General features: G+C 43.8%; 2 protein-coding genes across 2 annotated transcripts; one reads left to right on the forward strand and one right to left on the reverse strand.

The window, feature by feature from the left end:
* Positions 1-32: 32 nt before the first annotated feature.
* On the reverse strand, positions 33-2,810 carry LOC114905668 (cyclin-dependent kinase 2-associated protein 1-like). The gene is made up of 2 exons (XM_029240028.1): positions 2,475-2,810; positions 33-100 (listed from the first exon to the last, which is right to left on the reverse strand). The coding sequence occupies exons 1-2, from the start codon at positions 2,752-2,754 to the stop codon at positions 33-35; spliced, it is 348 nt and encodes a 115-aa protein (XP_029095861.1). The 5' UTR covers positions 2,755-2,810.
* An 8,221-nt stretch (positions 2,811-11,031) lies between these two features.
* GRPR (gastrin releasing peptide receptor) lies at positions 11,032-42,931 on the forward strand. The gene is made up of 3 exons (XM_029240988.1): positions 11,032-11,849; positions 40,596-40,947; positions 42,362-42,931. Exons 1-3 carry the CDS (start codon positions 11,437-11,439, stop codon positions 42,749-42,751), a joined length of 1,155 nt encoding a protein of 384 aa, XP_029096821.1. The 5' UTR covers positions 11,032-11,436; the 3' UTR covers positions 42,752-42,931.
* The last annotated feature ends 15,183 nt before the right edge of the window (positions 42,932-58,114 follow it).

Genomic DNA, 58,114 nt, shown 5'->3' on the forward strand with positions numbered 1-58,114 from the left:
AAGATGGAAAACCGTCCAGGCTCACAAGGCAGCTAGGACCTGGCATTCCGTTCCGTTTCAGCCAAGCACTCCCGCACCAACCCTCGAGCGTGGATGATGCCTGGAAGAGAAGCAGAGGTGGACGTCAGCCAGCAGCACCCATTCCAGAAGAGGAGGAGGGTCCTTCCAAACCAACTGCGAAACCCTCAGACTGGAGGAACTCGGGACCTGCATCCAACACCCCAAACCCCATCCCACCCCTCAAAGCCAAAACCCCTCTTCACGTCTCCCTAAAAGTTTCTTCCCATGCTCACGGTGACAGCCAGCAAGCTCTCTTTTTATGACATGACTCTATTTGAACCATGTTACCATCCAGATGACAGGAGGAAGTGTGTCCCCACCCAAGTTCTTTAAGCAGGGACCTGCTTTGGAGATTCCTTCCACACCTTCAAACCGTTATTTTTCCTAAATTCTAGAAAGGGCTTGACAATGTCAGGCAGCCTGGCTGGTTTGGGTGCAAGACGAGTGCTCACTCAGGCCACCTTGGTCCACTGCTTTGTCCTTCCCCCCAGGGGACGGGTGCCATCTCCTGCACTATTATTCTCCCCTCATCTTTTATCTCTATAGTTTGGGAGTTATCTATTGCTTGTTTGGGTTTTGTGGGTTTTTTTTCTTTTTTTGGTTTTACTGAACTTCATGAAATATTGATTTCATTTTAATAGACACTAAGAATCTGCTCCTTCCAAGAGCTGACCCCCCAGAGGGCACTGGGAATGACACCCCAAGTCACTCAGGTGTCCCCACCTCACAAATCTTACCCCCCAGAGCTTCCGAAGACTTTCTGGAAAGGGCTGTGTAGCCACTGTCGCAGCTACTCCACTCCGCCATTGTACTGTGAGAGCAGCCGCAGACATTAATAAGCAATGGGTGTGGCCATGTTCCCACAAGTCTTTACTTACAACACTGAGGTCTGAATTTAACAAAATTTTCACATGTCACAAAATCTTATTTTTTTCACCATTAAAAAACGCAAAACATTCTTGGCGCTTGACTCCCTTGTGCCCTTCTTACTTGCTATGATGTAAACTTGGCCACCTTACTGGTCAGGGTGACTGTGGGGCCAGCTGCTCACCCAGGATGTGCCCTGAAGCAGTCACCAGGTGTATCCATGTGTTGACCTGAACTGCCAGTTTTGTTGGGAGGCTGCAGGTCGCCTGTCAGAGAGACTGCGGGGTCCAGCATCTTCCCAGACATTTGCAATCAGGTAACCGGCACTCCCGTTACCAGCACTGTGGGCAGAGCGATGCCCACCTGACCCCCAGGGCTGGATTGGGGGTTAAGCTCCTTCTCTCCCCCGACCCCTCTTCCGTTCCAGCCTCTAACTGCCAGCCCCCCTCCCCACACCTGTGCCTGTTATTCCCCGATCCAGCTCTGCAGTCGGTCAGTCTCTTCACAAAGGTGTCAAGAACCGGCCCACTGCTCTGGGTGGGAGCCTGTCCTCAGCCGGCCTTGCCATCACTGGAGCCGTGGCCTCAACTGCAGCCCCCCTGTCACGCCCCAGATTTATAGCCACAGAACATTTCCCTCTCGATTTTCTCCAAATTTGCTTCTCTAACCTTAAAAAAAAAAAAAAAAACTCCTAAAATTAAATTCACACATAAGCCACCGTGCTCTGAACTGCCACCTTCTAAAATAGAAATCCTTTTCTCCTCTCCACGCCGCTTTCACTTCATGAAGCAGCAAAAAACAACCTATTTCTCTGCCTTCTGAAGTCAGCTGGCCAGTCACCTCTTCACGTGAGTCACTTTCTTCCTGTGGCACCATCCTCCCGCCCTTCCTCCCTCTTCAATCAGGAAAGAACTTCAAAGCATTCTCACTCTCCCGCCCCAGACTGGGACTGACCACACGCCCCCCTGGGCCCCCGCTCCAAGGAGGACAGCAGAGGGCAACGCAGGCCCCCTTGGCCTCATGTCACTGGCCTCACCCAAGTTGGGAGCCTACCTTATTGGGCCGCCCAGGGCTCCTAGGACCAGTGTCGGCCAACAGGAGCAGAGCGGGCGTGAGGCAGAGCTGCAGGATCTGGGTACAAAGACTTTTTTTTTTTTTTTTTTTGGCCACACCATGAAGCTTGCAGGATCTTAGTTCCCTGACCAGGGATCGAACCCAAGGCCACTGCAGTGGAAGCGTGGAGTCCTAACCACTGGACCACCAGGGGAGTCCTGGGGATTCCCTTCTTAGACGCTGCATCTGACAACTGGCCGCCAAGCCCCTTCCATCAGATGTACATCCCACAGACCCACTCACCCAGCCTGACACCTCCACAGCCAACGGTAATTCTGTAACAAAGCGGGAGCCCCTGTGCCGCGGGGGACTCTTCTGTCTGCCACCCTCCGTTTTCCCCAGAAAATCTTTCAAGACAGTTACTAGGCCAGTGCCGTGGGGTCCACCAGCAGCGAGGCGTCACCTGTCATGGGAGTCCCGGGCCCACGATTTACCTCGTTTTAGTCTCTCCATCGCGCTCTTGCTGCCCGCGTAGGTGGGTCTGATCTCTTTCCCCAGCTCTTCGATGATGGCCAACAGCTCAGCGTATTTGCTCTGGGGCACCTGGCTGTTCCCAGTTCCCTGGGTGTAGCCTAGAGATGGCGGCCCGTAGTCACTCAGCAGCTGGCGGTACTGTGAAGACGTCGCCATACTGGTGGAGGGCGGGTGGACACTCCCAGCGGCGTTGAGGGAGGCGGCGGGCATGTGCGCGGTCATGTTCGGTTTGTAAGGCATTCCCCCGAGCGGCGGGGCGCACCGGGGCGCAGCGGGGCCAAGCCCGCGAGGGTGGCGGCGAAGGCGGCGAGGCCGGGCGACAGCGAGGCGGCCCTAGCGTCCGTGCGCGCGTCCGTGCGCCCGCCAAGCTCCTGCGCACTTTTTGTTGTTGGCGGCTCGGGCCGCACCGGCAAATATGGCCGTCCCTCACCCTGACACCCGCTGCAGTGTATCACCCATACATCGGGCAGGCGCAAGGGCGCAAGGGCGGCCGCAAACTTTGAGCCTAAACTTGCTTTCTTTAAACAAATTGCAAATGTTGTCCTAGTTAGGCAATTATCTCCTTGAGGGTATGGACCATTGCTTGTTAATTTTTGTATTTCCAGGGTCTAGAACTGGTCTGGTAGGGAATGACACTTAATATAAGTAATTTTGAATGGTTACGTAATGTCAACATCATTACTTTGGGTGTGAATACAGTCATATTTCTGGTAATTAAAAGGAATCTGTGCCCCCTAAACAATAACTTTACAGTGGAGAATCCTGACCTACACAGCCTTAACAAAGTGTTGAAGATTAACATGGCCACTGATAAATCATATGGATATCATGTACTCTGTGTTGGCTGAGTAATAGCCCGCAGTGATATCCAGGTCCTGATCCCTGGAACCTGTGACTATTTTATATGGCAAACCTTATGTGGTGGGACTTCCCTGGTGGCGCAGTGGTTAAGAATCTGCTTGCCAATGCAGGGGATAGGGGTTCAATCCCTGGTCTGGGAAGACCCCACGTGCTGCAGAGCAACTAAGCCCATGCGCCACAACTACTGAGCCTGCGCTCTAGAGCCCGCGAGCCACAACTACTGAGCCCGTGTGCCAACTACTGAAGCCCACACACCTAAAGCCCATGCTCCACAACAAGAGAAGCCACCGCAGTTAGAAGCCGGCGCACCACAAAAAAGAGTAGCCCCCGCTCGCTGCAACTAGCGAAAGCCTTCATGCGGCAACAAAAACCCGAGGCAGCCAAAAATAAATAAATAAATAAATTTATTTTAAAATAATAAAATTACTTTTAAAAACAAACAAACAAACAAAAAACTTTATGTGGCAAAGTGCACTTTGCAGATGCAGTCGAGATGGGGAGATTATTCTAGGCTATCTGGGTGGGCTCAGTGTAATCACAAGAGTCCTTATAAGAGGGAGGCAAAGGAAGATTTGCCTATGGAAGAAGAGAAGGCAATGTGATGACATAAGCAGAGACTGGAGTGATGTGGCCACCAGCCAAGGAATGATGGGGGCCTCTAGAGCCTTCAGAAGGAACCAGGCCTGCCAGCAGCTTGATTTTAGCCTGTAAAACTTATTTCAGACTTTCATCCTTCAGACTGTAAAAGAATAAATTTCTGTTTTAAGCCACTAAATTCATAGTAATTTATTATAGTAGCAACTAATACATACTCCCTGATATGATGTGATGAGAAGAGCACCTCACCTCTATGGTTTTTCTACCCCAAATTCACATCTCCAGTCTCACAATGAAAAGATATCAGACAAACCCAAATGGAGGGATATTCTACAAAATTCCCGACCAGTACTGTTCAAAAGTGTCAAGGTCACGAAAAACAGGAATGTCTTAGAAACTGTCACAGATAAGAGGAGACTAAGGAATCATGATGCGTAAATGCAGTGTGGTATCTTGGATTGGATAGTGGAACAGAAAATGACTGGTAGAAAACCTGGTGAAATCTGAATAAAGTCCATAGTTTAGATGATAGTCTTGTGCCCATGCTAATTTCTTAGTTTTATAGATGCTAACAATAGAGGAAGCTGGGAGAAGGGTATATGGGAACTCTTTGTACTATCGTGGCAACTCTTCTATAAACCTAAAGTTATTTCAAAATAAAATGTTTAAAAAGGAATTCATCCCAGCAACATGTTGTCTTGTCAGACATCTATTAGTAGAGGTATAGACATAATACAAGGGATGCGTTTCAGGGGGGCCTGGGGTCTCACTGATCGGATTCTTCCAGGAGAGAAGAAGAGCTGGAAAAAGAGATGGCTGAGAGCAGAGGGGAAGGTGCCACTTTATGTTGCCTTAGGTGCCACTGGGTGATACTAATGCCTCAAGTTGTCCTGAAGCATAGGCCAAGGGAAAATGCTCTGTATTTTATGGATGGGGAATCCATGGCACAGAGCAGTTCAGTGGCAAATAATGTTCACTGAACTGACTTGCCCAAGCTCACTGAGCAGATGGGGAAATGGGATATAAATAGTCTAATTTTCAGGTACATGGTGGCCAGGCAAGAAAGTTCACCTCATTTATAGTTTTTTAAAAATACACATATTTTATCCAGATAAACACTCTGGTGGTACTGAATAACAAATGGATTTCGGTCTCCATAACTCTTCTAGATTTGACCATACTTTCCTTCACACTCTAACCACTCAAGGTTCAACCTGGTTTATAGCACTTGCCTTTTCTGGTATTTCTTTTCTGTTTTATTTTGTCTTTTTGGTGGTTCCCCCTGCCCTTCATCCATTCTACTTACCAGGTGTTCCACATCTATCACTGCATAACAAATTACCATAAAGCAGTGGATTAAAACCAAAAACATTTATTAACTCACAGTCTCTGTGGGTGAGAAATTCGAGAGTGTTTTGACTGGATGGTTCTGGCTTTAGAGTATCTCTTGAGGTCGTGGTCAAGATGTTGGCTGGGGCTGCAGTCATCTGAAGGCTTGACTGGGGCTGGAGGATCCATTTCCAAGATGACTTACTCACAGAGCTGTGGACGGGAGGCCTCAGTTCCTCAGCCTGGGGATCTGTCCATAGGGTCACTTGAGTGTCCTCACAATATGGGGGCTGACTTCCTTCAGAGCAAGTAATCTAAGAGACAGTGCACGGAGGGAGCTGCAATGTCCTTTGTCATCTAATCTTGGAAGTTACACACTATCACTGATGCTTCATTCTGTTTGTTGGAAGCCAGTCACTGAGTGCAGCTCATATCCAAGGGGAGGAAAATTTATCTCCACCTCTTGAAGGAAAGAGTACCAAGAACTGGTGGAATATGTTCAAACCGCCATGCGAGGTGTTCTGTCAGCCTTGGGTCTGACTGAGAGTCCGGTGTTCCACTCCAGGCCTTCTCTGGGCATCGACCTGCCCTTCTGCAGCTTTGTGTGGCACAAAATGAAACCTGACTCTTTCTTTCAGAAGACTCCCCCCATCTCTCCTGAGTTTCCAAGCACCATGAAAAGCCACAGAATGTTAAGAGAAAAGAAGGGACTTGAAGTGATCCCAGCATTACGGGATCTGGATACAGTCATCCATCTCTTTTGTTCCTGCTGCAGCACTAAAATTTGACATCTCTGATTCTTCTCAAGCAAGAGTTGCTGCAATCTTTTCAGCAGCTTCTCCATGGTGCTGCCACAAATGTAATATTGCAATCATGTTTGGTACCCACTGATTTTCAGCACATGACCTTTTCCTCAAAGCCTAACTTCACTTGATTCTTGGTGATTTCTCTGTACAGTTAAACTACTGTCATTCATCATCCTGGTTCCCAGCCAGTCCTCTTAATTATTTACCTCTCTGCCTCCAGACTTCAGCTGTCATTTCCGTTGACTTCCTTCCTTTCCCTTGTTCATATAGTGAACTCGATATGCCTAAAACCAGATTCAGCATTTCCCTCCAGAGTGGCTTCCCTCTTGTTCTTGCTGTTTATACTGAGTCACAAGCCTAAAAAATTTCACCATCTTGGGCTTCTCCATTGCCTAGATTCCCTACGTTTGTAATGGGATTCTGGCCCCTGTCTTGTGGCAAAAACAGCTTGCCTGCCATGCAGTCCGGGACAACTCCCAGCCATTATCAGGGGGATATCAAAAACCCCAAAGGAGGGATTCTTCAGTCAGCTTCCAGTTGGTCCAGTTGCTGGTTTCATTCTGAGTTTGAGATTCCAGTTTCCTATCTGTTCCCAGTTCCTGCCCTGGTTTCTTAACCTTTTCTGCCAGAGCTCCCTAACGCCTAGAGCAGTACTTTTCAAACTTTAACATGCACCTGGATCCCTGGGGAGCTTGTTAAAATGCAAATTATGATTAAGGAGATCAGGGGTGGTGCCTGAGTTTCTGCATTTCTCACAAGCTCTACGGTGATACCCAAGCTGCTGGCTCAAGGACCACACTTTGGGTATCAAGGGCCCATAGCAACAATCTCCTAAATGTGCTTCCTTGCTCACCCTCTCCCTCCACAGAGGGCAGGCACAAGGACTGTAATGTTGCCGTGATCTCGGGGTCACACACTGCCTGCATCATTGGTCCCCAGCATAGCAGAGGGCTGGAATCCCTTCAGGACCTCATGAAAAATAGTGATTCTTGGGTTCCATCCCTGGAGATCTCATTCAATAGGTCTGGGGTATGGCCTCAGAATCTGTATTTTTAAGAAGCACTCCAGGCAATCTTGAGTTTTTTTGAAGAACCAGTGTTCTATAGACTGAAGTCCAACCAGAAACCTTAAATGTAAAGTCTTCCCCAGCAGATCCAATCTCCTTTTTCTCATTTATTACTCCCCTCTACAGCTTTGTTCAAGACTATCTCACAGACAGACCCAAAGCATCCCCTTCTCTTTACTCTGGTTCCACCTACAAATTCTACCCACTCTATAATTAATCTTTTCTGTGTATGTTCATTGTCAGTCTACCAAGAATGCCAGCTGCTGGAAGACACAGTGCCATGCACATAGCTGGTGGGCAGAGACTTTGTCTTTACTCTCTTTGGTCCTGTTGAGTCCACCCATCCTCCCAAATTCTACCAAATGACTGTGTCCCACCCCCATATTTAAAAAAAAATCCAATTGTCTGGAAGAGTGGAAAATGTGACTCTCTTGACTGAAATAGAAGTGACGCTCCTGCCCCAACACGTAAGAAAGGATGCTGAGTCACACTCCAATTCTATTCAGAAACTGGAGTCCCTGAGGACGGGGACTTTGTATTATGTTTGTTCTATGTCATTTTCATAAGTCAAAGGCATCTCATGCTCACCATTAAATAAAAAGCTAAGCAAATGTCTAAGTATGTTTGGTGATCTGCTGGAAGGCGACACATAGTGGTAGGGATAGAAAGAGTCATTATAGCTAATTAGTTGAAATGACATCAAAATTCTCTAATTAGCTTTCTAAAACATCCTTGCTCCCAGAAAATATTAGGTGTTGAACCTCAATATATCCTCACTCCTAAAATACCATCAGAACAGCCTATAGTGTTGTGGGACACCTAACACCAACAACAGCCATGAGGAACCACTGCTAACTCTCCGCATCAGTGTAACTTACACGGGAAGAAACACTAACAGCCCAGTTGGATTTAAGAGGTGTGGTTGACTCAGCACACGGGTGTGTCTAAAGAAATAAAGGGAAACAACATCTGGGAGTCCTTTTTGTGAACCAAAAACATGCCCTTCAGACCAAACTTCTTAACAAGAATACAAGATCCATCACAATTTCACCCAAACCTGCCTCAGGCTTCATTTCACACTGCTCTTTCCCTGCCCCCTCTCTTCCAATCTGGATGCCCTTTCCGGGCTTGAAGCTGTCCCCTGCTCAATGCCATGCTCTTTCCTTTAAGCCTCCATCCTAGGTGCATACTATTTTCTCTGTTCAAAGGGTTCTGCCAAATAGCCTTTAAGGTCAAATGTCGGGACTTCCCTGGTGGTCCAGTGGTGAAGAGTCCACCTTGCAATTCAGGGAATGCGAGTTCGGTCCCTGGTCAGGGAACTGGGATCCCACATGCCGCGGGGCAACTGGGCCCGTGTGCTGCGGCTGCTGAGTTCGCACGCCTCAACTAGAGCCCGTGTGCCACAGACTACAGAGCCCACGTGCTCTGGAGCCTGCACGCCACAACTAGAGAAGAGAAAACCCACTCACCACAACTAGAGAGAAGCTCGCGCGCCTCAACGAAGATCCCGCATGCAGCAACTAAGACCTGATGCAGCCAAAAATAAATTAAATAAATAAATAAATCTTGAAAAAAAAAGATCAAATGTCACCTTCTCTGGAGAAAAGGGAGGGGATGGGGTGTAAATGCTGCGACTTTTTTTTTTTTTTTTAAAGAAGCCAGAGTTTATTTCTATTTAAACAATACTCAAGGAACTTTCAGAAGGTTAAAAGGCCCAAAGATGCCCGGGTTTCATATAATAATATAGCCAGGTTCTGGCTTTTGCTACCTCTGTTTCGAAATGCTCAGGACTACCCCGGGCAGTTCAATGCCTCACTAATTATTCTAGTCCAAGAGTGGTGAATTTCTCTGAGTTTTGGCATAATTCCTACAAGGCTGTCCCTCTGGTAATGACAACAAAAACAACGCCAGAAGCAATGATTGTCATTGAGAGGAAGAAAGGTAAATGATCAGAGAAGAAAGCCACCACAGCAGTTTCAAGAAGCAGAATTTTGAATACGGTATAGAACGAACAGAAGCATTTGCAGAATCTTCTTGAAAACCCTTCTTGGCATTATTCTTTGAAACCAGGTCCTCTGACTCTACGCTTGAGTAGTTGGGATCATGACGGGTCTTATCATAACATGTATCTTCATGTTATTTTTCTCAGCCTCTTACACAGTGCCTGGAAACTGGCAGGTATTTGATAAATGACTTTCAAGTAAATGGAGGACTGGCTGCTATGATAGAACTTTTAGCCTATTGATCTGAGGTCAGTCTCTCTTCTGACTTTACTGGGCTTTTCCAAAATCAAATCACAAGAATGGTCTCTTTCAATCACAACAACAATAATAGGTTTAGTAGCAGCAGCTGATTATTATTTGAGCACTTACTATGTGCCGAATACTATGAAGTCTTAACACGGGTAATTTCATTTAACTTCACGAATTATCCCCGCTTTACAGATGAGGAGCTTGAGGCTTAAGACACCAAGTAACTTGCCAAGGTAATGAATGAGGGAGCCGGGACTTAAGCAGGGAGTCCATGTACAGCATTATTAAGCTCTACTGCCAGTAACTCATCAACACCGCTAGGCTTGTGGTTACTGACTCATTAATGGTGCTACTGATCACCACTGAGAAGCTCTTCCCCCTCTGGGCATGTAACATTAGACTCTACTGCTGGCTGAGAGGAGCACAAGCCCTTGGGTTTACGGAAGAAGCATGGCAGCCGCCGCAGTGCTGTAAGCTGCCGTTGGAAATTTCCATGACAACACACTTGGTGGGCCCTGGCATGGTGATGAGCGCAAGCTTCTTTATTCCTTATGAATCCTGAAAAACCAAACTTTCAGTGGCAGCGCCTGCTAGTAACTGGCTTCCTGTGATGTATCTGGAAGAGCTTGAAGAGCTTCACGTGTCTTGAAGATTCACGCTTGTAATGTAATTATACATTTTTGCTAAAGGTCTAAGCTTAAATCTAATAGTACCTCCTCAGTAAAGCCTTTCCTGGCACCTGTCAACTCTAAGTTATTCTTTCCACTCCCCAATTCCTCAGTATTCTGTCTGTAACTCCTTTACGGTTCATTTCTCACTCAGAGCTTACGAGGAAATTTGCTATAAAACGCAGCAAACATTAATTTAAAATTGCAAATAGCTGCACCAGAATGCCAATTCATGTACCTTTTAGATCCAATGAGAAAATTCTCCTGGAAAAGACTACTTATCTGTGAGAGTTAGAACACAGCTGGCTTCTGATTTTATTTCTCTCTGGTAAAGGGAAAAAGAATGGCCTGGCAGATCTACAGGACAGAGCGTGTGTGCGTTCTGCTTTCTGCTCTTCCCAGGTGTCAGGTGCTGAAGGTTTAAGGCAGGAGTCGTGTGCCTATTTGCCCTCAGTAGCAGTCCCTGTTCAAATAGGCAGTGGGAAGGCCGAGTGGGGCCACTCACATGTGGACGCCTTGCTCATCTGTGTGCAGTTTAATTCAGGGACAGACCTCATTTTATAGCAACCTTAACATGTCATCCTAATGTATTGGAAAAGACGAAAAAATGGGATGTGAGTCTGGATTTGGAGCCTAGTATCAGAAAGATTTCCAGTGCTTTGCAGAGTGCTGCATCTGAAAAAGAGAAGCCCAAATTATCTGCTAGGACCCGCAGATTGTTGGGCGAGTCTCATCTGGGCAGAGCAGGCGGCCGGGCAGTGACTGAAGTGTCCAGCAGGGGGCTGGCACTCTCTGCCTATAAGTAGCCCTGTTCCTCTTCAGAGCCTCAGCTCAGCAGAGCTGCAGTTTGCTGGTGAAGCCGGTGACGTGCAAAGCGTTCCTGCCTATAACATTTCAGGCTTTCTCGGTACAGTGTTTTTCTACCCTCTTTAAACCTTCAGGTTCTAAATATCAGGGAAGACGGGAAATGCCGTGTGAAAATAGCAGGCCAAAAGTTCTTAGTAAACTGCAGCCAGGGAGACTCAGACTAGAATGGAGATAGAAGGAGTTGGTACAGAGTGGGTTTGAGTCTAAGCCCTTTGGGAGCTGAGTTTTTGTGGGTGTTTTGTTGTTAACTTACTGAATTTAGAGATGTATTACATTGGTCACGTAAAGACCAGAGCAGCGCCAGCGTCAGAATAGTGACAGTTTTGAATGCCATAGTCTCTATGTACTCAGAGTATTTTTATTAAAGAAGATAAAGAGCCCAGCATAGATTTTATCATCATCTTCACCAAACTGCAAAGTCAAAAGTTAAGCAACAGCATCTAAGGGCACTTTTTAGGTGGGAAAGAACCTAGAGGATGGCTCTGAGTGACTGTTGGCTTCTAAACTTGGACGTGGACCATTTCGTACACTGCAACATCTCTAATCACAGTGTGGATCTCCCCACGAACGACGACTGGTTCCACCCGGGGGTCCTGTATGTCATCCCTGCAATTTACGGGGTCATCATTCTGATAGGCCTCGTTGGCAACATCACCCTGATCAAGATCTTCTGTACCGTGAAGTCCATGCGAAATGTACCGAACCTATTCATCTCCAGCCTGGCTGTGGGAGACCTGCTGCTCCTGGTAACCTGTGCGCCTGTAGATGCCAGCAGGTACCTGGCCGACAGGTGGCTGTTTGGCAGGATTGGCTGCAAACTGATCCCTTTTATCCAGCTTACCTCGGTAGGGGTGTCTGTCTTCACACTCACAGCTCTCTCAGCAGACAGGTAAGTCCTGGAGGACAGTGACCTTCTCTCTGAGGGTGGTAGATGCTTCGGTAAATGAGCTACCACATCGGGACAAACAGGGCTGTTTGTGTGCAGGGAAGTTTCACTCAAACTCCCATTCCCTTCCAGGCATGTTTCTGTTCTAGGGACTACTTCTTGAGTTTGACATATTGGTTTCAGAAAGAAAAGTCAGTGGATAGCGGGGGGTGGGGGGTGGGGGGGGGATGAGAAAAAAGATCTCTGAGTATAAGATTGAGGTGCATTTTCTGGAGACAGCTGATTTAGCCTTGCTTCTTCCTAACTTCTCACTCCCTGCAAAATTAATTGACTGGTGAGGAAAAAAAAAAAAAAATCACACCTAATAGAGTTTAAACCCCAGATAAATGTTTCTTGGAAGCAATTCAAAGTCTTCAGAGAACAGAAAAGTCCCACTGCATTTCTTCTTCAAATGTTCTTTCAGAAATAACCAAGAGGAGAAAATAAGCATCATTTCCTTGAAACCCATTCTCTTCAGACAGTTTAACTTTTCTCACAGCTGATGTTGTATTTGGTTCTCTGGAACCGAACAGTTTGTGTGCTGGTTTTTCTAAGTATCTCTTAGGTGAAACCAAGCATTATTTGGATTTTTTCTTTCCTTGAGAAAGCTCCATTCAAGGTTGATTTCAAATTTTAGTATCTTTATTGATGTACTTCCATATACAATACTTTTAGGGTTTTTGTTTTTTGGGCGGGGGGAGGGAGTCCAGTACAGTGTTTTATTCTGGGAAATATACATATTTGTGAACTGCATTTCTTGTGTGAACATATTGCTTAAAAATTCACATTTATTCATTCTTAAACATTCATATTCATTCTTTGAGCATTTATCAGGTGTCTATCACGTAAAAAACACTTGCTTGAAATAACCAGTCAGGAAATATCTGCAGATTGTTCACATAAATTGCTGAGCATGTCTTATGTACTTCTGGGCTCTAGAACTGGACACAGTAATGAATAGGCTTCAGACACATTGTCAACCATATGGTCAAATTAAGAAAAACTGGTGCAAGGAAACAGAGACTATCAATTTTTATTTTAAAATCAACTGTATGTTATGGTGTTAAAGATACAAAGGGATTTGAGAGTGTACTGAGGAAGGCATAGAAGCAGCTCTTGAAAATTTATACTCTGAAGAAAATGTCCCACATTTTAATACATAAGGTGCTGGATTCTCACTTTGTAGAGGAACAAACAGTCCCCAGGTGATCTGGGTTTGTGGAGTAATGGACAAATAAAGAGAGTGTTATCAGTATTTGTAGACATGTGTTTATACTTAGCTGCCTGAAGTACACTGCTCAGCACACACAACTTTTTCAGACTGAAAAACAATAGCCCAGGAACGAGGCTTGCACATGGCGCCCACTAGGCAGGGTTTCTCGGTTCCTGCCACTCACTCTCAGCTCACTCTAACCCTGAACATATGCCCACCAAGGCCTGATGACCACAGGCAGTCTCACTGTTGAGCCAGGGCAGGCAAACTGTGGAGCTGGCAGCAAGTTTGTGGCTGGTTACCAGTGGCCAAGGGCACCTCAGGATGACAGTCATTTTCTTGATGGGATGATGAGATTTTGGTTTCCGGGTTGGTGAGTGCAGTGGTACAGATGGCCTTTCCTGTCTTCCTGGGATGGGGTGGGGAGTGGGGGAGGGGGGAGTGAGGGAGAGGAAAATGAGGGAGTGCAATGGAAAAATACAGCTGCAGGGAACTCTTCTCCGGGGTTTCAAAGCAGACCAAATTCCCCATCAGCAGAAAGGCTCTCTCAAAAGCCAGGCTGCACCGTTTGGCAGCTCTGGTGTGTCCTCAGTAAGTTTACAGTTACCGCACATCTTTCCCAAGTTCAGAAATTACTGTAAGCTTCCATATAACTAACTTTCTGTGTTTTGCTAAGGCTTAAAAGAGCTGACCAATTACCTGAATCACAAGTAGTGCCTCTAACCAATTTCAACAAGAATAGGTATTGAGCTAGTTAAAATATATAAGACTGTACTTATCTATGTGTCTCATCTTTAAAAGCTATTGGAGTTTTATAACAACCTCATGAGGTTGGCAGGGCAAATACACACGCGCACGCACACACACACACACACACACACACACAATATCTGTATTTTTTTCTTCTCAACAAGGTATAATTATATACAGTAAACTGAACAAGTGTACAGCTCAATATATTTTCACATATTCTGTATAACAACATAACCACCACCCAGATAGAGATAAAGAACAGTTCCAGCACTCCAAGATTTTCCTTTATGTCCCTTTCCAGTTAATACCCAACCTCATAGAGAGGCAATCACTATTCTGAGTTCAATTACCATGTATTATTTTTGCCAGCTCTTTAATCTCATATACATGGAATCATACTTCTTATGCTTATCCTTATGTCTGGGATAGTCATCCACGTTGGTGCACATAGCAATGGCTTATTCTTTTTAATTGTTGTGTGGTGTTCCATTGTATGAATATACCTCAGTTTATCCATTTTAATACTGACGGACATTGGATTTTTTCCAGTTTGGGGTTGATCATAACCTGCTCTGGGTATTCTTATTCATGCCTGTTGGGGGAACAAAAGTGTTTCTCTTGGGTATATGCCTGGGAGAGGAATTGCTGGATCATAGGGGCAGGTATTTAGTAAATATTGTCAAAGAGTTTTCCAAAGTGGTAGTCTTTATCTGATGGATTGGTCAAAGGGTGAACCAGAAGACCCTCAAAACTGGATGATCATCGCAATCATTGGGGAGCTTAAAAGTATGCAAATTCTTAGCCCCCATCCATCCCTGACCCCTATAGATTGACCAGCAATGCGAGTACTCATCCCAGCCTCCCTTCTGCAGCTTTCTCTCCCCCAGGTGAACTTGAGTCTTTGTTAATATGAAAAGAATAACATTTTTCTAGAAAAGTTTATACTGGGGCACTAAAGGGAGACTTCAAGGCAGTCCCAGAAACCAGAATTCTGTGTTTCACGAAACTGACCAATTGCAGATTTGCATTCAAACCCCTTCACTATTGGTCCCAGCCTCCCCCTCACCCCATGCTATCTTCCCCTCCTTACACACATTGAGATCCTCATACACGGTTGTTACACCAACAAGTTCCTGGCTCTGCTTCCTTGCTTATGCTGAGTCACATCCACTCTCCAGAATCCTTTCTCCTTTCCTAAATAGAAGACTCTTCTCCCCAACCCATGTGATGTATGGAAGTGGAATGGATATCAACAGCCCTGCATTTTAGGCTTCTTTTATTCTGCCATTACTACCCATATAAGGGAGTCAGACCAAGTCTCTTACCTCTCTGACCTTAGTTAAATCATCTGTAAAATAATAGACTTGAGCTAGATTATTTCTAAGGTCCTTCCAAATTTTAAACTCATGATTTTTTTAAACTCATGATTTTTATCTGTCATCTTGCCCATCACTCAGATTCTGCCTCAAGCCTCCTCCTTAAAGCCTTAAGTTGGACCATTCTAGTCCAGATTTTCTGGCCCTCTTCTAAACATGAGGCTTATACATGAATTATCTCGTGACATCTTTCATCTTGCTGTTTTGACGTATTTCATTCATTTGTCTTATTTTAGTCTCTCGTATATTCATTGCTTTGACTTTTCAAGTAGATTATTAAGAATGTAGAAGGCAGAGATTGCTTATATATTATATCTTACAGTGCCTCAGATGGTTTCTTGTACCTAATGGGTGATCAAAAAATATTGATTAGGGCTTCCGTGGGGGTGCAGTGGTTAAGAATCTGCCTGCTAATGCAGGGGACATGGGTTTGAGCCCTGGTCCGGGAAGATCCCACATGCCGTGGAGCAACTAAGACTGTGCACCACAACTACTGAGCCTGCGCTCTAGAGCCTGCTCGCCACAACTAGAGAGAGCCCGCGCGCAGCAACGAGGACCCAAAGCAGCCAAAACTAAATAAATAAATTTATTAAAAAAAAAAAAAATATATATATATATATATATATATTGATTAGGGGCTTCCCTGGTGGCGCAGTGGTTAAGAATCCTCCTGCCGATGCAGGGGACACGAGTTCGATCCCTGGTCTGGGAAGATCCCACATGCCGTGGAGCAACTAAGCCCATGCGCCACAACTACTGAGCCCGCGTGCTGCAACTACTGAAGCCCACGCTGTAGAGCCTGTGCTCCACAACAAGAGAAGCCACCGCAATGAGAAGCCCACACACCACAACGAAGAGTAGCCCCCGCTCGCCGCAACTGGAGAAAGCCTGTGCGTAGCAATGAAGACCCAACGCAGCCAAAAATAAAATTTAAAAAATTTTTTAAATAAAGTTAAAAATAAATAAATAAATATTGACTAATTAAAAGTATGGTTAATCATCTGAAAGCATACTCTTAAAAAATATATCACACAGTCACCTGCTTCTTCTCTGTTCCTCTCTATTAAGCTCTCATTATTTGGGCAAATGAGAGAAAATCTATTCTTTGTGAGTCAGTAAATAGATTTGGGGGATGAGATGGGTTGATGGATGGATAGATGGAAAGAGGTGGATGGATAGGAGGATGGGTGGTTGGATGAGCGGATGGGCAGATGGATGGAGAGATAGTGAATGTTTGGGATGGATGGATATTTTTTTTACATACTGGTCTTTGCTACTAGATGCCCATCTCTATGCTAGGTGCCTCAGTATTATATAAGTGGAATTTAAGACCTAACAGGAAAAGGGTAAGGAGAGTTTGCGTTTTCTTTTCCAGTATAAAAGCAAAGAATAAAGGTGGATTTAATGTTAATAGCATTTATATTACATGCCCAAGTTATCTTGTGTCTGCTGCAGTATTATTACTCAGTTTTATTTCTGCTAGAATGGGGCTGACAGAATAAATCCTATGGCCAGATGTGCTCCACTGTAAAGTGATCCTTCTTGGATTCCATAGAAAAGACTTTTCCTAAGTTTTCCCCTCCCTTGTGATTTGGAATGTGTAAAGAAACAGGAAAGTATTACATTAATGCAACCTTCCTGAAGTACAGATTCTTTGAATTCACTGCAAGGAATTTATGAGATAATGTAGCTTTCAGCCTTTCCTGACATTTAGAGCTGCATGGTCCAACATGGGAGCCACTAACTACATGTGGTTATTTAAATTTAGATTTAATTTATTATTATTATTATTATTTTGACTACGCCACACAGCTTGTGGGATCTCAGTTCCCTGACCAGGGATTGAACCTGGGCCACAGCAGTGAAAGCCCGGAATCCTAACCACTAGGCCACCAGGGAACGCCCAAGATTTAATTTAAATAAAACTAAAAATTCAGTTCCTTAGTCAAACCAGCCACATGTCAAGTGCTCAGTGCCACATGTGATTCTACTGGACAGCACAGACAGCACAGATACAGAACATTTCCATAATTGCAGAAAGTTCTGTTGGACAACGCAGAAGAAAGTTTGTTCTGTGCCTTGGCGTCCAAATCTCTTTCCCAGGGTCCATGTTAGCTGCTTTCGTTCATTGAGGGTATCAGGAATCCCTCAGGCAAATAACGAATGCCTCCCAGCTGCATGGGCTCTTCCTGTCTGTAAAATATCTTCTATTGGAAGATGCTCAAAGATGAAGAGAGAAGAATACAGGCAACCAATGCAATCACCAGTCACAGGCTTGGGGAATTTAGGCATCCCACTGATGAAGTTTTGAGACTTTCTGAAGAATACCCATGGGGTTCACTTTCCAGTCTGCGCTATGAACTTCTGTCTGATCCTTCCATTCTCTTTTGCCAGGCCTTCTTCCATCTGCCAGTCTATCTTTTTACCTTCTTATCTCAAAATTCACCAGAGCAAACACTGCTCTAGGTAAACTCTTATCGCCTCCCATACATGCTGCCTGACTTCTCCCCTCTTTTACTTCACTTGCCCCTCCCTGATGACTGAGCTATTCCCTCCATCTATCCAAATGCTACCAATCTTTCAAGGCACAGTTCAAGCCCTTCTCTTCCATGAAGATTCCCCGACCCTTTGGCTTTCATTGATATTTTCCCCTTTCCTAAGATGCTTTTGCCTGTACTGTTCTTTAAATATCAAATTTATCCTACCTTGTATTACTAGGTCCTTTTTATAGATGTGTTTTCTACTTCCTTCATTATATGAGACGCTCCATGGGGTCTGTGCCTGCTACAACGCCCAGGCCCACCTTACATCTAGTAAGAGGACAATAACTACAGCGTGGTTGATGTTTAAGCAGCGACAAGATGATAAAGTGTAGCAGCTACAAGTAGAAGTCATTCTCAAGTTCATACCCTTATACATGGTGTTCTGAGACTCAATTTCCAACATTGGGGGAAGGAGTTCCCCACACATCCAACAAGCAATTCTCAGAACACCAGCTAGGTGTCTGAGAATTCAACTCAATTCTGACACTATTAACCCAGAGGTAGCGTCGGATTTCACAGGTTGAGGGCTCAGTCCTACGAGACTTGCACCACCCGCCACTCCCACTTCAGATGCCAGTCACAAACCTGTGCTTCTGACCATCTGGCTAAAAATCAGAGGTCCCCATGACCCCCTGTCCTCAGGTTCTATTAATTTGCTAGAGTGACTCACAGAACTCAGGAAAGCATGTTGCTTATTAAATCACTGGTTTATTGTAAAAGGGTACAATACTTTTATCCTCAGGAACTGCCTGGTGGAAGAGATGCATAGGGCAAGATACAAGGAAAGGGAGCTTCCTGGCCCTCTCCAGGTGCCACTCTCCCTGCATCTCCATGTGTTCACCAACCCAGAAGCTCTCTGAACCTTGTCCTTTTGGGTTTTTATGGAGGCTTCCTTACGAAGTCATGATTGATTAAACCACTGGCCACTGACAACTGATTCAACCTCCAGCCACATCCCCCTCCCCAGAGGTCTGGGGCTGGGACTTAAAGTCCCAGCCCTCTAATCAGGAGTTTAATCACTTGGTGACCAGCCCCCAACCTTAACTCCTTTCCCGAAGTCATTAACATAACAAAAGACACCTTTATCACTCTCAACACACTTAGGAAATTCCAAGGGTTTTAAGAGTGTGAGCCAGGGACTGGACAAGACCAAATGTATATGAGAAATATGTATTTGGTCATCTGAATGACCAAATATATATTTCTTATAAATCACAATATCTCACCTTGTTTGACACAGAGACCAAAAGAGGTGATGGAATTTGTCCTCGTCACAACAAATTCAGAGTAGAGTCACACTAGAACCCCGCTTTCCTCATTCCAAGTCCCAATTCCTTCAGGGAAACTGAAAACTTTTCTTCAGAAACCATCAAAACAAAGTCTGATTCCATTTCCCTTCTCTGGGCAGTGGGAGCTACTGATCCTGAACTCTACTGTTCTGTGGAAAGATACCCTGAGTGATTCCAAGTTAGCCCTCTTCTGAGGGGATAACCCCAGTCATTCCAAAGCTCCTCTACTGTTCTAGAGCCCAGCTTCACTGATCCCAAGGAGACTGGCCATTTGTCACAAGGGAGGACAATTTAATCTCTCGTAAAGCAACTTTCCCAGGAAGTCTCTCTGTTGAAGGAGTTTACATGAATCACCAGTCCATAACTTCTCTAGGGTATGATTTTTGTGAAGCATATGCTGCCTCTCCAGAGGGAAACTCAGCTCCTGTCTCCCCGTGGGGCGGGATCTGTCACAGCTGCTGGCCGGCTCTGGGAGTGCTCAGAGGGCAGGCGCAATGGGAGGGGGGGTTCCCAGCAAGACTCTTTGAGTTGGAGTGCCATGGAGACAAGGGCAGCAAAGAAGTCTGACCTTGTCTCTCACACATTGTCTTTTAAAGTGGTAGACTTTTATGTGATTAATGATCATTTCTGGCGACTTAAAATGCATGGAGGCGAGACAGGTCACATGCTTAATCATGAAACGTAGAGCATAGACTGAAAGGACTCCCTGGTGAGGTGTTTTTGAACTGTGCTTCTCAATACCATCCTTTGAAAATAGACTAAATTTGCATTTTTGCACTTGTAAATCCTCCTAGTGTGTGGGGTTTGCATAAATTCTCTCTTAATTAAAACACATGTTTTGCAGAATAAAAGAAAAAATTTTTTCTTCATTCCTTTTTCTACTTCCCTGTAATAGATCAAGGTATCTTTTTTATTACAGCCATCTTTGAAATTCTGGTTATTAAGTATTGGATTAGTATCTGATATTTGCTGCTACATGAAATGATTTGATTTCCCTAGGAACCCCTAAGAGGCTGCAGGTTCATTTTACACATTAAATGTCACCTTCTGTAGGAGGTCTTTGTTGGCCACTGAGACTAAAGTAATGACCAACGCTATTCTATCATCCAGTTTCTTCTTTCAGGTTGATTGAGGTGTAACTTACACAGTAAACTTTTAGTCGTGCATTTCTATGAATTTTGACAATCTTCCACAGTCATGTAACCACCACCAGCACAATCAAGATATAGAACATCCCATCAGCCCCCCGAATTCTCTCATGTCCCTCTGTAGTCTATCCTCTTCGTCCACCCAGGAGGGAATTTTTTTTTCCACATCCAAACTTTCTTTAGTTTATAACCTCCATTACACACTAAGTTGTTCTTACAGAAAATAAAGCTCCTAGAAAAAGCAAAAGAAAAGAAAGAAAGAAAGAAAGAAAATAAATCTCCTGGCAGCCACTGATCTTTTCCAAAATATATGAATGACATCATACAGTGTGTAGTTGTTTGAGTCTGGCTTCTTTCAACTCATGTTGTTGCATGTATCAGTAGTCCCTTCCTTTCTATTGCTGAGTCCATTGCATGGCTAGGCCACAGTTCGTTTATGCATTCTTCAGTTAACGGGTATTGGGGTTGTTTTCAGCTTTGGATGATGATGAATCAAGCTGTCATAGACATTCGCGTACAGTTTTTGTATGGATGTATGTCTCCATTTCTCTTGGATAAATATCATCCGCTATAATCTTTTTGAGAATTTTTTTGTTCATTTGTTTGTTTACTTGCTTACTCTCTGTCTCCTACCACTAGAATATAAGCTCAAAAAAAAAAAAAGAGAGAGGCTATGGCATTCATTAGCATATTCACTGACACTACGGCAGTCCCTAACCTGTAGTAGGTGCTTGATAAGTGTGTATTGAACACATGAATAGATGGATACATGAAGGAAGGAATAAAAGAATGAATGAATTCTGGTAGGTTCTACTATCCGTGTTGCTGCAAATCTTACTTTTTAATGGCTGAGTAGTATTCCATTGCGTGTGTGTGTGTGTGTGTGTGTGTGTGTGTGTGTGTGTGTGTGTATATATATATACCACATCTTCTTTATCCATCCATTGATGGACACTTGGGTTGCTTTCATATCTTAGCAATTATAAATAATGCTGCTGTGAAAATTGGGGTGCATGTTTCTTTTCAAATTAGTTTTTTGGTTTTTTTGGATATATGCTCAGGAGTGGAATTAATAGGTCATATGGTAGTTCTATTTTTAGTTTTTTGAGAAACCTCCATACTGTTCTCCACAGTGGGTGCACCAATTTACATTCCCACCAACAGTGCAGGAGGGTTCCCTTTCCTCCACACCCTCGCCAGCATTTGTTATTTGTGTTCTTTTTGATGACAGTCCTTCTGACAGATGTGAGGTGATATCTCATTATGGTTTTGATTTGCATTTCCCTAATGCTTAAGGATGTTGAGCATCTTTTCATGTACCTGTTGGGTGATATGTTTTTCTATAGAGAAATTAGAAAGATACCTCAGTCTTCTCGCATGGTTGATTCAAATTGACTTATTATTAATGAGAGGTTAGAAAAGTTTCTTTCAGCTTCATAACTCATTATTGGTAATGTCATATAAGTGTTTAAGATTATTATCAAATGTTTAAGATCATCTGAGAAAGACACTATCAAGTTTCTTTCCTATACGGGCTGTAAAATTTCACAGCATTTCACGTTTTCTTGTGCCTTGAGTAATCTTAAATACTCATTTAATTGATGACGCCCATTAACCAATTTGCCATGGATGTCTTTGCATTATGAATTTTAAGTTACCTTCGTCAATGTTGGTATTTTGTGGGTATGCATGACATGAGTGACTTCCCACAAATGTATTTGCTATTTGTAACTTGGCTATAGGTTTCTGCCCTATAAACACAGACACTCTGATAACCTCAATTTTGCTGATATATTTGGTTTTTTTTTAAATTAATTAATTAATTTTTTTTGCTTCATTGGGTCTTCATTGCTGCGCGCGGGCTTTCTCCAGTTGCGGCGAGCGGGGGCTACTCTTCATTGTGGTGCACCGGCTTCTCACTGTGGTGGCTTCTCTTGTTGCAGAGCATGGACTCTAGGTGCATGGGCTTCAGTAGTTGTGGCACACGGGCTCAGTAGTTGTGGCTCACAGGCTCTAGAGCGCAGGCTCAGTAGTTGTGGCACATGGGCTTAGTTGCTCCATGGCAAGTGTGATCTTCTCAGACCAGGGATGGAACCCAGGTCTCCTGCATTGGCAGGCAGATACTTAACCACTGTGCCACCAGGGAAGTCCCTATATTTGGGTTTAAATCTACCATTTTATTTGGTTTTTGTTGGTCTCACCTGTTTCATAATCCTTTTTCCCTCCCATCTTGCTTTCTTTTCAATTAATTAAACATTTAAATTATTCTATCCTCCCCCCACCTCCTGGCATGAATTTGTTAATTATACAAACTCAATATTCTTTTAGGGGCTACTCTAGTGTTTACAACATGTATCCTTGACTTATTAAAATTTACTATAAATTAGAACTTTCCTACTTCCCAGACAAGGGTAATAGGACACTTTAACTTCATTCTAATTTCCTCCTGCCTTTTTTTTGGTTATTGTTGTTCTATATTTCAACTCTATCCATATTTTAAACCCCACAAGACATTATGTTAATTGCTTTTACATACTTACATTTACTCACATATTTACCTTTAGATTTATTCCTGTATTCACCTTTTCTTGCTCTCCACTCCTTCCTGCATCTCTGTGACATCATCTGAGATTATTTCACTTCTGCCCAAAGAACGTCCTTAAGTATTTCACTTAGTGTAAGTCTAATGGGGATACATTTTATGGTTTCATTTGTCTGAAAATGTCTTTATTTAATGTCATTTGGAGAGGATAGAATTCTAGGCTGGCTGTTCTTGTCTTCCCCACTTTGAAGTTGCTATTCATTGTCCTCTGACTTCTGCTATGAAGTCAGATGTCAGTTTCATTGTAGCTCCTTTAAAATTATTGATTTTTTTCTCTTTGACTCATTTTAAGATGTTTCTCTTTATCTTTGGTTTTCAACAGCATTACTATGTTGCACTTAGGTGTGGTTTTCTTTGTATTTTTCCTACTTGAGATTCATAGCTTTTTTAAAACCTGTGGCTTGATGATTTTAGCCACATTTGGAAAGTTCTCAACCATAACAACTTCAAAGATTGTTTCTGCCCCATTCTCTTTTTGCTCTCCTTCTTTATGCTGTCTACATGTAAATAGAATAACTGCAGGTTAACTTAAAGCTTTTCAAATTTTTTTCCCCTTTTGGTTGTTTTTGCTTTTATTGATGCAGGCGATTTCATACTTCAGTCAGGCCTCTGTGACTGGGAACTATTTTAAACACAATTTCAGTTCACCATTTTGCCCATACATTTCTATTACCTTTTCTGTGTTTCCATCCTTCTGTCTCACTGTACTTCACTCTGGCCATTTTCAGCTCAAAAATTCTCTCCAGCTGTGTCTAGTCTGCTTCTGAAACTTCCATTTAATTCTTAATTTCAGTTACTGTATATTGCAATTCTAGAATTTCCATTTGATTCCATCTTGTCGCCTAATTTCTTGAATTAGTCCCAATATATTGTAAAATCCCTCTTTGGTAACTCTAACTTGTGGAACCTCTATAAATCTGTTTCTATTATATATTTCTTCTCTTGTTTTTCGACCATTTTGTTTTCTCTCCCAGTATATGAGGAAATTTTTGTTTGACAACTTGATTTTGTATATGAAGAAGTGTAGATAATTTGGGGCTCTGGATAGTATTATCTTCCAGAAAAGATTAGCTTTTGCTTCTTGTGGGCAGGTAGGAGGTGGCGGTGTATCTGACCTTGTCAGGGATTGAATAGATTGGAGGCTCGGCTTGGTCTTTGTGAGAACTGGTCTATTTCTGGTTCAGTGCTACTACTAGGATGTACCTCTTTGGGCATCTCAACTGTAAGCCTGGGGTGTTTACCCTGGCTTCTCTCCTTTGTGGGCCCTGAACTCCATTTATTATTCCCCTTCATCCTGAAACTGCTAGAAGCTCTTCTCAGCTCTCAGTTTCTCTTGGTGCTGCTTGAAATTTGGTAAATGCCTTAAGGGGAAAATGATGCTGAATAATAGCTTCATCTCTTTGCACTTCCTTTCTCTCCAGGATTTTGGCCCCTCGAATCCTTACTGCCTTGTTATTTCTCTGATGTTTTCAAAGGGATTTTCTAGCTTTTCATTTCTGGAGAGTTGGTCAGCAACAAGCTAGGTTGCCATTATCAGAAGTGGAAAATCCTGTACCACCTCTTTTAAAGACCTGATCTGCTGCCCACCAAGCTATCCACATCCCAGTTCCTCTAAAGAGGAGTCCAGAACTACCTAGTCAGACCTTTGAGATCAGCATTCAGAGAGATCAGAGAGATCAGCATCAGCATTTAATTGCTCAAATTAAATCAGCAATTTAGATGCAGAGAAATGAGCTCTGGCTAACCTCAAAGTGAGTAAGTCAGGAATCTCAGCTGAGGCCTGCGGCAGTGGACACTGCCAAGTATTATAGGTACATCAAAGCCTCTGGGATCTTTCAACTAGGCCAGGTCTCTTAGCCCCAATAAGCAGGAGCTAGAGCTGACATTTAGTTATGCAGTGATTGATAAAAGCTGCAATTTTGTGGGAAGGACAGCGCCAAAATGTTGCTAAGATACACTTCTTTAAACTTCAGTTCTTTATTACTTTTTCTTTTTTTGTATTGTACCCAGACTAATTGGTCAGTGGTGATAGCTAAAGGTTACATAGGAAAGAAATAGGGGGAAAATGTGAAATGCGGCACATAAAGAAATTTATTTCCAGTGTGAGAAGAATTTACTGTGACAATAGATAATAGGTCCATGTGACTCACTTATTTCTATGCTGTCTACATATAAATAGAATAACTACAGGTCAACTTTAAGCTTTTCAGGGTTTCTTTATTCTCTTTGGTGGTGCTTGTTTTTATTGTCAGGCAATTTAATACCAGGGTCAGGCCTCTGTTATGAGAAATACTTTAAACATAATTTTAAAACAGTATAAAATTATGTAAAAACAAAATTACAGTAGTTTATCCGTGAGAACATATGGGAAATGCTTATTTATTTTAACATAAATGGTGGACAGAACAGATTGTTAAGAATTTCATTATTATCTTTTCCCTCTCAACTTTAAATGATTGGAAACATCACAGAAGAGCAGAAAAATCAGAATTTGGCATCTTTTCTTTCCTAGATTGTCAACAGAGGTGAAATTGAAGGTTAAAATGATGGCTTCAGGAATACATATATATACTACAAGATGAAGATAAATGTGGTCAGTATTTAGTTTTAAGCATTCTTCACTTGTGCTTTAAAAAGCCTGCAAATCCGAAGTGCTGTAGACAAATATAAGTGACTTGGGGATCCAGAGACGGAGGTTCTACTCTTGGTTTTCAGCTAACCGGCTGTGGGAACTCTGTGGGCACAAGTTTCCTCTTCTTTAAGTTAAGGAAATGGGACTTGAGGATGCCTAAGTTTTATATTCCATAGTTATATATAAAGCAGGTTTATAATCAAACATATTCTCATATGTCTGTACCATGATGACAGCAGGGCATATACCGACCTAGCATCATTTGTTCTGAGTGTTCCACGAAGGAGAATATACATGTGTGAGTATCATTCTCTTGTTCTTTAAGGACTTTACCTGGATGTATCTCAGTCCCTCGACCAGATTTTAAATCCTTAGTGGCCAGGGACTTTTATATCCATAGTGCCAAGGAGAGCCTGAGATACTAAATTAGTATTTAAATGTGCTGACAGATTGACTAAGTATCCTGAGCCATGAGTGTTTAACACTGGAAGACCAGTGCCAGAGGTTAGTGGCCTGTAGTCTTCACTATCACAAATTAATAAGCCTAACGGGCGGTTCAGTGTGAAATGCAAGACGGGCTTTCCTCTGTCTAAAGAAGGAACCAACAGCTCCAGTGTGGACAGGCAGAGAGCAACAGAAACGTGAGCCCTGGTCACACATTCAGTGCACATAGGCCAGGGACCGGGGAACCTTTTCCGTAAAGGGCCGTATAGTGGATATTTTTGGTTTTGTGGGCCATGAGGTCCCTGTTGCAACCCCTCAACTCTGCCGTTATAGCGCAAAAGCAGCCATAGACATGATGTCAGCAAACGGTCATGGCTGAATTTCAGTAAAACCTTATTTATGGACACTGAAATGGGAATTTCGTGTAATTTTCACATGTTGTGAAGTATTCTTCTTCTTTTGATTTTTTTCCCCCAACCATAAAAAATGTCAAAACCACTCAGCTTGTGGGCCATATGAAAACAGGCAGAAGGCCAGGTTTGGCCAGCTGGCCTTAGGTTGGTGTCCCTGATATGCAGGCGTGTACACACTTGCTGAGGTGGTCATTTAGCAGAGAGAGTTTCCTATTTAGATGGAGTGGGACCTAAGGGGATCCATGACCCCTGTCCACTTAGCCAGGACAGACTTCCTAGGGAAGATCATAAAGACAGATCATACAGCTGTGTGATGCTTTACGGTATGAGGCACCATCACATCAGCCACATTAGCTTTTGGATCATCAAAAAATTGAGAGTCAAGCCAACGTTTTTAAGCCACGTGTCTTTTCCAGCATGCCTGGGTCCTCTGTGACACTAACAGTTGTTTAAATAAAGAAAATGAGAGTTTTAAACCCAGACTTAGCTGGGTTCCAGCTCCCATAGGAGGGAGCATCTTTTCATTATGCGCTCATGTAAGCAAGTCAGCTTAAAATTGCTAAAAAGGGAAATTGTGCTCAGGGAGAATCATTTCTTCAGTACCCCCAGGGATTCTTCTGGGCTTGATATGGTTAGAGAAATAGGATGTGTTTGGGTCACAGGAGATCTCTTGGGAAAAGCCTAATAAAATGGTGTCCAGACTGATCTGGGCTAAGTGGACTTGAGAGGAGGATTTGGCTAGGAGCGTGGCAGCGGAGGAGTGGGTTATTTTGAGCATTGTGAACCCATTTCCTTACCTGCAAGTAAGACAATACAGGCCAGACAAATTGGGTGCACAGTTCTAGATTTTTAATTTTAATTATATATTTGTTCAATAAGCAAAATAGGCATAAAATGAACAAGACATAGACCCAACACTTAAGAAACTCATAGTCCTGTGACCCAGGGTGCATGAGCCTTTTTAATTTCCAGGATGGAATAAGAGAAAATGTCACTGAGTGTCCAGGGCTTATGCTTCTCTTGACCTCTTCTGTACCTAGTACAGGACCGTGCAAAAGTAGGTGCTGAAGATATGCTTTTGATTATTAAAAGTGCTAGTTTTTGAGGAGTGGGGATGCTTCACTTCATTTAGACGGGACGTGTTGCGCTGGAGCTAATCCTAGGAGGGATCTGTGAAGGCAGGGGCATTGTCCTCTAGTGATCACCAGGGCTCCTCAGAGCTAAATGGACATGGTGCCCAGAGAGGCCAGCTGGTATCTGCAGAGCGCCGCCTGCTGGCTAGAGGAGTCATGGGCATCTTGAGGCAGAAATGCTTAGGCTATAGACTCTAAAAAAGATCTCAAATTGTATGCTCTGGATTCTGTCCAAAAGACAAAGGAAAGTTGGAAAGAAATATATCAAAACATCACATGTAAGACTTATGGATGATTTTCTTCTTCTTTTTTTTTTTTTTAAGAATTCTCTGTCTAAATTTCTACAATGAACTGTTAACACTTCTATATTAAATTTTTTAACTGAAAAAAGTTGTTCAAATTAACTAACTGCCTCTAGACCACCTTCCTTGACATTGTCTTTGCTGAATCAAAGCAAACTATTCCAATTGGTTCTTAAGATACCCCCAAAATTTCATGGTGACAGACTTACAAACTCTTTTTCCCTCCCTCCCTCCCTCTTCCTTCTTTCCTTTCTTCCTTCCCTCTTCCTTCCTTCCTTCCTTCCTTCTATTATGTTTTGGAGGTTCACATTTAATAGAGCACTATTCATAGTAAGGATAAATTCAAAAGCATTGAATTTTGTTGAAGAGATGTCTGAGTTTGAGCTCTGATTCTTCTAATTGTCAACTGTGTGACTTTGGGCAAATTATAAGCCTCAGTTTTCTGATTTGTAAAAAGGGATAAGGGTATTTACTTTTCATATTTCACAGGACTGTTGTAATTTTTGTCATGGTGAAATGAAATAATGTGTTGACTTCTTTATGAAATGTTAGAATTCCCAGTCAAAAAAGTGAGTGTACCATTAGCATGATTGTTGTTTCTGTTCATAAGGGAGCTAAGAGAGTGTGGTTGAAATCTCACCTGATTGATGTTCTAGTGGACAGTCACTTGAGAAGTGTTGGGAGCTGTACCAGGCACACAATAAGTGCTAATAAGTTTTGGTTAAATAAAAATTGAAAAAGAAAACGAAACTGAGACAGCCTGCTTATACAGAAATAGCTAATTATGGAAGTGGGAGTAGAACACGGGGCTCCCAGTCTCCCTCCAGTCCCTCTCTCTCCCTGTCTTGGGCTCCTTCACCACTAGCGTTTACCTCCGTGATGCTGGCAGGATCAGCCTTCTGGGCCAGGAGACCTAATAAGCTACAAAGTTGGGTCACCATATCTCCACGTATAAAACCTCTCACAAAAGGTTATTTAGATATAGTGCTTTTAAATTTTTATAATTAGCCACAATGACTCATATGCCATGATGGTATTTTTGAGCTTTAATGATTCTTATTTTGAAATAAAAAAAAAGATAATGTATTTTACTGAGATAATTTAGAAACTTAGAAATTCTTTTTTTTTTTTTTTGCCGTACGCGGGCCTCTCACCGTTGTGGCCTCTCCCGTTGCGGAGCACAGGCTCCGGACGCGCAGACTCAGCGGCCATGGCTCACGGGCCCAGCTGCTCCACGGCATGTGGGATCTTCCCGGACTGGGGCACGAACCCATGTCTCCCGCATCGGCAGGCGGACTCTCAACCACTGCGCCACCAGGGAAGCCCAGAAATTCTATTTTTATCCCCAATAATTTGAAGTATATTTAAAAACTGAAATTGTCTCATTTTCTGTATATGTTTGATAACCTAACTGGACCAGGGGAAGAACTGACATACTGGATGCGGTTGGTGGACCCCAGAGGTCACTTACAGACCTGGGCTTCCTGTGTTTCTCTGACCGAGGGTGATCCTGGCCAAGGGAAGGTGTGCGGCAGGCCGGAGTGCCCTGAATTAATACTGCAGGACAATTCTCGACCAAAGAGGGATGGCAGTCGGTGGGTAGACACCCCAGCCTCCTCAGCCATTGGTGGCAAGTTCTGGAATGTGCTCACCACAGTCTCTCAGGGGGTCCCCAACTGGCCTGTGCTCCAGTTGCCCCGTGTGGTACCCTATATTGCCTTTCATCCGCTCCCTGTGCCACTTCCCCACTCCCTCCCTGTGCTTCCGGAGAGCCCCTCCCAAATAAACTACATGCACCTAAATCCTTGTCTCAGGGTCTGTTTGGGGGTGAATGACAATTTATATAGACAATTAATTACCCAGAGTCTACTATACCCTCCACGCTAGAGCATGGGTGATTTTTTTTTCTGTCTTTGTGATTTTTTTCCCGATTCTCTGTGTATCTTCTATGCCACGCAGTAGAGTAAATGCAGGCCGCGTAACTATAATTTGAGATGGGATTTATAAACGTTCTTCAAATTTCTTGGCTCATAAATTGCTGAGGGCTTCCCCGGTGGTGCAGTGGTTGGCAGTCCGCCTGCCGGTGCAGGGGACACGGGTTCGTGCCCCGGTCCGGGAAGATCCCACATGCCGCGGAGCGGCTGGGCCCGTGAGCCATGGCTGCTGAGCCTGTGCGTCCGGAGCCTGTGCTCCGCGACGGGAGAGGCCGCGGCAGTGGGAGGCCCGCGTAACGCAGGAAAAGAAAAAATAAATAAATAAATAAATTGCTGAAAAATTCTAACAAGTTATAAATATATGTTCCTCTCTCCGTAACATTTTTGAGGAATGGCCTTCGAACAACTTGTGCCAGGATGTTTGCACACCTACTGAAATTTAACTGGGTTACTGCTTTCCTTTGTCGTTTTAAACATACCCTCTGGCAACTGTAATATTTCATCCTGTTTATACCCCTTCTGATGGGCTCCTTACAGGATTAGCACTGAGCTTTGGAATTAGATCATCCTGCTGAAACCCAGTTTGGGCCCAAGGGTCAATAGTTGCTCAACTCTTTCTGCCAAAGCACCATCAGATGTCCAACAGTTGCCTGTGTTTGTCTTCCCATTTTATACCTCAGCTTCTACATCCCTCAGAGCCCTACACTTCTGAAACCTTCCCCATGTCATTGGCTCTTTCTCTAGCCTCCTTCCAGCCTTTGGTTTTTAGTCCTTCCCTGATGCCTTTTTACCTCTGCTCCAGTGTCTCACTAAGATGGCCTCTTTAAGCCCTGCGAGTTCTGAATATATGAAAGAGTCCAGACCTCACTCTTGGCCTCAGGCCACAGAGAACTTCAGGGTGTATATATGGGGGTGAAAATGCAGGAGATTAGGTATAACAGACTCAAGGAGGAAGAATAAAAATTTTGTGTCTGTCTAGAAAGACACTACTTTCCCCATGGCTGCAGCAGGCAGGGAAGAGACACTCTGATCCTTTCTTTGGTTTTCTTCCTTAGTTCCAATACCAGTAAAGGGGAGCAGAATTTGCCCCAAAATGTGCCTCATTGGCATAAGGATAATTTTCGGCTTTTTTTTTTTATTCTTTAAGAAAATAGCACAGGAACTTCCCTGGTGGCGCAATGGTTGAGAATCCTCCTGCCAATGCAGGGGACATGGGTTCGAGCCCTGGTCCGGGAAGATCCCACATGCCACGGAGCAACTAAGCCCGGGTGCCACAACTACTGAGCCTGCGCTCTAGAGCCCGCGAGCCACAACTACTGAGCCCACGTGCCACAGCTACTGAAGCCCATGCGCCTAGAGCCCATGCTCTGCTACAAGAGAAGCCACTGCAATGAGAAGCCCACGCACCGCAACAAAGAGTAGCCCCTGCTCGCCTCAACTAGAGAAAGCCTGCGTGCAGCAATGAAGACCCAACACAGCCAAAAATAAATAAATAAATAAAATTTTAAAAAGAAAATAGCACATATAGGAGAAGCTCTAAAAACTGAGTAGAAGTTACCCTGTTATAGGAAACATTTACATTTATAAGGGAAATCTCCATTTGTAAGGGTGTCTCCCTTTTGGTACCAGGAAAAAGAGGATGACTGTAAATTTCTAGAAACTTATCAATGTAGAAGGCATGGACTGAAATCTGTAGAATGAGCTTATACTTTACTGTTCTTTGCCTGGTAACCTCCTAGGACTGGCTCCCCTACCCACTTCTTTTTCTTTTTTTTTTTTTTTTGCGGTACGCGGGCCTCTCACTGCTGCGGCCTCTCCCGTTGCGGAGCACAGGCTCCGGACGCACAGGCTCAGCGGCCATGGCTCACGGGCCCAGCTGCTCCGCGGCACGTGGGATCTTCCCGGACCAGGGCGTGAACCCGTGTCCCCTGCATCGGCAGGCGGACTCTCAACCACTGCGCCACCAGGGAAGCCCTCACCCACTTCTTTGGCCTTTAGCTGAAGATGGTATTTAAGGTGATGGCTCGGGTCTTTTCAGGGAGTTACTCAGTTTTCCTGGGTCTCTCCCATGTTGTCAAGGAGGTATACACGTTATTAAACTTCTGTTTGTTTTTCTCCTGTTAAGCTGCCTTTTATTGTATGGGGTCTTAGTCAAGAACCTAGAAGGGTAGAGGGAAAATGATTTTTCTTCCCCTACACTAGAAAGCCCAGGTTGCCTGGTCAACCACAGGACCATCATTATAGGAAGCAGTAGGGCCTGGTGGTAGAGGCTTAGGGGAGAGCCTGCATGGGCTCAAATCTTGTTTCCACTGCTTAGCACTGATGGCCGTGGAAAGCGTACTTCACATCATTTCCCTCATCTGTAAAAGAGCAATAATACTAGTACCTGCCACATATTATTTTACTACTAGAACTGTTGTGAGGATAAAAGGCAACATTTTAAACAAAATTCATAGCTTAGTTACCTGATCCACAGGAAGTCTCCAGTAAGTTTTAGCTATTATTATTGTTGTTTTTAACAGAATCAATCTAATTGAAACCCAGGTACAAAATGGTCTTGTTCCTCCGCAATCTGTTACAAGAAAGAATCCCCACATGATAGTTACAGAGTAAGCCTTTGAAGAAAGTAAATATTTAGAAGTCTAACTGCCTGCATCCATTGTACCCCAAATGTCTCTTCCATCTGCTGGATGGAGGAATAAACAAAAATACCTTGATTGGGAAACAGAGCCTTCCTTACATAATCAGAGGTAGAACTCTACATACAGGAAGGTCATCTCATTGACTTGAATCCATACTAAAGAGCAAATGACTGATACACACTCCCTTCCTCAAAGCAGGGAGACAGTGGGCTCCTACAGGGGGAGAACACAATGGAGGGGAAATTTTGATTCACAAAGGTGTAACTTCAGGATTTTACTCAGAGGTGGTCCTGCGTGGATCCACGATCTGTATCTGGATCTCTCTGAAGAAAATAAGAAAAAATATGAGTACACTTTGTAATGTGGATCTTGATCCTCTGTCTTGGTCTGAGTTTTAAGCTCCCCTCTTCCGGCGACAAGAAGGTCTTCACTGCAGACCCTTAGAAAGCCCCCTGAAACCTTAGCTAAATTTTCTGGAAAGTGTGTTCTGGGACAATGGACCCCAAAGTGGAGTTCACTTCTACTTATTTTGATTTTTATTTTAAAATAAGGATGAATTAAAAGTTAATACTGTGTAGTATCCACATTGAGGCTCAACCTGTCACTGAGTCCACATCAGAGGGTCCCTTGTCATGTGCAGCTCAGGCAGCAGGAGTGGGGTTCCCACCATGTACAAGTCTCAACAATGACCTTACTCTTCCCTTCACTTTCAGCTAATGGAGAGGCATTACAGACTGACATCTGCTTGTGCATGATCTAGTTTTAATTAACCTCCCTAAATGAACATTAGCTTAAAAATATTCCTGCCAAAACAAAACAGAGCAAAACAAAACCCCACAGATTGTAGATGATACTAAAATTGCAACTCCAAGAGAACAATATGAACATAGCAGAGAAGACACTTCCCTCATTCCTGGTAGAGTCGCTAATCAGATATGACACGTTCAATCCCATTGAAATTATAATTATAATAAAGTTTTTCCCATGACAACAGCATTTACTGTTAATAAAATATATACCACATTATTTTAAGATTATTATTTTACTACTTGCTCGTCTTTTAAAAATTCTATATTTTAGAGTAAGTTTTCTCCCCAACCTGTTTATGAACTCTTGTGTTAATACCCACCCACATTCCACAATGAACATTTCCTAGATTTTGTTCTTACTCTCTTTGTAGCACATATATATATAAAGTATATAATAATTATATGTCTCTCTAGTATATATATTTGTTTGTTTGTTTTGTTTTATTTTGCTGAACTCTGGAAAGTAAGGTACAAACATCCTGACCTTTCACTTCTAAGTATGTTTGTGTATTTCCTAAGAACAAGGACACTCTTCTACATAACCCCAATGCTGCTATCATACCCAATGAAATTAACAATAATTCCTTAACACCAAGTAATGTGTAATCCATGATCAAATTTCCTCCATTGTCCCCAAAATGTCTTTTATAGCTTTTTTTGCCCCCTAAATCCAGGACCAAATCAAGGCATATGCATTGCATTTGGTTATTATATCTCTTTTTTTCTGGTTTTATTATGATATAATTGACACATAACATTGTATAAGTTTAAGGTGTATAACGTAATAATTTGACATAGGACATATTGTGAAAAAGATTACTTGTTATATCTCTTTAATCTCCTTTAAGGTAGAATAGTAGCTCCTCTACATTCGTCTAAAACAATGATGTTGACTGTTTTGATGAATCCAAGCCAGTTATCTTGTAGAATGTGCCAGAAGTGGATTTGTCTGATTGTTTCTTCAAAGTAGATTCAGGTTAAAAATTGGAGACAAGAACACTGCATAGGCAATGTTATGTCCTTCCCATTGCATTGCATAGGAGGCACAGGATCGCAGATTGTCCTGCTATCAGTGATGCTAAGTTTGATCAGGGCCACATTATGAATTTCCTGGGCCCTTTGCACTTTTACCTTCATGGGATCCTATCGCCATAAAACATATAAAAAAGTATATTTTATAGTTGTATTGGCACAAAGATAAATCCATTGTGGATTATGTTTATTTTTTTCCTGATTTTAAAAGAAATTAAAACATTTTCCCGAGCCTCTAAAGTTACCATGGGCCCCAGACCTGTGCCTGCCTAATGGAGAAGTTCGCCCTGGGTTTGACCCCTTGATTAGAGAGGTGACCTCTGGACCTCCCCAACATAAAGGTGCATTTTCCTTTTGTAATTAAATAGTAATCTGTGGGGAAACTCTTTGAGACTATGTGTATATCTTGTTCCCCGAAAACCTCTCCCTCAGTGGTTTTACTATTTTTGCTTGAATCAGTTATTACATTGAAGGTTGCAGGAATTATGTCCTGTTCAGGGATGAGAATACTGAGGTGCAAGGAGTCTGTGATTTGTCCAAGATCATAAAGCTAGTGGGTAGAATCACCATTAGGAACTAGGTGTCTCTGCTCCCAAATTCACATTAGAGCCCCAAGGAAACTGGAGTATATTAAGAAGGAGTGAAAAAGAGCATTAGAGTTATTTGGCCCAGAGAGAAGAACAGAAAAGGATGACTACAATCTGTTACATAACTAAAGATAACAGTTGATGGGTACCAAGGACCAGCAAACTCTCCATTTGCGGTGTAATAGCTCAAAGGAGGTAAGACTCCATTGCTCTGGACTACAGTCATTTTACAAACCAGCTAATAATTGCCCCACATTTCTTCAGAAAAGTTCTTGGCATTATTCTCAGGAGGAAATAAAGCCAATGCTTGATAGTCTTGTCAAATCTTATTAGGTATTAGGATTCTAATTTAAATGCCGACAATGTGTCAATTACCCTAGAGAACATTTAGTTCATTTCGTTTTCTCTTCACCTCAGGCCTCTCCAGGTAGCGTGCATTAGGATTGTAATCGAGGTTTTAAAATATTGTTGTTCAACAATTCCTACAGACCTCGGTAGGTAATTGTGAACAAATAGGGGCTGAAATGCTGGATCCTTAAAACTAAACAAACTGCCCGTGTTTGAATAAAAGACATACCTTTCTGTGGGCAAAGGTTGCCAACCCTGGGTGTGGAAGCCAGCTACTTCTACTTGCCAAGAATCCCTTTGACACGTTAATCTTGCACAGAGAATGTTTTTGACCTTTCCGGTGTTTGCATAAGAAAAATGAAGCACCGGATGTTTTCAGAAGTGGGAAGCAATTGTCTTTGGCCCCATATTGTCAGAGGAGTGAATTGGTCATTCTGTGGAAGAATGACTCTTACTAGGTGTGCGAAAGTGAATCTGCTGTCGCTTACTTATGAGAAGTTGAAAATAAAAGACACATCTGCAAGTCACATATTATTAATCTTAATTGATTAGCAAGTATTTGCTGAGCCTCTACTTTGAAATAAGTGGTAAGAGGGACAGAGGACCTGGAGCATTTTCAGTGATACAGAAAGAGGAGAAGAGGAGAAGATATAAGCTTCTGACCTCAGGAACTTATGAGAAAGTCAGGTAGAAAAGACATGCCCATGGAAAGCTAGCAAGCAATTCAAGGTAGTGCAGAGTAAGCGTAACACGAGAAGAGTAAAATTACACAGGTTGGGAGAAGGAACGGGAATTATCGAGGCCTAGGTTGATCAGCAAAAGCTTCAAGATGATATTTATAAGCTGGAATTTGGAAGGACAGGCTTCAGATGAATGGAGACTCTGGAATCAGGCATGACGAAAGGGCAGAGGCAAGAAAGTGATGGCGAATTTAAGAATAGGACATAGACTAGTCTCTCTCTTGAGTACAATCAAAAGTTGACAGCTCTTTCTTTCAAAGGACCGGAAGTGGGGGATAATCTATGCGAAATGATCCTGGAAATAAAATCTGATGATGGCTTTAAATGACCACCATGTCTAATTGTTCTAAATAAGGCTCTTTTGTTGACAAAGAATGGTTGCCACTTAAACTAACTCAAGTGAAAAGGGAACGGGAGAATTGTAAGATTATAACAGAACACCTCTTGGACATTCAAAAGTGGTTTGTGGGCCAGGAACCAAGGACCCTCTGCATGACTTAGAGCCACATCATCTCAGCTCCTTCTGCTTTTATATCTGCCTCATTCTCTTTGTCTCACTCTACCTACTTTGCTTATTCATCTTGCACTGATCCCTTACTCAGCATCATAATATTTTATTTCCATCATCTACGATTGACTAACTACATCCTCTCAATTTTTCAGTTTAAATGCTTAAGAGAAAGAGAGACTCTTTGGTAGTTGGCCAGGCAGTTTATTGGCTGGTTTCGATTATTATTGGCTGGTATCCATCCTAGTCCAACCAGTCATCACTCTTAAACAAGAACCGCCCAGTGGGGTCTCCCTTCATTGGGAGCTCCAGGCAGAGCAGCCCAAACCAGAAGATATAGACTGCTATGTTCCAAGCTCTATAGAACCATTAGACTTCCAGGGAACAGTTGGTATGTTCCGTACACATTTGGGAAATGGCTGTTCTATTTTTCTATCTCTAGGAAGGATTTTCCCAGAGCTTTCTTCTTAAAGAGCTGTACTATCCTGAAAAGAGCTGGTCCCAAATTGAATATTGACTTCACCACCTCTGAAACCATCTGAGCTTCAATTTGTTGCCTGTAGAGTGGGGATAATAGCACCTACCTGTTGGAGTTGTCTGGAACATAAATGAGATCATTTCAATGCTATTCTCTGCTTGGCACAAGGCAAGAGCTTAGTAAATGGGATTTCTGTAATTTCTTTGATATTTTATGAATATTTCATAATAGAAAACTGTTGGCAATGCATTTTTACTTATTTTTTAATTGTACAAATGATATATGAATATATATGAATATTTTAAAGCAAACCCTAGACATTATATTATTTCACTGATAAATATTTTAGGGTGTGTTTTTGTTTTGGGGGGTTTTTTTGGCTGCGTTGGGTCTTCGTTGCGGTGCGCAGGCTTCTCATCGCAGTAGCTTCTCTTGTTGCGGAGCACGGGCTCTAGAGCACGGGCTCTAGAGCGCAGGCTCAGTAGTTGTGGCACATGGGCTTAGTTGCTCCGCAGCATGTGGGATCTTCCTGGACCAGAGCTCAAACCTGTGTCCCCTGCGTTGGCAGGCGGATTCCTAACCACTGCGCCACCAGGGAACTCCTAGGGTGTGTTTTTAATAAATAAAGATTTTTAAAAAGCACAGAACCACAATACCACTATTATACCTAATACATTAAAGATAATTCCTTGATATCACCAGTACTAAATCTATATTTGATTTTCTTCAATAGTCTCAAAAATATCTTTTTATGGTTGTTTGGTTTGGATCAAAATCCAAAAGGAGTCTACATATTGCACTGATATCAGTCAGTCTATAAACCATTTTCTCTGCTCTTCTATGCCATATATTTGTTGAAAAAATGGGGTCATTATTCCTGTAGAATTTTCCATTTCAGGATTTGACTGACTGCATCATCTAGCAGGTTCTTCTATCCCCACATTTCTTGAAAACTGGTACATAGATCTAGAGGCTTATTTAGATTTAGATTCAAATTATTTCTCTGGCAAAGCTATAAAAGAAATATTTTATACTATCTTTTATGTTTTAAAAGTTGTGAATTTGAAATAATAGCTCAATAGTTCCCATGGCATTTTGCACTTAGGAATACAAGACTCCCAAGAGAGAAGGAGGTGAGCCATTGGCTCTGGTTTCTGCTTCATGCCTGAGGGAATCACCTTCCCTTGGAGAGTTAATGGTACTTGTGACTGCTATCTGCCAGAAAATGCACATGGAAGTCATAACTTCCAGTTTATCTCTAATGGATTTATCAGAGATATCTTTAGTCATATACATCTCTGGCTGAGGATATTCACATATCTTTCATTAAAAATATCAATTCCGGGCTTCCGTGGTGGCGCAGTGGTTGAGAGACCGCCTGCCGATGCAGGGGACACGGGTTCGTGCCCTGGTCCGGGAAGATCCCACATGCCGCGGAGCGGCTGGGCCCGTGAGCCATGGCCGCTGAGCCTGCGCGTCCGGAGCCTGTGCTCCGCAACGGGAGAGGCCGCAACAGTGAGAGGCCCGCGTACCGCAAAAAAAAAAAAAAATCAATTCCTTGCCTACATTCTAAACTAGGAATTAAAATGTTTGAAATGACTAGTGACTAGAGAAAGCACCACAGGACAGTAGAACCGCCTTTGAAATTTTTTTTTTTAATAAGTGTTTTTTTTGTTTGTTTGTTTTGTTTTTTTCGCCATGCCGTGTGGCATGTGGGATCTTAGTTCCCGGACCAGGGATTGAACCCGCCCCCCTCCCCTGCATTGGAAGCGCGGAGTCTTATTCACTGGACAGCCACGGAAGTCCCTGTAATTGTTTTAAATGCACTAATACAAATTATGGACGGAAAAGCAAACCCGGGTACACAGAAGCAGGACTACAGTGTTGTTCTGGAGTGTTGGGGATATCTGATAAATAGTCACCTTTTCTCCCCTACCTGAAGTGGGAACAGAGAACTAGATATAGAAATAAGACAGATGACAATAGAAATAGTTACTTCTATATCTCATAAAGCTGTTTGGAGAATGTGACCTAGGTGCCCAGCAATAATGAACTTGCAGACACTCTGATCTCCTATATTAGATATGCCACTCCCCTTGTCAGGGACACTTAGATAAGCACAGGCCTCTCGAAGCCCAATGCACATGCTGGGTTCTTTTTCCCAAACTCACCACTCAAAACTCACTCCCCCTCCCTGGAGGGACGCAGAAAGTGAGCGAGGAGTCAGAGTGCAGCCAAGAGTGGTAACTCAATGGAGGTTTAATCAACATGGAAATAAGTGGAAATAACTGTTCCTTTCTCACTGAAGTCCACTATATAAAAGAGTATCACAGGTAGAACCCAGTGTCAGCACGGCGTTTTCAACAATGAACACCCTCACATTTAGGTGGTCCCAACTCATATTACCTTCTACACTATAGCAGCTCATGTGCAGTAGAACAAATGTTTGTGCCGTGTGTGCAAATCGCAGTGCTGGCAGATACCAAGATAGAAAAAGACCCAGTCTTTGCCCACCAAAGGCTCATCCTCTAGTGGGTTCTCAACAGGTGGACCCAAAATAAGTGTGTGGCCCACTGTGCTAGGCGTTGTATGGGGAGTTGTAGCAGGCATGGAGATGCTCTGCTCAGACCTCCCTTGAAGGAAAGACTTGCTGTTCAGCTCTCAGCTCCTTCTGGGTCCACTTCACCTTTCAAGCTATGGTCATGCTCTTCTTGGGCAGCTCCTGCCTAGTGACAGAACCAGGTAGCAACTGAGGTCACCTTCTTTTTGGGTGGCCCCAGCCAGCGACCAAGCCAGGTGATGATGCAAGGGCTTGGCCATTTCCACGAAGACAGGACCCCTTCATTGGGCAATCTTTGCTCCTGAGCTTCCCATTGGGCTGTTGTAGGGTGACCAGCTGTCACGGTCACTGGGAGTGAGAAGTTTCCCAGGGCATAGGACTTTCAGTGCTAAAACTGGGAAATGCCCAGGCAAACTAGGATGGTTGGTCACCTTGGTTGGTGTAGACCTTGTCAGATCTGCATCAGGGTCTGACAGCTCCCTCTGCCCAGTCCTGCCTCCTTCCCTTTCCCCACAGGTGTTCATCAACAATAAACTCTGTGTCCTCCTGACTACATCTCCATGTCTCATTCCCAGAGCACTCGACCCACGACAGGGGCACAGGTAGCACAGAAACCAGGAAGGACCTAAGTATTGCAAGAGAAGATAAGGCTGAAAGAGAGTAGGGGGGGGCGGGGAGATTCATTTGTTAATTACACGGATGCTTCTGTGTGTGACTTTTTCAGCGGACTATTTGTTCTGCAACCTTTGAAAAAGAAAAGAGGCTTATGTAAATACTCAGTGACTAAAGGTTTCCTAAACTGCATTTGAATACTCAAAATGAAGGCTTTGCCAAAAAAAAAAAAAAAAAAAGCCAACCTTCTTGTTCCAGCATCCTTTGTTAAACATGCGTTGTTATTCATTTCTGTGATTTAAGAAGAAAAATAAATGGAGCTTCAACTTTTCTGAGAAGTATTCTTAAAATCAAGAAAGAATGTGGGCAGAATATTACTGCAGGGGGAAGGGAGCAGCACCCTTCAGGGCCAGGACTAGGATGAAGTGAGCCAGGTACTTGGGGTGCAGCATTTAAGGAGGCGCTCGCTGTGAGTTCAGAGTCAGCGCTTGCATGAACCTGACAGTCAACGCCTCCTTAAGTATTGCACCTCAGGGGCCTCACTGGCCTCACCCTAGTCCCGGCCCAGGCACCCATAATAGTAATAGATAACTTCCCTCTTCCCTGCCCCAGGTACAAAGCCATCGTCCGGCCAATGGATATCCAGGCCTCTCATGCCCTGATGAAGATCTGCCTCAAAGCCGCACTGATCTGGATCATCTCCATGTTTCTGGCCATCCCAGAGGCTGTATTTTCTGACCTACATCCCTTCCACGAGGAAAGCACCAACCAGACCTTCATTAGCTGTGCCCCGTACCCACACTCTAATGAGCTGCACCCCAGAATCCACTCCATGGCTTCCTTCCTGGTCTTCTACATCATCCCGCTGTCGATCATCTCTGTTTACTACTACTTCATCGCCAAAAATCTGATCCAGAGTGCTTACAATCTACCCGTGGAAGGGAATATACACGTCAAGAAGCAGGTGGGTGCTTAGAAGTGATTCATTTCCTCCTTGGGGATTTGATTCCTTGCGTTTCTTTAGGACTCCACTGACAAGTTCAGTATTTGGGTGGTCATGTTGCCTGATTCTGCAGTAGAAGTGGTGAGTGATCTGTGGCCAGATGGTAAACAGAACTCCTAGCTTCAGAAGACTTGGCATGCAGGTGTTCTTTAAGAATCTGGTTCTCCTATTAAAGAGACCTAGGCTAGCGAGGTGTGGAGAACCTGAAAGCTTTGGAGTATGGGTTTCTTTTTGAGAAAAATCTGTTGTTGTTTTTTAAAAAATAAAATGTTGAGGCTCCTAGGGATGTGACTTCTTTAAGCTCCAATCACATTGTTTGGGTAGGAAGACAGTTACCACATGTGATAAAGCAGAAAGGGCAGGAAAACGAGGCTGGTTGAAGAAAAAGCATTAGTTTGATTAAGATGGGTTCACATTGGTTTGAGTTCAAATCCAGGCTTCCTGACTTACTTACCCTTTCTGAGAGTCAGTTTTTTATCCATGATGAGGGTAATAACCCATATATTGTAAGGCTGTTGGAGGATCACAAGAGAGATACATGTACCCCCAGATGGCCCAGAGTGCAGGATGCCTTCCTTATGTGTTAGGCTCCCTTCCCCAATCCCCCTGTCACCCCCATAATTTCATCCTGTGGTATAAATGGTAGAAACCAGGGGCTCTGGCTTTGTCGTCTTCATCAGTTTTTGTCTTCTAGTCCAAATGTAGATCGTGTGGTATTTATGATGGAAAAGCAGAAAGACTCTCCCTCCATTTAAAACGTGTAGCTGACTCAGTTAGAGGCTTCACCCTCTAAAATTCTTTTTTTCCCTCATCAATTATGGGGGGAAGATGGCAGTTCTCAGTGAAACTGTCTCCCTGCTTGAAAGACCTCTCAATGGTGAACATCCATTGTACCCCAGATTCTTTAAAGAGAACAATGTTTCCCCTTGCCATAGCAGAGGGAGTTGGGAAAAAAAGGAGATGTTCAGCCCGCTTTTCTCTGAGACCCTTCCTGTGTTATATAGGCCAGAAAAAACTTGAGAGTAAAAAAAATAATAGGCAGTTATCTTGGTTTGGTGAATGAGGAAGAACAAAGCTGGCTGCTTTTGTAAGCATCAGAGGGAAGAAGAAATTATTAACTGTGGAGCCGAGAAAGACATGAAGTCATATGGCTGATAGCTGCACCAATGCCCTCCTGAGGACAAAGGGGGCACTTACTAGAATTTCATTGTGCAGTCCACTCAAGCATGTAATCAACTTTGTTTAAAGAGCTCAGAGGCACATTGGAACTATTGAACTTGTTTTCTGTGGCCTTGTGAGCCCGTCCATTTCCCTAATTCATTTTCCCCATTTTTGCTCTGCCCACATCTTTGCCTCTGTGTCACTCTGTCCTCAGATCGAATCCCGGAAGCGCCTGGCCAAGACAGTGCTGGTGTTTGTGGGTCTCTTTGCCTTCTGCTGGCTCCCCAACCATGTCATCTACCTGTACCGCTCCTACCACTACTCCGAGGTGGACACCTCCGTGCTCCACTTCGTCACCAGCATCTGCGCCCGCCTCCTGGCCTTCACCAACTCCTGCGTGAACCCCTTTGCCCTCTACCTGCTGAGCAAGAGTTTCAGGAAACAGTTCAACACCCAGCTCCTCTGTTGCCGGCCCAGCCTGATGACCCGGTCTCACAGCTCCGGCAGAAGCACCACCTGCATGACCTCCTTCAAGAGCACCACACCCTCCGCGGCCACCTTCAGCCTCATCAACGGAAACATCTGTCACGAGGGGTACGTCTAGACTGACCCTTGACCCTGCCCCCTAGGGACTCCTGGTTTTGCCTTATGGCTGGTAAGGAACCCTCGCCTCTGTTGTTGTCTCTGTACCCTCCGAAGACCCTTTGGCAGGCTCATGAGCGATGTGGGCGGGTTGGGGGGAGGCCCAAATGGGTCACCATTATGTTGGAAAGGCCCATCAAGGCGTGTGTTTTCCATTTCAACTTGTGAATGCTGCTTCTGACGCAGAGCAAACTTTCCCTTTTTTAGAAAAGGGAACAAATAGGAAATCATTATTTTAAGCATTAAACCCTGACATACAGATGTGCTCAACTAAGTCATAGAAACTATATGAACAACCAGATTTATATAGCAGAGAAATTGTACACTGAATGTCCACTCTGTGAAAGACTTCACTTTGTCATTTCTTTAGGCAGAAGTCAGTGCTTTAAGAATACGATTTGAGTCGTTTTTCAGGAATACTTATAATCACAAACCAAGGAACTTTTTTTTACACTTGTAATATGAAAAGTCAACCCTAGGCGAGTCCCATGTATAAGGGACCGTCCCCAAACTGATAACACCGGAAGCCAATTTAAAACAAATCCCTGAGTGTCGATTGTTTTTAAAAGACATTGCTGAGGACGTAGGAGAAACACTCACCACATCATTCTAAGGCAAAAACACAACCAAACACACTGACACATATATTGAGGTCCAGGTGTGGCTGGGGAGTGATAGCTCACACTCCGAATTCTAACTCAATGCAGGTCCTTTTTGCTGTTACCCAATTGCAATCATCCATGGTGCGGTTCCACCATATCAGAGAAATCCTTCGCGGGGAAAATTGATCATACTATCCATTCATCAAACATTTATAGAAGTGCATAAAGTATAGTATTTATTTTAGGCATATAGGTTTTCAGACAAATGTATTTACTTCTATTTGGCTGCCCTTGTCTGCTACAGTGAAGAAGTAGTTTCACATGAGAAGAAAGGGATCATATTTGAGTGGAAATAGAAACATGTTTACATTTAATGCCTGCTTTACCTAAAGTCTGTGGCAGGAAATGAATTCAATGTCAGTAATACGTGTTTCTGTCTCAGTGTGTGTAAGAAAGTTGTGGGGGGAGGTCTCAGCTTTAAGAACTGATTGAAAGACAGCTACAGATACATTAAGTTTCAACTTATGAAGAGTATTTATGAAACAGCCCATGTGCAGAAAAATACTGGACTTAAATCTTTTTTGTTTTCTAAGTGAGTAAAAGGATTTGACTCTCTTTCTTTAGATACCCTGAATCAAGTTTTTCTTGACTCAAGGACAGGCCAATTCTGACAGATTGCAAATGTGTTATCCCACTTTCAGATAAATCCAAATTCTGCAAATGTGCCCTCATGTGTAGCCCTTACACACTAAGACAGTTTTAGTTCTGGTTTTCTCTATCCAGGTGAGATAGAACAGTCAGCTCTCTTCCACATGAGAGTTTTATAAGATTTTTGTGTCTTGATACAAGGAAGTGCTCACTGTCTACAGAGCTTTAGCAGTTGGGACCAAGACTGTTGTAAAGATCTGTATTTATAGTTGTATTAGCTGGAGTGAACCTCTGCACTTCTGTTTACTACATGCACTTACATACCGTACACACCTGCTTTCCTGGTGCTCCATAATTACATGGGACAGTTTGAAAAGAAGACAGGTAGTATAGCTGAAAGAACCAAGATTTTTAGCTTGACATCCCAACTCTGTCATATATGTGTGTGTGTATATATATATATATATACATATATATATGGCTATCATTTTTTTTAAATCTCTAGAATGAGAGGACAGTCCCTTCTATTGCTGAGATCCTCTGAGCCCCATCATTCGATTTCTGTCTCTTAAGCATTTATGTAGCCACCTACTCACAGGTGTCCCACTTCTGCCACCTTTGCAGCAACTCCTCTTGAGAAATCCTTCAACCACCATTCTACATGCATGTTCCCAATAGTGGAATGGAAGGAGACAGACAATTCCATTGCTTCGAATAATTTGTATGAATGATATCCCGTTAGCTTGTTATGTTTTGTAATTAGAGCTGAAAGAGATAGAAGAAAACACCTTGCTCAATCTCCTCCTTGTACAAAGAGTACCTTTCCTACTCACACTTCTTCAACCTCCACGCACCTGTTATCTTGAACTGCTGCTCCACAATTTTACCCTTGGCTTTCTTCAAAACTCTTGAGTATAAGTGACTCCACACCTAGTTAGTTGCTAAAGTGCATAGCATTCTGGGTTCCTAGCATGACTTGTTCAAGCATCTCTGATCTCCCTGCTTCCGAAGACATTTTGGGAGTAGGACTTATCTTAATGCCTCCCTCAGTTAACATCATGGCATAGACTGTGTCTGGCCTCCTTTCTAGCTTCTGAATAAACAGGAGATCGATGTCTGGGTCTAGCTGTGTGTCCTTAGGCAAATCTTATCACCTCTTTGAGACTCTTCAGTGAAAAGGTTGGAGGAGGCCTTTGCCAGCCAGTGACCTAGAGGACTGATCAAATTATTTTGTGAATCAACTGATGGATTGACTCCAACTTTCTCGCTGGGATGAACTCAGCCGGGCCCTTCTTTAGGGAAGTCAAATTTTTATTTCACCTCCGGAACCTAAAATCACGGTGAGGGAGACCCAAGCCCACACGTGGTATCACCCCTCCGTTAGGGCTGAGTGTGGCAGCGGCTGGAGCTAAGACATTTCACTCCTCGCCTCCAAAGATAATCACGTTTAGAGCTAATGTCTTTGGTGAGGGAAAAAAAAAAATCAATTTTGGCTGTGGAAAACCATCTGTGTTTATTCAGTTTATTCAGACACTACCTTTCAATCTACCTTAAATTGAGCCTCCCTGAGGCAGGCAGCTCAACAGTGACAGATTAAGCAATAAACAAAGCAGTCTTCCCACCAATGGCTGCTGCTCGGAGGGATTTTCCACAGCAAGAGATCCTGGCCCCGCCCTGTTGTTGACGTGATGATTCCCCATAAGTGCAGATGGCTGCACCCTGTTCTTCTGGCTGCCCTCACTCCCCCACTGAACCTGGCCTTCCGCCTCATTAATAAGCCCTGGATTTCCCTGCTTTGCCCCACAAACAACTTGGGTTCATCTTGAAGGATGGAGAGCCCTTAGATAAATAAACAGTTTAGAGGCTACTTCACACAGACCAAGTTCAGCTTGTTATGAAAATATACGTTAAATAAAAATAAATAAACTTGTCCACAAGACATGGGCACACTTAAGTTATAAAGTCTTCGTTTGTGCCCAAGTAGCCGTTGGTTACTGGTTTCGGAGTCTACTCACGTGCCAAGTAGCTTCTGGTAATAGTGATTAGCTTTGTTTGGGGACTACAAGTTGAATGACACCCTCAATCTGTGGACTGCAAGGTGGCTAAGTCACTTTTCCCAGGAGCCAGATAGAAACGATGGCCCCGGGAACCTGACTGTATGAGAGTGGAATAATTGTACATACGCTGTTGTGATGAGATGGGGAGGTGCAAACTTTCTTGCCATTTGTGCCCTTCACACCCACACCAGGAAGGAGCTCCCATTAAAGAGTAGCTTAGAATTAACCCTGCGTTGCTGAGAGGAATGGAGCACATTTGAAACATTTGTCTAATATTTGGCTGAATTTTCATAAAATGGATTAACAGCTGAAAACAAAGGAATTAGTCACTCTCCTGGGACCAGGCTTTGTGTGAGCTAGTCAATGAAACCGAGCCCTAACAAGCTCTACTTCATTCTGTATCTGGATGGTCACTTCTCTCAGCCCCAACCTGGACAACTCCGCCCCCCGCCCCTGACACACATACACGCCAAACACAAACACTGTAATATCAAGCAATCTCTTACCATGATATTTGGCCTTCAAAGACACCCTTTTTTAGGAGCAATCAACAAACCGCACACTGAGAACAAGTTTTTCTCACGTGAAAGTTCACATCAGAAATGCATTTGGTGGAATTTATCTAAATTTTTAAAAAGTTGAAGAGCCCCTCGGTTAAAATATTACATAGTCACAATTAATTCAAAATATACTTTGCATTGACCTAGTGTTCATGGTCTACATTGCCTCATCTAATCCAAGCCTTCACTGCTGACCAGAGAGCTGCTTTACATCCTTTACTGTGGAAATTTGTAAATGACATTGACTAGTGACCATTCACTATTAGATTAAAAGGCCCAGGGAACTATGAGACCGAAGCATGAAAGTGTGGGTATGGGACCAGATTGACATTAAAAAAGATGATTTCATATGGTTCAACGTAACCTGATCTCATTCATTCTCATGGTCCATTCTGTGCTATTGAAGAACAGTGCTGATCGTCGCCACCCCAGTTTACAGGATAGTCTGTTGCCCCCGCAAGTGACTCTGTTTAACTTGGCACGAGGGAGTGAATGGAGTTGTCGATGGTTGCCTCAGGAGAGGCATACTATTGGGAATGGCATTCCGCGTCTGAATGGAGTCCTGTGGCTCTAGAAGTGCTGGAAGGAAGGGGCTCAACTTCCCCAAGCCCCGAGGACGTGCCACATGCAGTGCTGAGCACGTTGCTGTTCATCCTAACCAGCACCTTGGAGAGCATTCAGAAGATGAAGCCAAGGCTCAGGGAGATCGCTCCACGATGCCAAGGCCACATGGCACAGCTGAATGACAGAGCATTAACCTGGGCCTGCATCTCTTTTACGTCCTCGTCCAGTCCACTGCTCAGCGTTGCTTCCCAAATCCAGCCCACATGAGAAACTCAGTCCATGGAACATGATAGACCGTCCTGTTCCCTACTCTAGATTTTGTCCAAAGGCCTGAACTAGTGATAAAGTCAAAGAATATGCACAAAGGGCATCGAAGATGTTTCTAAGCATATAAGTTAAGGACTCACTGCAGGCAGAGGCTGAAATGCAGCACAAAGTAGGTGGGCAAGGAGGTCCCTTAGTTCAGTTAGCCCCAGAGACACAATTCAGTTGCAATCGAAGGCCCTGGGAAGAATTTCCCACCTGGTTATGTGATTAACTGAGGAGAAAAAAACCTTGGTGAAGTGCCATGTTCAGAGAGAGGACCCCAGTGAGAGTAATCAGTCCAGGCATCCTTCTTCAAATCAGGATTAGTTGGCGAAAAGGTGTCAGGAAGAGGTGGAACCACCCACTTCCCCCTCAAAAGAGTAAGATATGACAGTGGATGGTTTCCTGGAGTCTGGAGATGCAGGCTACATGAATAGCCTTGAATAGAAAACGATCTCCTGGACTAAGGGGCCAAGTCATGGGCTCAGGTATGGACCTAGCTATCTGAGTGCCCAGCCCTAAGTGCCCTGTTATAATCCCAGACATCACTGTCTCTCTGCTCTCTCTGAGCTCACGTTCTAGAAAATAAGATTATTTTCCTTTTTTTACCCAAATTTAAATTTCATTCCCAGAGCTATATAATGCCATGGAAGGACTCACGTAATTTTATGGTCTTTTAAAAGGATCATTTTAATGGATAGTAAAACCTCACACACTGAACACCTCATTAATTCCCAGACAAGCTTGAAAATTTTGGTATAATCCAGGAGTTGAGTGTTCAAAGTACATTATATAATTTGGGCCTGTTGTGAATCTAAATTTTTCATCACTTTGCTTCAATTTTACCTACTGATATTGATATATCAATATTGACCATGTACAACATTAAGAAAGTTAAACTGATTTTCTTTAAAAATGTTTTTTCCTTTAATTTGGGCTTAACTGATTCAAACATGACCTTTTTGCATCCGAGTCAGCAGGGTTTTGGGTAATAAAGTTTGTTGAAATGGTCAATTTAGTGAGTTGTAAAAATACCTGGCACAAACTTCTTTAATGTCATTTTCCATTTTGTTTTAAATATTATACTCATATTTTGTAAATTATAATTGTACTTGTTGCTATTAACTGTAAATATTTATTACATTAAAAATGTGCTCTGTATTAAATAACTCGGAACAAGTTCTAGGTGTGGTACTTAGTATAAATAATGTCATGGCTTGGATTTGCCCAGACTCCTTAGAGTAATGAATTATTTATAAGAACTTCACAATAATAATGTGAATGATTCAGATCCTCTTAAATGTGCAAACTTAACTGTGTGACCATGTAAAATTTTGTCTATGAATCGTGCTCATTGATTGTACTCTTATTTTTCAAGAAATGTTCCCAGTGCTATCACATTGTACCTGGTCTGTATGACATTAAGTCAAATCCACCGTAGTAAGCTGAATATTCAAGTCACAGAAGATAAGAAATGTGTTTTATTTCTTAATATAATAAAGCATAATTTATGAAATGGACAGACGCATGTATGCAATGTTCAATAAAAATATAGCTGTTGCATGAATGTAGTCTGTGGCTATATGCCCCATAGTTCCTTGGTTCCAGAACCATCTATCAGTACACCAGAAGCACCCAGGCTGCTTGTTGCAAAAGGCAGATTCCCCAATTCGATCCCTGTTGACTCTGGAACATCTGAGGGCGTGGCCTAAAAATCTGCATTTTAAAGCACCCTAGGGGGTTCCTTAGAACGTGAGAGTTTTGTTTCATTAAACTTAAAATACGTATTTAACTTTTGAATAAGTAAGCCATTCTCATGATTCAAAATTGAAAACACAGAAAGGTATTCAGTGAAAAGACACTAGGCTACTGTAGTCCCCTGTCCTCACAGTTCTCAGCATCCATCACCACCTTCCTCCAAAGGGTGGCCATTGTTATTAGTTCCTTACATGTGTATACCCCTGAACATTATTTGTGCATATGCAAATAAATACAAATATGTGTTTTCCTGTATCCCACCACCGTTTTACATTTTATAGAAATGGTAGCATATTATATGCATTGTTTTGCCTCTTGCTTGCTTCACTACACACTGTATCTTGGCGATCTTTCCATATCATTATATAAAGTTCTTCCTCATTCTTTCTTTCCTTTTTTTTAAAAAAAATATTTATTTATTTATTTGGTTGTACCAGGTCTTAGTTGTGGCACGCGGGCTCCTTAACTGTGGCGTGCAAACTCTTAGTTGTGGCACGCGTGTGGGATCTAGTTCCCTGACCAGGGATCAAACCCAGGCCCCCCGCGTTGGGAGCGCAGAGTCCTAACCACTGCGCCACCAGGGAAGTCCCCTCATTCTTTCTTACACCTACAGAGTATCTCCTAATTTATTTATCCAGTCTGCCATTGATGAACATTTAGGTTGTTTCCAATATTTTGCTATTACGAACACTGTTGCAGTGAATCACATATATAATTTCATGCATGAGCAAGTGTTGGAAAAAGAAATCCTAAATGTGGAACTGTGGAACCAAAGACCATGTATCTTAATATTTTTGACAGTTATTCCAAATTTTTCTCTTTAGGGCTTGAATACCAAAGTTTGAGAGCCTCTGCTTTCCGGGATAATCCTAATCATCAGAGAGCAGGAAAGCCACAAAGAAATGACACAACAGCTGGCCGCAAATGGGGGCTGTCGAGGCTCCCTGCACCCTAGGTGAGAAGGGGTAACCAGGCATGCCCATCAGATGCAGTCAGCCAATTCCGGGAGGGGCACACTGCCAGCCAGGCCCAGGGGCTCCAGCGTGTGGAGGTGTGTATAACCACCACCATGGGGTCATCTTGGGAGAAGGCTCTCTATTCTCAGGTATATCACCACCTCCCCTGCCACGCACCCCACCCTTGTGAAGTATAGCACGTACACCCCCTGGTTAAATTGTAAATGCTCTCTGAAAGTGTCAACGCTTTAAATAGCTAAAAGTGATGATTCATATTTGTGCCTGAAGTAGACTCTGTATCTCTAGTTCTCCTGTATTACATGGGAAGACTAAAATCTTTGAGGCACCCAGGGCATAAAAACCCAAATTGACATTTAAGATTGTTAATTGCTCAGAGCTCCACCCAAAGCACAGGTGATTTTTCCTATTAGAAACTCTGAAGCATGCTGCCTACTATGTCAGAAAAGAAAGCTTTATTAATGCACAGATTGTAGTTTGAGAATTTAATATTCTCTTAGAGTCATGGATTATTGGAGTTGGAAGACACCCCAGAGAATGCCCAGACCCAACCCCACATCTCACAAATGAGGAAGTTAAAGGAAAGTGTCATGATTTGTGTTTCCACACGTCATCAGGCTTTGGGAAAATGAAAACTAATTGGCTTGGAGATGACTTGGATGAGGAGAGGTCATCAGGCCCTTCTGCTAGAGGGAAGGTGAATCATGCAGGACTGTCCTGTCACACACCAGGCAGAGAACCTTCCTGTTCACTGGGGTCAATATTGAGAAACAAGAGAAATGGGATAATATGTTGTCAAGAGAACGACACAAAAGCAGGAGTCCTTCCCCTTAAATATGGACTGAACTGTGCTCAGTATTACAGAAATGAATTTATAAAAGCACAGCCCCCTTCCCAGAGCTGAGATTAAGGAGGTCAAGCATTTTGCTTCCTATCACTTGTCAACTTTGACACCTACCCAGTGTGTTACCCAGTGTGTCCCTCCCACCTCAGTGCCTCTCAGAGGGACTAGACTAGCTCTGACTCACTAGGGTGCTGTTTGCTAGAACACTCTATGTTGGTGTGTCCACTCTTGAGAAGTTTCCCAGGATATTGCAAAAGTATGGTCAGTGGACCAGCAGTGTCGCCATCACCTGGTAGCTAGTTGAAAATGCAGACTCTTGTGCCCGGCCTCACACCTATTGCATCAGAATTCTAACAGATGCCCAAGTGAATCCCACCAGATGCCCAAGTGAATCCCACCAGATGCCCAAGTGAATCCCATGCATATTCAATTTGTGGTCACTGGCAGAGGACATCATTTACTGTGAAGAAATCCACATTGGGCTTGATATTGTTTTCTGTGCCATCTGGTGATGTCTACACATTTCCCCAAAGCACCTGGGTTGAGAGCCTTGGAATCCCTTTCCTTATATGGCCTGAGTTCAATTCAACACCTTAGTCATTTGGACCTAAACTCTGTCCATACAGAGTGGCAAGGTCCCCCAGCGTCCCATCCCTGCTCTCTAAGAGCTGGGAGTATATGAGTTGAGGACATCAGCCTTGCAGGACTGCTCGCCCTTATCGACCTAGAGTCATCTTAGAACTCACCACACAATTGATTGTTTTTCCTTTCTGGGTGGTACACAAATGAGGTCAACCAACAGTGGCTGTTGTCTGTTGTACTCAAGTCATGCCTTACTCAGAAAGACTAATTTTACCTGATAGCAACTAATGGGACATGTCATGCTTCCCACGTTCCCATGAGAAACCTTTGTAAAACAACAACAGCAACAACAAAAAGTTGTATTTGCTTGTTGCTTAATGTTTCTTTTAAAGAACTGAGAGCTATCTGCCCATTAAACCCACCTCAAAGAAGGTACTGCTTTCCTGATTAGATGTTGCTTTTCCAATTTTACCTAGGTCAAAAGGGGTTGTTCTAAGTCCAGTGTACCTGCCTTTTCAGAACTGGAATCCTGACTGCAGGCAAAAGCTTCTTTGCTGTTCCTTTAAAGCAGGGGGTGCAGTTCTGCTTGAACAAATGAAAAAGAAAAACATCTCACAAGCCAAGGGCTAAAACCAGTTGGGTCCTATCTGAATGTCGTGGCAAGGATGAAGGGGCATCACCCCCTTACTGGTCTCTAGGTCTCTTGAAGTTTCTGCCTTGTTGCACATTTTAAGAGAACACAGAAAAGGGATCACTCCAAATTGGGCAGGTGCCTAATAATGAAAGCCAGTCCTCCTTTGATGCCAACTGGTTATTTATATTCACGACCAAAATCACTGTCTCTCAAGATCCTTCACCTCTTTTTGTGGCCCTTTTGCCTTCTAAGGGCCGTCAAAACTCCCCCAATCACTTAAGTTCAAAACCTCACCATCGTCTCTGGCTCCATCCATTCAGCACCACCCACATCCAACTAGCCCCCAACGCCTGCAAATGACCATCCAAAATGTCTCGGGTAGCAGCCGTTTCCCAAAGGCTATGTTCTTCCAGTTCAAAAATACTTCTTCTGCTCCAGGGCCCCACACTTCTCCATGATCCACAAGCTAAGGGAGTAAGTCCCCAGAGCAGGGGTCTCTGAGGCTGGAAAGTGGAGGCCATCCTGATGGCTTGGCACCCATGTCACGCCCAACTTGTTATAATTTTGACCCTCACCCCTGAATCTGCCCAGCCACATGTCACTGCCCTAGATAAGATATGCTCCTTGTTTTGCTTAAACCCTTGCAAATAGTCCCTAACTGGCTCTTATTTTCTATCTATTCTTCACATTTCTTCTAGATTATGCTTCCTTATGTATACCTCTAATCATGTTGCTCTCATGCCCACATTCTGTTACTGTCCCTTTTCCTGGGACAAAATCCAATGTTTCTGGCCTGGATGTCAACTCCCTACTCCCCAAGCTTGTGTCCCACTCACTACCCTTCCCCCTGCACCTAGAGAGTTCTTCCATCCACACTTTGCTCCTGAGTGGTCCCCGACACCTCTATAGCCCACTGCTTCTCAACCTGGGCCACCCTTAGAATAATCCGGGGAGCTTTAACAAAGCCTGATGCCCAGGCCCTGCCCCAGAACAACTGAGTCAGAATCTCTGGCTTGGGGGGAGAACCAGGCATCCCTATTCCAAGCTCCCCAAGTGATTGCAATGAGCAGGCAAGGTTGAGGACCACCTCACCTGCAATGCCCTCTTGGATCTCAGCTGGCCCGAATCCACCCCATCCCTCAAAGCTCAGCTCCGGTGTTCTCCCTCCGAGAAGCCCTCCTGCTCTCCTCTGCTCACACAGCACTTCCTCTGTGGGTCCCAGCTTTTATCATATCCTGCCTTGAATTATATTTACTTGTGTGAATGCTGGTCTCTCCTGGTAGATCAGGGACTGACAGTCATTTTCTATAAAGGGCCAGAGAGTAAATATTTTAGGCACTGTGGGACATACAGTCTCTGTCAAGACTACTCAACTGTGCCCTTGTAGCATAAAAGTAGCCACAGAGGGCTTCCCTGGTGGCGCAGTGGTTGAGAGTCCGCTTGCCAATGCAGGGGACACGGGTTTGTGCCCCGGTCCGGGAGGATCCCGCATGCCGTGGAGCGGCTGGGCCCGTGAGCCATGGCCGCTGAGCCTGCGCGTCTGGAGCCTGTGCTCCGCAACGGGAGAGGCCGCAACAGTGAGAGGCCCGCGTACTGCAAAAAAAAAAAAAAAAAAAAAAATGTAGCCACAGATAATACGTAATGGATGAATGTGGCTGTGTTTTAAGTAATCTGTATTTGCAAAAACAGGTGGTGGGCTAGATTTTGGCCTGAGAGCTGTCATTGCTGACCCCTGCATGAGACTAACATAGTACTTTAGGGGCAGGAATCTTTTCTCCTCCCTCCCTCTCTTCCCTCCCCCTCCCCTCTCCCCCTCCTCCTCAAAAAAATCCAAAAAACCCCTTTGCGGAGCTCTATGTGGTCAGTCTCTCACAACCACAGCCTCCAGCACGAGCAGGCAAAGTGAAGTAGGAAGAGTCAGCGTTCATCAATTCTGCCTTTTAGGCAAATATTAATATTTACCTAACTTACTCCCTATAGAACTGTCAAACAAATGATTCCATCTGCAGTGCACAGAATCACTCACCGACAGTGAGAATGCATTTCCTATGCCAGGACTAATTTCCAGCAGTACGTGGACTCCCTTCTACCGTGCTGTAGGCTGGAGAGCATCTTGAGAAGGTTAGTAAGGTGCAGGCATCTGAATAGAAGTCAGTGTCTGTAAGAGGCAGCTGTCCAGTTTACAAACCCAGACTGGAGGAAAGCACTCTGATTAGCAGAACCAACTGACATTGACCTAATCCACCCTTATTAAAAAAACTATGCCTGCTCCAGACATGAGTGAAAGGAATCAGGGCTCCCTGGCCTGTAACCACAGACAGGTGAGGCTTCTGTCAAAGTTGTTATAAGGTGTCTTAATCCATTTGGGCTACTGTAACAGAAATACCATTGACTGCGTAGCTTATAAACAACAGAAATTCATTTCTTACAGCTCTGGAGGCTGGGAAGTCCAAGATCAAGGTGCTAGGGATTTGGTGTCTGGTAAGAGCCCACTTCCTGGTTCAGAGATGGGGCTTTCTAGCTGTGTCCTCACACAGTGGAAGTGGTAAGAGAGCTTCCTCAGGCTGCTTTCTATAAGGGCACTAATCCTGTTCATGAGGACTCTACTCTCATGACCTAGTCCTGTCCCAAAGGCAGTCCTGTCCCAAATGTTCGTAATATCATCACCTTGGAGGCTAGGATTGCAACATATGAATTTGGGTGGCAGGGGGGTGTGAGGACAAAGACATAGGGGCTCATTTCCATTAGGAAATATGCTGGTGAAAGAGGTGCAAAGACAAAAGTAAACTTTCTCACACACACTCCCAGAGAGTGGCTTATTTAAAATAAAACCACTCTCACACTATCCCAGTCATCCCAGCCTTGTATCTCTTAATTCCCCTTTCTTCTCTCTACTTCAAAATGTATCTCAGGCAGTAAGAAGAAAGACTGTGTACAAACTACTGGACTGGAATACACAGACGGAGCAATAAGAATACCAAAGTAAATGAAAAATATGAATAAAGAAAAAAGATAATATTTAGTGACCACATGATCATCTATAGATGCAATGTCAGATCACCTTGAAAGGACAGAGGCTCATAACATCTTGAGGCGCTACCCCTTAACTGTAGAAAGTTCATATATTCGAACTGAAGTAACCTAAGAGGCTAAGTCTGGCTGGTGAAGAGAGGGGATGGGTCAGCTTGCTGTTTCTCCCACAGCGTGCCACCTGACCTGGGCCTCTTGCCTTGAGGGCCAGCTGCCTCATCGCTCATCACTCCAGGACAAGGAACCATTATCTGTCAGATTTACAGAAAGGGAAACGGCTTAAAAGTTTGCAGGGATGTGGCATTTCCCAGGAAGCCTTTAATCAAGGAGACAGGAGCCAAAATTAGGACCCCCCATGTAGGAGGACTGGAGAGACCAACCCCGCAGAACACAGACAACCCACAGAGCCCAGCCTACGGCTGCTCCGAGACCTACAGGGCCCAGGCAGGCCCGAGAGGCTGAGCATCCCCTCACTTGCCCTTAGGACCCGCAGGACCAGGAGGGCCTCGGTCTAAGGAGGGCGCCCTCAGGTCAGCAGAGGGCGGAGTGTGAGCCTCTGACAGACATCGAGGTAAGCACCTGGAATGAGGAATGAGGAAAGGACTCAGAGCAGTGGGGTCCCATAGAGCCCTGCCCTGGCTGTCGCCCATGGAGGTCTGGAACAGCCGTGGCTGGATCTGGGTCACCCTGACTGCCAGCTCAGAGGTTCCAGAAAGGTGAGGGTCTTGATCCGAAGCGAGCAGCCCCAGGTCAGCTGAGGGTGGCATCCCAAGAGCGGGCCTGACAACACAGCGCTCGGGGGCAAGGTGAGGATGGTGAATGAGGAGTGAGGGAGCCACCCCCCAGGACATAGGAGGCCCCGCGAGTCTCTCCCCTCCCGCCTCAGCTGAGCACCAGGGGAAGCCCAGGGAAGAATCATCAGGTTGAGGCGCCTCCTCATTTTGGCCTGGAGGGTCACAGGGAGAGGAGGGCTTTGGTTTAGTGGGGTGGCTCCAGTTCTATAGCGGTTCAACAAGAATAAAGGTTAGCGGTCTGAGCAATGTGAGGGGATCCCCCCGCAACGAGCAGAGAGGTTCACACAGAATCCCAGTTGTTCTTATCCCTGGACCGCCCACGGCAGAGCGCTCAGCTCAGGAGCCCTTCATTTTTGCCTGGAGAGTCACAGGGATTGGAGGGCCTTGGGATAAGGGGAGGCCCCAGTTTTGCAGAGGGAGGAGCTTTAGCCCCAATTGGTACCCCAGTTAGGGCACTGAGTACTAAAGGGCTTCTCCCCAAAACAGGGGGCCTGTCAGAGTCCCATCCCTGTTCTTGGTCTTAGGAGACCTGAGGCAGGGGTAACCAGATGTGCCACGGCCAATGTCCTAAGGACTCATTGCAGTGAGGACCTTGGTTGGAGGCTGCAGAGGGAGGAGTCCCCATACGTATCAGTGGGGTCCCAAACAGACCTGCCCCTGCTGTGGGCCCTCAGAGGCCCTGCACAGCCTTGAATGGATGTGGTTCACCCTTTCTCCTTGGGGAATCCGAAAGGTGGGGGACCGTGGTCTGCTGGACACAGACTCAGGAAAGTGGAGGGTAGATAAAATATCTTAGTATTCTTTGCCCTTTAGACTCTCCAAGGACTGAGAACCCTTAATCACAACACTAGCAGGGAAAAACAGGAGCGCCTTTTCTTTTCTGGGTTAAGATTAATAAACAAAGTCAGAAATTTCAAGACATCGGTGCATTGAGATTATCCAGAGGGATTTGATATCACTCTTTTTTTTTAACTCTGAAATTTATGGTGCATATAGAAAAGCATATAAAATATGCATGTAGAGTTTAAAGAATAATTACGTGAACACCTATGTACCCACTTGTACATTAAGAAATAAAACATTGCCAATACCTCAGCAACCCCCAGTGGTCCTTTCCCAATGGCATATCCCTTCCTACCTGGTATGGATTGAATGATTATGCCCCCCAAAATTCGTATGTTGAAGCCCGAATGTCATGGTATTTGGAGGTGGAGCCTTTGGGGAAGTAATTAGGTGTTGAGGGTGGAGTCCTCATGATGGGATTAGTAGCCTTAAAAGAAGAGGAAGAGAGCTAGCCCTCTCTCCACCTTGTGAGGACATGACAAGAAGACAGCCATCAACAAGCCAGAAAGGGAGTCCTAGCGAAGAACCAAATCTGCTTGCACCTTGATCTTGGACCTCGCAGCCTCCAGAATTGTGAAAGATAGATGTTTGTTGTTTAAGCGCCCCAGTCTATGGTAATTTGTTATAGCAGCCGGAGCTAAGACACTACCCCAGAGGTAACCACTATTTTGAATCTTGTGTTACTTGTTTTCTTACTTTTCTTTTTCCCAACTTTGAATGTGTTCCTGAACAATTTAATCCTTTGTCCAGTTTTACCTGCTTTTGAACTTTGAGTAGACCTACATTGTAGGTAATCATCTGTGACTCGCTTTCTTTCCTCTCTATTACGTTTGTGATATTCACGTGTGTTGAAGCATGTGCTTCTAGTTTGTTCATCCTCATTGCTGTATAGCATTCTGTTTTGTGCCAGTCTCAGCCTATCAATAACCAATGTTGTGGTTGGACTCGCCCTTGTACTTTTTATTATGATGACAAGATGCCCTTCAGCAGTAACCATCAGGAAACTGAAAAAATAAAGGTTTATTACTTACAGGACCTGGAAATTACACAGCACACCTGGGGCCACACAACGAGGTCATAGGGAGAGAGAGAGAGAGAGAGAGAGAGAGAGAGAGAGAGAGAGAGAGAG

The sequence above is a fragment of the Monodon monoceros genome, unplaced genomic scaffold (assembly GCF_005190385.1).
Source record: "Monodon monoceros isolate NGI ecotype Baffin Bay Population unplaced genomic scaffold, NGI_Narwhal_1 Super_Scaffold_22, whole genome shotgun sequence".
In the NCBI taxonomy this organism is placed as follows: Eukaryota; Metazoa; Chordata; class Mammalia; order Artiodactyla; family Monodontidae; genus Monodon; species Monodon monoceros.

What these genes read in the sequence shown, in the direction of transcription:
- LOC114905668 (XM_029240028.1), bottom strand. Translation starts at nt 2,754, where the DNA reads ATGCCTTACAAACCGAACATGACCGCGCACATGCCCGCCGCCTCCCTC. An exon ending in GATGGAGAGACTAAAACGAG is followed by an intron (nt 101 to 2,474) that starts GTAAATCGTGGG and finishes CTTCTCTTCCAG; the next exon opens with GCATCATCCACGCTCGAGGG.
- GRPR (XM_029240988.1), top strand. Translation starts at nt 11,437, where the DNA reads ATGGCTCTGAGTGACTGTTGGCTTCTAAACTTGGACGTGGACCATTTC. An exon ending in ACAGCTCTCTCAGCAGACAG is followed by an intron (nt 11,850 to 40,595) that starts GTAAGTCCTGGA and finishes TCCCTGCCCCAG; the next exon opens with GTACAAAGCCATCGTCCGGC. An exon ending in ATATACACGTCAAGAAGCAG is followed by an intron (nt 40,948 to 42,361) that starts GTGGGTGCTTAG and finishes CTCTGTCCTCAG; the next exon opens with ATCGAATCCCGGAAGCGCCT.